Source organism: Crassostrea angulata, unplaced genomic scaffold, assembly GCF_025612915.1.
Source record: "Crassostrea angulata isolate pt1a10 unplaced genomic scaffold, ASM2561291v2 HiC_scaffold_261, whole genome shotgun sequence".
In the NCBI taxonomy this organism is placed as follows: Eukaryota; Metazoa; Mollusca; class Bivalvia; order Ostreida; family Ostreidae; genus Magallana; species Magallana angulata.
The window spans coordinates 1-66,768 of NW_026441814.1; the positions used below are offsets into that span (position 1 = coordinate 1).

General features: G+C 32.2%; 1 protein-coding gene across 1 annotated transcript; it reads left to right on the plus strand.

The window, feature by feature from the left end:
• The first annotated feature begins 27,812 nt into the window (after window positions 1–27,812).
• LOC128169952 (ankyrin repeat domain-containing protein 29-like) lies at window positions 27,813–59,824 on the plus strand. Its single transcript, XM_052835968.1, has 5 exons — window positions 27,813–27,918; window positions 28,645–28,701; window positions 51,787–51,863; window positions 52,477–52,536; window positions 58,805–59,824. The coding sequence occupies exons 1-5, from the start codon at window positions 27,813–27,815 to the stop codon at window positions 59,822–59,824; spliced, it is 1,320 nt and encodes a 439-aa protein (XP_052691928.1).
• The last annotated feature ends 6,944 nt before the right edge of the window (window positions 59,825–66,768 follow it).

Consider the following 66,768-nt stretch of genomic DNA (forward strand, 5'->3'; position numbering starts at 1 on the left):
TAAAATAGGTCGCTTATGTAATATGTACGCGTTTTGTGCAAGGTGGTCACGGTTGATTACGGATATCTACACCGAAACGTCAGACGCATTTCCTCTTGTATTTTAGAGTAAATACAACGCCATTTTGTTTGCTCGATCAAAATGGAATATGTGTCCGACTCTTGCAATCTTGCGTTCTCAATGATGTTCATACCTTTTTTTGTACATGTAAGTATGTTTGTTTTACTAAGTACGACAGGAAAAAAAACCAATATAATACGTATAATGTTATGTCAAATATTTTTTTTTATCTACGCCATTCGGGGTATTGACATTTTAAAAAGAAAGTAGCTTGATCAATTTTAATGTCTTTAGATAGTAGTGTATGTATTTATGTTTTTGAATAAATGACAAATGGTGGTACATAAATAAAGGTTGACAATTTAAGACCTGAATCACGAGAAGTGAAATAGCAAATGAAGGTTCATTTTTATGGGGTTTTCCAAAGAAAACAATTCGAGGTCACACAATCAATATCAAAAAGAGGCCAGAATGCTTAATTTATGTGTCTTTGCATATCCTATGCTCATAAATACCTGTGTTACATGTATGTTTTACATGCATTTAAATTACATGAAATCAATAATTAAATTACATTTCTTATGCATTTTCTTTTTATGAAATTAGTAGTTGTACAGTTTTCTTTTTATGAAATTAGTAGTTGTACAGGTTTTTTTTAGAAACAAAGAAATGATTTTCCCACATTACAAACGTAAATCGTTTTAAAGATAAAATAAAATTATGATAAACTTTCTTTCCTGAACTGTTTATTCCACGAGACACTATCAAAATATAAATCAGCTTATTCTAAAAACAACAGGTTAGAATGAGGTATAAAAAGTAAACGAGATGATGCAAGTTATTCAAACATCAACATACATGTACATTTATATCCAAACAGTGGATATTATCACTGACTAATATACATTCTCTCCAGCCATAACCTTTGCCTAAGGTGTCATGAAATTTAATTAAAGATGTCATTTTATGGTTTTTCTATCTAACGGTCAGTTTCTTTTCTGTTTCAGTAGACGTTAATGTTTTTAAACATCATATTCATTAACACTGTATGACCATTTTTGTCATACCCTATACAAAGTCAGAATCTGGCCCTATCCCGGGGAACATGACTTTGAAAGAGGGTTTTCTGGTCTAACTAATTATGAATTCAGTTTATCTTGCAAATGTGTTGGAGAAGAGAAGAACATTTTAAAAAAATGATGGTGGAATTTTGACAATGTTTGCCTTGTCCCTAAGGCCTCTATGGGACAGGGACATCGCATTTAGCATTTATGTTCCCTTTACGCCAAAAATGCATCGTACTAAATTTGAACAGAATTGGCTGAATGGTTTTAGGAAGAAGTTAAAATGTTTAATTGGCAACACACGAGGCTTGTCGCACGATTCACGACGACGACGGACGACGACGGACGAAAACCAATTCCAGTAGATCACCTAATTGAACCAGGTTACCTGAAAATAACTACGAAAAAAACCAGGAGAGTTTTTAATACAGTACACAGAAAAATTTTAGATTGTAATTCGTCGAACATTTCTTTCTTTTTAATAGATGTCAGCTAGCGAGTATGTGTTTCAAGTACACCCAACAGAATCATGTCCAAAAAACCGTAACGAAATGGATGAAAGGTCACTTGCTCTCAACTGTACTGAAAACAATGGCTACACCTGTCTCCCAAACGAAAACATTACGGTGTTATTAGAGTTTTGTTACAAACGGGCTCGAATACCAGTAACAAAAGGTAAACATGAAAAGCAGTTAATATATAATTGTTAAAAGGAATAGGACACACACAAAAGTCTAAAACTTTTGTTGTTGTTTTTTTTGTTTGTTTGTTTTTGTTACAAACCGATGTTCTGTTTTAATTGGATATTTAATTTTCTTGTAGGGTTTTGTTTATTTTTACGATATTCTGATGTCGATGCTTATGATTGCCAACGTTTCGTTTCTGGCTGTCCTGATGCTGATTACTTCACAGATGAAATTTATAAATGTAAGTAGTTTAGTTTATAAATATTTCATTCACTTACAAAGTGCCCGACCAATATATTGTTATCTAGACGAGAGTATAGATGTTAGAGAAGATTTTTTGACTTTGAAAAAACCTAACTTTAAAATGTTCTTGCTTGATTCACTGGTTTAAAAGTTGTGTATCTTACTTTCTCTAAGATTCGTCTCCATGGTTATATTATCATTCTATTTCAACAAACACAATGGCCTATGAAGCCAATCAACGTCATTTAAAAAACAATATTAAATGGTATTCAATGCAAGCGCGGGAATAACCACTTATTTACATTAATACATGTATGATACGATGCTTAGTGTGTTGAACCTAATTTTACTGTTTGTTCGTTTTTGTACATTTGTACGTAGTTACATTTCTTTTGAATTGTATTTAAACCAAGGGAATCGGTGAATAGTGCGTCGTATCTCTGTTCTAAATTTTGATCTTTATGTCAAATTTCACGATATAATTTTTATTACTGTCCAAATTAGAATTTCAGATGAAAGTCTGTCAACTACTTACCATTTCGCGAATTCAACTGCCTCGTTTTGTCCATACATCATGTATTCGAACAGACGTTAACACAATTTGTTCTTGCTTTACAAAATGATTACTAAGGTTTACTACAAATTTGTCGAGATCTAAATATGTATATAAATTATTCTAAACGTGTACTCATATATTTGGCATATCTTACAAAAAAGCAACTGTCCTGTTTATCTCATGAGACTTGCCCCACAGTTTCGGCAATGATATTAAAGCTGAACATTGGTTGTAAATAGGCACTGTCGGCCATATTTCTCTTTCATCTCTCCTAGCCCTACAACCATTGTATAAAGAGCAGAGCTCTGAACAATTCAAAGCGAGGTGTCACATGTGTTGGCGTACATCTTGCCTCGCCGTGTTACTCGGTCACGATGAAATAATCAAATTGTACGCACTTATTTAAGCCAGGAAAATACTAACATCAAATAAATTGGTCAATGTATTATTTAAAAACAGAATATGCAAATAGAAAAAAAATCATAATAGTCAAGACCACCAAAGGAATACTACATGTCGGTCACGGGTTAAAGGTGCGCAATCAGGTGTAATTAAATCAAAAGGTTTATATACCAGGTATCTGTGTGATGGTTCCTATTTACGAGCGGTGCTAGTCAACGAACTTTTTTTCCCACCCGTTCTCTAATGTTTTCTCCATCAAAACTAAAATCGCGTCGAATTGGCATATTGTATTCATAAACGTTTTTTATATTAACCAAATATGTCCGATCCAAGGTATCTTTAAGCGCTGCCTGATGAACTCACCCTTTGTACACTTTCTGTCATGACGTTAATTACAGTACCCGCAACGTTATTTTTACAAGATAAACAATAGGGTAGGATTCACGCACGATAGGATAGCATAAACGCACGATAGAACAGTACACACGCACGCTAGAATAGGATTAACGCACGATATAACAGTATACGCGCACGGTAGAATAGGATTGATACACGATAGGAAAGGATAAACGATGTTCATGATAATCGCTTTAAACGATCTTCACGAATAAACTGATTATGACAGAATTTGAGCAAGAACACGTACGAATAAAGATTGACGCGAAATTTCTTTTTAGTAACAATTGTCGAGGCATTGTTTATAGAATGTATAAAAATGACCAGTAAGTTTTTTTTACAAAACTTATGAGCTTAAATAAACAATACATTTTCTGTATTGTTAACATTGTTTTCACTGCCGATCATCTAGCCGATCGCCGCAATATTTCAGCCCGAGATCAAATAACACGGGGAATAGCGGGTTCAATTATAAAAATCTAACTCTTGTTTAAAAAAATCTATCGTAATTACATTTCTTTTCTGTGTAAGAAAAAGATGCATTAAAAACGAATTATATTACATACAAGATAATAAATATTTACGCAGATTCACATTTTGCATACGATTTGTTAACATTGTTTTTATTACCACACACCCTAGCCGATCGCCGAGAACATATCACACAAAAAATAACGGGTTTAATTTATATACAACTCTAGTTTTATTCAAATTTAAATTATATCATAAATACTTTTCTTTATGTAAAACATGTTGCATAAAACACAAATTATATTGCATAAAAGTTAATATTTACGCAAGTATACACTCCGCGTACAATTTAATATATTCGATATACAGGTAACTATGTTACCTTGTTCCTAAGACATTCGATAGTTTACATAAATTTTTAATTATCAATGCTTACAAATATGATTTACATGTAATATTGGTTCAATTTGATCTAAAACATTAAGAAATTAGTATCATAATAGATTGCTGGAATGGATTTTACAATTCTTGTTCAATAAATTTTCGTATACGGCGCACTTATCGACTTGCAACTTTGAAATAAATATCTTGCTTATGGAAAGGCAAGAAACGATTAACACGATAGAGAAAACGGGAAAACTGTTAAAATTGAACGATAAACCTGATAGGATTAACGCACGATAGAATAGGATTAACGAACGTTAGAACAGTATACACGCACGATACGATAGGATTGAAACACGATACGATAGGATAGGATTGTAAAAAATAACGTTGCGGGTACTGTAGCTGACCCCCGTTATTGGTTATTTGCGCATTCAAGACACGAATCGGCTTATTTCATTTATGAAACATTTGTCAAATCTCAATTTCTATGTATACTCTAGATAATTTTCTAATAAATATATTCACTTTTTACGTAATCAGTCAACATTATTTCTTGCAATTATGTACTTTGAAGCAAATTCCCACTGACTTGGATCAGCAAAAGTGTTTCCACCACCTTAGATCCACCAAAAGCGTGTCCACCAACTAACTCACACGTTTACGGTGGCTGCTATATGACATATGCTTGATATACATTTTTCTTATTCGTAGCCACGAAAAAAAATTTGCTCCCAAGAAATAAATTTCGTTTCCATAAAATTAAATCTGTGCCCACGATATAAAATTTGTGACCACTAAAAAAAAGTCGTTCTCATAAAAAAAAAATCGTGGCCACGAAATAGAAGTCGTTATTTCAGTAGTGGTTAAGCATGCATTTCATTACAACCCCTATTGAAATAAAATATTTCAATAGTGGTAGAGATGCATGCCATTTTAATGTCCATTATTCTGCGTGAAACACTTTCGTTCCAGATGACAGGTGCTATGGGAAGTATGGCCATATTCAGCTGAATCAAAGTACATCGTAATTAAATGGCTATTTGTCATCCTTTAAGACATACTTCTTATATTTGAAAATTCCCCTACCAGAAAGGAAAGTGTTACACACAAAAGGAATAATAGACATATAAACTGACATGCATCCAAACCACCATTGAAATACTTTATTTCGACTGTTGTTGTTAGGAAATGCATCCTTAATCACTATTGAAATAATTTTTTTCAACAAACGTTAACATGAAACGCATCCCCAGCAACTATTGAAATAAATCATTTTCAATAGTGTTTGTATTTCAATGGTAGATGCAAAGTGATTCTAATGAAATATATCCTCAACCACAATTGAAATAATTTATCTTCATAGTGATATTTATAGTAATATTCATCTATATATGAAACTGGACAATTATTTTCAAATTGAAACTTATAATAAAATACATCCACAACCTATATGGAAATAATTTGTCCAAACTTTGATGTGTAAAATGAAATTTATTTCCAACTACTATTAAAAAAATATATTTGCTGAATCTTAATAGTAGCTGCAGTGATTCTTATTTCAATAAAGATAATTATAATGAAATGCATTGAAAATGTGTTTATGGTGTTTGTATTTTAATAGTGGCTACAAATAATTTCTTATAATAAACTTCATACCCCACCACTATTTAAGTAATTTATTTTAACAGTCGTCTTAATAAAATTCATCACCAACAACTATTGAAAAAATGTATTTTAGTTGTAATGAAGTTTATCCCAAAACACTATTGGAATAATTTATCTCAATAGTGATATTTATAATAGCATATATCTATAAATAGTTATCTAATATACAGAGGGTTTGAATAAAAGTTCTGAGAATTTACAAGGTGTTCACTCTTGTAAAATAAAATCTACAATTTTCATAGAACACGATTTATCTATAGAAATAGAAAGGTAAAGAATAAATATAAAAATAGTTGTATATGTTTATCTGCGAGAATTGTTTATTTCTGCACATCCGTGAGAATCCGGACATAAGGATACAATCAATTTAATAGTTTCGACTATTAACGTAAAATATGCAGGTCTTTAATACCTTAATTATGCATATGAAATTTTCCGTTTTATGAAAACAATTTTATATGCGTGTTAATTTGCGAGAACTGGTTATTTATTTCTGCACAGCAAGGGACATCGTAACATTATTACATTAATTTTAAAGTTTCGGTTTTTATTACACTGAAATATGCAAGTCTTCAGTACCTAATTGTGTATTTAAAATTGTTTGCCAGATAAAGTGTTTCTTGCATTTGAAAAATGTTTGCATAAATGATATACAACTATTTTCTTCCCAAATGTTTTGCAAACGTGATTGCAAAGTAATATTTATGAAGAAATGTATTCCCAACTACGACTCAGAAAATAATGTTAATAGTAGTTGTACTTCAATAATGTTTGTAAAGTGATTTTTATGATGAAGTTCATCTAACCACTATTGAAATGATTAGTTTAATAGTGGCTGTGTTTTAATAGTGGTTGCAAAGGGATTCGTCCAATAAAAACTATTCCCAATCCCTTCTGAATTAGTTTATTTCAATAGTAGTTTTATTTCAAAAATGGTTGCAACAGAACATTAATTTATTTCGTTTTTTATGTAATATACATCGTAAATGTATTATTCTACATGTATTTCTACTCTATTTAAAAATTGAAATAAAAAAGTGGATATTTCTAGACCAAAAAAAAAGATGTTAACTGACTGCTGTTACCCATCAAACTGTAAATATAAACCAACCTTGTTGCATATTTTCAGACCAGCACTGTGTATCAGTTGGAACTGGATGCTTTCTTGCTGATCCATCTTGTGACAGGTTGGCTTTTTTACATATTTATTTATTTACCGATTTTTTTTTTATTTATTTAACAGAAAAAGGGCCCTTATCGTTTGACGTCACAATTCTCAGAAAACGACGTCAAAGAAGTGTCATTGTAAACGCATTTTTTTTTAAATTTTCTGTTTTCATCTTTTTTCTGCGTCCGTGTTGCGGTTTTGAATAATTAGAGTATGGCCTTGTTTAAATACTGCGATTGATATTTTGTTTAGTCAAATATTACGTGTTGATTTATAGGGACTTGCACACGATTTGACTTAAAATTTTCAAATTTTATTTTTCCATTTTCAATATTTATACTGATAAAGATAGAAGTTTTTAATGCTGTGTTAAAAATTTAAAGTCAAATATCAAGTTATAAGCAAGATACAGAGTTCATAATTCTTTGTTTTGTAAACAAAGCTCGAATATTGTCAATTTTTACATATGTGTTGTATTGGTGTAAGTTTCAATCAAATTATCTTTCTTTTGTTGAAACTAGTATTTACAAAGATACAGAGTTAGTTTAAATTATTTTGTACATGTCATTTTGTCTAAGAAATGGTAAATCTCTACATTACATATTTTGTAAACAACTATAAGACTCGGGCTTTGTTTACATAACAACCAATTCTTACCTTTATATCTCGCTTGTAACTTGACTTTAGCATTCAATATTTTGGTTAATCATTCACAATGCACCAGTAAACCATTTTATACATACAAAATAAATATGAAATATTGATCTCAAATTGTGTCCAAGTCCCTTTAAAGAAACAATATTTAATAAATGAAATATGCACATGTAACGTCAATATATTCTCCTTTTGAACCAGTAATGTCGCACAGTAATGTGGCCGATGCAATGCATAATCACTGTAGACTTTCTATTTTTGGTATTTTTTAAGTTTGAAAGTTTACCTCACAGGAGACAATTCTACACTTTTAAACTAGTCGGTAATGTCCTATTATAGTACTACTGCCAACATACAAAATAAATTCTCGCATAATTCTATTACTAAAGAGTTTGTGATCAAATTTTGAAATTATTAACAAATAAAATTATGGTTTATAAAAATCCCATTACGAAAAAAAAAACGGCACACGTGAACTTACTAAGGTAGCAAGGGACAGTTTCGAATAAAGTACCCGTCAATATTTTTGTAAAATTGAGAGTTGCTGTACTTGAAGGCTTATTAGTGTTGCTAAAATTCATGAAATGATTTTTAATGATTATCATTAGTTAGAGGGGTGTCTGTTGTTGAAATTGATATGCAATATGTAGGCCCCTTATGTTAGGTACATGAGAATCAGAAGTAAAATGCGAAACCTGCGGCTATGACTGTTGTGCTGACTTTACACAGTGAAATTGCAAGTTACAGACGGGAGGTAAAATAACATGATAAGTAGGTGGATGGGACATTGTAAAATATACACTGGTAAGTTTCTGACATGTGATAGTGCAACATGCACGCGGTACGGAAGGTCAACCCTCTGCAGGGAATTAGCTGGGGGAGGTCTAAAAAGCTGAAAAATCATGAAAAATGAGCAAAATATGAAAGAGTCAAAATCTCATATAAACCAGTATGTAGAGAATTTTACAGGTTTTGACTAATAATTTTCTTCAAAAATTGGTGATTGGCCTTATAAAGAGTGAATTAAAGGTATTTGTGCTGAATGGGAACTGAGGAAATTCTAGTTACAGAGTTCCGAAGACATGCATCCCTTGGTTACAATGAATTGTATAAAAAAAACTATCCCCTGCCACCTAAGCGATTGAATAGAAGTGTAGATTCAGCGCGTGGGGTGACTTTTGTATTTTGTAAGTCTATCGTGTTTGACGCACCAAATTAGGTGTGTACGAGTATACTTAAACAAAACAAAAAAACATAATCAAAAGGTAGCTATCAATACCGGAAAAAAACTGTAACCCGCGTTTTGTTATGTGACTATCTTTATAGCCTGCATGTATCACTGAAGTAAGCATTTTATTGTTTATATTTACATCGTTCTCTTATTAAATTAATAAATCATAGTCAAATCTTTTCCCTCAAATCAACTGTCCACATTTTTGAAGCTGTACCTTTTCAGTGAAACAGTCAAAGCCGTTTTTTCACCGGTTATTTGTAAAGAATTAAGGGTTGATTATGTATCAAAAAAGAGAAATGAGTAAAATAGTTTAACACAATATAACTTCCGAGTTTCAAAAGCAGCTATTGATTATAAACTGGCTTCAGAACTATAAAGATACTTAAGTAATATCAGTAAATATGCGATAAAATTTTCGGGAAAAGGTTTATCAAAAAGAAGAAATATTTATCTTTTTGAAAATAAAATCGTGCATGTAATTCTAACAGTGCCCCAAAATTGTGAAAACATAGACATCGAATTTGATAATCTTTTTTAGCTCACCTGAGCTGAAAGCTCAAGTGAGCTATTCTTATTACATTTTTTCTGTCGTCCGTCTGTCTGTCTGTTTGTCTGTCTGTCCGTCTGTCCGTCTTTCCGTCTGCTGTCTGTCTGTAAAACTTTTGACATTTTCAACATCTGCTTAAGAACCACTTGGCCAATTTCAACCAAACTTGGCACAAAGCATTCTTAGTCTAAGGGAATTCAAAGTTGTGAAAATTAAGGACCATGCCTTTTTGCAAAGGGGGATAATTAGGAATTTATAAAAAATTTCGAGAAATTTTCAAAAATCTTCCTCTCACGAACCTTAAGACCAGGAAATTCGAAACTTTGTGGAGGCATCCTCAGGTAGTGTAGATTTAAAGTTGTAAAAATCATGACCCCCAAGGGTAGGGTGGGGCCACACTGGGGGGTCGAAGATTAACAACACTTAGAGTAAATCTTTAAAAATCTTCTCAAAAACTAATCAGCCAGGAAAGCTGAAACTTGTGTGGAAGCATCCTCAGTTATTGTAAATTCAAAGTTATTTAAATCATGACTCCTGGGGTAGGTCGGGGCCACAATAGGGGTTGAAGTTTTATATAGGAGTATATAGAGTAAATCTTTAAAAATCTTCTTCTCAAAAACTAATCAGCCAGGAAATCTGAAACTTGTGTGGAAGCAGCCTCAGGTAGTGTATATTTAAAGTTGTGAAAATCATGACCCCCGGGGGTAGGGTATGGCCACAATGGAGGGGGGGGGTGGTCAAAGTTTAACAAAGGAATATATAGAGGCAATGTTTAAAAATCTTCTTCTCAGAAACTAATCAGCCAGGAAAGCTGAAACTTGTGAGGAAGCATCCTCACGTAGTGTAGATTCAAAGTTGTGAAAATATTGACACCCACGGGAGTAGGGTGGGGCCACAATGGATATGTAGGGGGAGAGGGTGGTCAAGGTTTTACATAGTAATATGTAGAGTAAATCTTTAAAAATCTTCTTCTCAGAAACTAATCAACCAGATGACTCTTTACAATTGTTAAGGGACTTTTTGAGAACTTTTTGAGAACTTCAATGCTCAACATGTGATATGTCTATAAAATCATCCTGTTAGTAAAGGGACTAATGATTATAAACATAAAAAAATCCAGGGGGATGGATTTTATTCATACAGGATCTATATGTATTATTGAACATTGTCCAGATAGTTTGTATTATGACTCCATTAAGCTGATTTTATCATACCTATTGTTCCTCAGGTGAGCGATGCGGCCCATGGGCATCTTATCTATGTTTGTTACATATTTGCTTATTTGCTTCTCGGCAGCTTAAATGACTTTGATGAATTGAAAGATTGGGAAGAAGTTTGATATTTTGTTTTCTTTTAATAACTTTTATCTATTTATTTTATTTTCGGGGGGGGGGGGGTGTGCATGTGGATTCATCAGGAGCGTATCTGGATATTCAAAATGTTTGGTTTTCTTTTGTTAAAATTTTAAGAAAACTAGAATTGTAGAAACTTATTAATTAATTCTACATCAAACAATTAAAGACGATCAAAGGAAGTATAGAAGAAAAATAGATAATGCAAAACAAAATTTAACGGTCGTGACGTCGTGACGTTTTCGACCAGCTACGTCAAAGTCGTGTCAACATGTCTTACTAAATTTTCTTAAAATGCTTAAACTACACAATATCATGGAAATAATTGTATATTTGTATTCAGAAACAGTTGACTAATCGGAATAAAAAAAGCGAGTTTAGTTTGTGAAATGTTGACCTTTTCGGGCTCTTTCCTCGTGATATATATATATATATATATATATATATATATATATATATATATATATATATATGACTGTGATATAAGATATATATATACAAGACGGTTATATATATATATATATATATATATATATATATATATATATACATATATATATATATAGAAAAATGTTTTCAGTAGACGATAACACAATAATCCATTTCTTTCAAATTTAATCCAGAGCGCTTTCGCCTGATCGGCTCTTCAGTGGATTTCAAATTATAACAGAAATAACAAACGTTGACGTCGTTATTATGACGTCATAAAGTAGACAACGTCATGAACAGTGTAAACAATATTTGGAGATGGCGGCAAATATTTTTTTACAAACACATGTAAACATAATAAAATATGTACAAATGATATTGTTTTAAAATAAGAGGTTATTGAAATGAAAGCTAAATAAAGTCAATGCAGAATAAATAATGGAATTATCGATTAAGTTTAGGTTTAAATTTTTTTATGAAATATTGTTCTTTTGCAAGTCGCAGCTGATCACTTTCCTCGCGGACTTTGTAAAATGGAAAAATTTCAAACCGGCCTCTCCCGCACATATCAAAATGTTCACTACACGGAGTGTTACGAACAGAAGGATCCCTTATCTGCTGCTTATGTACCCTCACACGGTCGGCTAGTTTGGTCCCTGTTTGGCCAATGTGATTTTCTCCGCATCCATTACAGGTCATGCAATAAATGATGTTTTTAGATTTGCAGTTCATATTAGAATTGACTTTGAAAACTGTACCGTTTTTAAATGAAATTGTTTGTCCTGTCTGAATATAGGCGCAAGTCCCACATCGAGAATCCTCGCATTTTGAAACCCGAAAAATTTCTTTAGTCGAAGTAAATTTGGCTCTTGTAAGAAGTTTTTTAAGGTTAGGGGGTTGTCGTCTGCTGTAGATAAGATTTTTTTCCCTTATAATATCCTTTAGAATTTTTGACTGATGTAAAATCGGTAAACAATGCCTCGTGGTATCGAAAATATTATGATTTCTAGGATTGTAGGTTACGACAAACGGGATCTCTGTGGAACTGTTTCCGGGTGTTTTCTCCCTGTTGAATTTTCGTAGTTCAGAAATAGGTACTTGTTTTGCATTTCGTATGGCTTCAGCCACAAGACCGTCGGGGTATTTTTGTCTACAAAGAAATGTTTTGAGTTCCTCCAATCTTTTGTTCCTTCTTTCTTCATTTGAAACTATTGTGCATATCCTTCTGGCCATATTAAATGGAATGTTGCGTTTCGTATGAGCAGGATGACATGAATTAAAAAGAAGGTACTGGTGACTGTCTGTTTTCTTGTAAAATAAATCGGTAGAAATATTGGTATTTTCCTTAATTATTAATACGTCCAAGAAGGGGAGCTCTTTCTCATTGGTTTCGATCGTGAATTGAATGTTTTCATGCAGATCATTGAGTAACTTGTGAAAATTTAATAAATCGTCGCGTGATCTGTTCCAAAAAATAAAACAGTCGTCCAGGTAACGCTTCCATTGATTTTTTATGTAATTTGCAAAATCATCTCCAAATATTTCATGGGTTTCAGCATACATTTTTTCCTCAAGAAAGCCTAATACCAAGGTTGCATATGTTGGTGCAACTTTAGTGCCCATTGCCGTTCCTTTGATTTGTAAATAGTATTTATCGTCAAAAAAGAAATGATTGTTTTCAAGAATGAGTTGTAATCCTTCCAATATAAACTCTTTTGGAAATCTTTGGTCAATTTGGTGACCTTGCTTGTCCATCCAGAAAGAAATTGCTTCTAGCCCTAAGTTATGCGGAATGTTCGTATAGAGACTAGTGACATCAAAGCTTACTAAAGTGGTGTTGTTTTCCACGGTTTTTGGTAAATGATTTAGAAAGTCCATATCGTCTCGGATAAAACTGGGTATTGTATTACATAGTGGTTTTAGAATGATATCAATCAGGTTACTTAGTCTTTGTGTAGGGCAAGAGGGACCGGCAACTATTGGTCTGAGTTTTAAGTCTCCAGGTTGTGGTAATTTGATATAACTCGAATTTATTTTTTCCATCCCTTCTTTTAGTTCCTTTGATTTGTGAATTTTAGGAAGTCCATAAAAATTACTATTCTTTGTTTCAAAGTTGACCAGATAATCCATTTCTTTTTCAGTCAAGTGATTTTCAAATTTTTTAGTGAATCGTTTAATTTTGTTCATGGTTTTACTGACTTCACACTCCTCAATTTCTCTATAGAAATGACCATCGTTGAGTTGTTCGAGGACTAATTTTTTGTAGTGTTCTTTATCCAGTATCACAATGGTTCCTCCTTTATCCGCTTGTTTAATTATAATGGAATCGTCTTCTATAAGACTTTGAATTGCATTACGTTCTTGACTGCAAATATTGTTTTTTACTGGAACGTTGCTTTCATTAGTATGCGCTGCACTTTTAAGACAATGTATATATTCCTCTTAGTGTTTATCCCTATTTGGATTAGGCTTAAACTTACTTCTGTTTTTCACTAGAGATACATCCGTGCTATCAGAGTCCTGAAAAAATTCCCTCAGTCTTAGTTTACGGCAGAATTCTTCAGTGTCTTTGATAAGATCTGTGGTATTTCTTTGCGGCGTTGGCGTAAACTTAAGTCCCTTTTCTAGAAGTTTAATTTCAATTTCAGTAAGATCCCTTGATGAAATATTGATGATGTGGGGATCTATGTCCGTGTCTTCACTTTGACTTAATGCCACCTGTGATTGTGTGTTTTGTGACGACCTTTGTGATACGGTCCTTTCCACAAAAAATGATTGGGGTTGGTATTTTGTTGATGGTTTTATATAAGGATATTATAAGGGAAAAAAATCTTATCTACAGCAGACGACAACCCCCTAACCTTAAAAAACTTCTTACAAGAGCCAAATTTACTTCGACTAAAGAAATTTTTCGGGTTTCAAAATGCGAGGATTCTCGATGTGGGACTTGCGCCTATATTCAGACAGGACAAACAATTTCATTTAAAAACGGTACAGTTTTCAAAGTCAATTCTAATATGAACTGCAAATCTAAAAACATCATTTATTGCATGACCTGTAATGGATGCGGAGAAAATTACATTGGCCAAACAGGGACCAAACTAGCCGACCGTGTGAGGGTACATAAGCAGCAGATAAGGGATCCTTCTGTTCGTAACACTCCGTGTAGTGAACATTTTGATATGTGCGGGAGAGGCCGGTTTGAAATTTTTCCATTTTACAAAGTCCGCGAGGAAAGTGATCAGCTGCGACTTGCAAAAGAACAATATTTCATAAAAAAATTTAAACCTAAACTTAATCGATAATTCCATTATTTATTCTGCATTGACTTTATTTAGCTTTCATTTCAATAACCTCTTATTTTAAAACAATATCATTTGTACATATTTTATTATGTTTACATGTGTTTGTAAAAAAATATTTGCCGCCATCTCCAAATATTGTTTACACTGTTCATGACGTTGTCTACTTTATGACGTCATAATAACGACGTCAACGTTTGTTATTTCTGTTATAATTTGAAATCCACTGAAGAGCCGATCAGGCGAAAGCGCTCTGGATTAAATTTGAAAGAAATGGATTATTGTGTTATCGTCTACTGAAAACATTTTTCTATATCGTTACCTATACCAAGGACTTATTCGTTTTTATATATATATATATATATATATATGTATATATATATATATATATATATATATATATATATATATATATATATATATATATATATATATATATATATATATATATATATATATATATATAAAACCGTCTTGTTCTAATGAAAAGACGAAACAACAAAAAGGTGTTTGTGGTAGCAGTGTTGTTGTCAAAAAGTAAAAAAAGTGTGGTACGTAATTTTTTTCACCAAGGTTCTAGTATATTTTTCAGAACGGAGTCGATGTAGGCAGTGTGTTTTAAATGCACTCATCAGTATTTTGTAAAAGTATCTCAATTTTAAGGAATTTCTGGATTGGACTTCAGGAGATATAGATTTCATTTCAAAAATGGAGATGGGCTGTATCAGCACGTTTGTCTGAATGCCACTTATGTTTATTTAAATCTCTGTGGGCCAAATTGTTTTGGTTTTAAAAACGCATTGCTACGATGCTGGGTCTCGTCCACATTTTCGGGTAATATAAGTGAATCATTTGTGGAAAATGGTCCTTTTCTGTCACTAGAGTCGACTATATCTATGTGTTTTATCAATAGTCTCGAACAGGTATCTTTGTTTATAAACAAACGTTCTTAGCCAGCTAGAAAATTTCTAATTTTTGGACAAATGTCAAAGCATAATTCTTTGAAATTCTTTTCATTCTTTTGACCATTATTTAAGCAGGGCCCTTTAAGAAGGTGGCCATCTCAATGTTTTCCAGTTATTAATGTACATTGTACAACTACAAACATACTACTGATATTAAATGTGTGCAAGTTCAACTCCCATAAGTTCTGTCAGTACTTTGATTGTAAATTAATCCCTTGAGGGGGTTTTTGACATATTTATGTCTGTTTATTTTAAAATGAACCGTAATTGGTAAACCATTAATAAATTATCGAGAAAGTGATTATGTATTTGTATAGTAAGTCCCTTTAACCTTATAAAACATGATGACCCTAGACAGACGAAAGTCTTGTAGTTTTAAGCACGTGTCAATTACTGTCGATCAAAGTCCAAGTGGTACAAATAAATGATATAAGATTATTCCGGTTTGTACGACCCTTAGATTTCCGAAAATTCATAATTACGTTAATTCGGTATATGAAAGGGATTTTTGTATATTTCAACTATTGCAATCAACGTTATTTCTTATTTCCAAACGTTAAAATAGGTAAATCTTAAGTTATTCACACATGTGTTTTCAGCTCTACTGTCTCTTTAAATGAACAGACACAAATAGGTAAAATAACCCCTCAAGGGGCCTCACCAAAAAACTACATATAAATATAGGTTGTAGCAACATCTGTTATAAAAAAAAATATAAAATGCATGCCGACAAAAAATTTTTCTGGTTAAATTAAAAATTTGAGTTGCTATTACCTAAAGGAACCTGTTCAAGAGAATCTTCGCGAACTCAGCATGTGTTTTGTTTAATAGTATAAATAGTATAAAAGGTGGAAACCCGTAACACGTTGCAATGTAGATATATATGGGTTATACGTATTTTTTTAAAGAAATAATGAGATTAATTTCAATGAGTACTTTGTAATGTTTTGAAAGTTTATACATTGATGAGTAGTGAAGAAAAAAAAAGAGACAATCGGGAAAAAATGTTTCAAGTCGGTTGTTTTAAGATGCGCCGTATTGTTTCTTTAATACTTATATTGAACATTGTCTTACTTGCAATGTGCTGGCGTTTTTTGATGCTTTGCATTTAATTGATATGTTTATTGTTTTGTGAAAATCTTGGGGAAGTGTTGTTCTGTTTCGTTTATAAAAAAGAGAAGTTTAGTAACCATGTGATACATGTAATGCACATAAGTCGTACAACCAGTTTTTATTGTATTGGCATCTTCAGAAAAAAATATCATGTTATTATTTGAATAACAACAAAGATTAGATATTCCGATTTTTATTCTATGTTACAATTTTAATAAAAAAATCGAAATAATAATTTTTAATAGAAAACCTAAGAGTGTCTATATATGATGATTCTATTACAATACAAGTTTGATAATATATCTAAAATTTACAAACTACAGCTCACAATAAATCTATGATGAAATTTACAAAGACAATGGATAACATAAGATCCTAATTTGGCATTAAATTCTAACATCTCTTTAAACAGCATAGCATCGGATTTCACAAGAGGAGTAACGATTGCTACGACATTCAGCAAAGAACTAGATGAAACCACAGATCTCTCGGACGGAACTTACGGTGTTTGGATTGTCATAATATTTGGATTTATAATGATATGCATAGCCATTTGCATAATCTGCATCATCTTACGTAAAAACAAATGCAAGTCTAACATTTCTGTATCATATGTTTCTGTATATATATATATATATATATATATATATATATATATATATATATATATATATATATATATATATATATATATATATATATATATATATATATATTTCTAGTGTCTCTGCCTGTGATAACACTACGTATCGATTTTGTACTATATAACTCATAAAGCCAAATTGATGCGCCGGCGGTGTTTGCTTATTTACATTTAAATATTTAATCGTACGATGGTTTAAAATCATATAAATATAAGTAATAAGGAATCATTCTTTGAATATTATGAGTTGATAATTTCGGTCAGGGTGAGATCAAATCTATCACAAAGCCCTTCGGACTTTACTGCATTTGATCACGCCCCGACCAAAATTATCACTTCATAATACTCAATGATTTTCTTATTCCTTATATATATATATATATATATATATATATATATATATATATATATATATATATATATATATATATATATATATATATATATAAAGATTCAAAAGAGTGAAAGAAGTAGCAGGTAGTTGATTATGAATATTGATGGATTAGATATACATAAAGCAGAAGAAAACTCACTCTATTGAAGTTCTTTCTCCGCCATAGCCTGGGCTTGAGCACACACTTCTTGAACCAAATACCCTAACTTTAAACTGCCAGCGTGCTAACCACTTGGCCATCTTGCAAGCCAAATATCGGAACGGTACATAGCGTTCTAGCCGCCCACTACACAGTTATTAAAGATATAGGTGGAATGCAGTTGAGCCACGATTTTAGAGTTTTGTCATGTTGTAAATTTACCGGGTGGCAGTAAATACTAAATTTACAACATGACAGTTTTTCTTGCTCCACATCCGCTCCGGCAGGGGCTGGAACTCACGACTTTAGGAACCCACTTTCATAGCAGTGAGCGGTCCCCGCTGTAACCCCTCGCCTATCTACGCAAGACCAAAAATCTTGCTTTTGATGACGATAGGAACCTATAGCGCTGACCGCGCACTACATGGTCGTTTGAGATAGAGGTGGAATACAGTTAAAGGGGAAGGAAAGTCAAAAACAAAATTTAGTTATTTTAATAAAGTGGTGTAAATTATCACATGTGGTCATGCTGTTGAAAATAAAATACGTAATTAAGCTTTAATGAACGTTTGAACTTGAAGAAATTATATTTACTGGAAGCTGACATGATGTAGAACTCTTTTGTATTAAAAACCAAACAAATTTTTTTTTTTTGACGTCACACCATCTATTCCGGTTCGGTTTACATATACAAATGAATGTACACAGTGCTCTGAATATAATTAACGCTGGTTTATGCCTTTCTGTTACTCAAATAATCGACTAAACAAAATTGATAATGTTTGAGTTCACACGTCAATCTAAAGAATAAATACATGTATCACTGTATGCATAAATATATGCATTTTTATAAGTAAATGAAAGCTGTTAATCTGCTATCATTCAAAGTTGAAAACGACCTCGATTTAATTTTTTATTCCAAATCAAGTTCTTCGCTAACTGAATAAATGTTATAATTGTAATCGGGATGTTTAAAATTCATTTTGTAAAGTCGGAATCGCCATGTCTAAATAACGACGGCAGACATTTTCTATGATACTTGGCATCTGTTGACAACTTCCGCATTAACGCGGAGATTTCTCCAACACTAACAGGGTCTCCGCTTTTAGATTTCAACGAACATGCTCCATTTGACGTTAGTTTGTAGCTTGCAAAGGTAAAAGAACGGTCTCAAATCAATATTGTTTCAAATTTTCCAGAACTCGTCATTCAGAGCGAATATCATGATTTACTATTACTGATGCTATGTTGATAAGACAAACCGGAATAGATGGTGTGACGTCATAGATTAAAGTTCAATGGCAGTCCCCATGGCGGCGGGAAATTTAAATTAAGCGATCGATTTTCTTGATTTATTCATTGTTCCGGGGTTTTTAATGAAGATAAATACGATTTACAATTATAGTAGATGATAAATAATTGATTTATTGTACAACATATTTTTAGTTTCCTTCCCCTTTAAACGCCATTTTTGAGGACCGGCCTAGATGGCTGAGTGGTTATAGTGCTAGAAGAGTGGGTTCCATAAGTCGTGTGTTCATTACATTTATTTTGTGTCCTGTAAAACAGAAGTTATTATCAATAAAACTTATTTATGTTTTTTAACTTTATTTACAGCTTCTAATCCGCAGTCAAAAAAATTTGTTCGAAGCACAGGAAGAAGTTATGATATTGAGAATAGCTATATGCTACGTTTGATATCAGAAACAGAATGGGATAACGGAAACTCTTGTCTAGGTTGGTAATTATTTCCGTTAAATATCCTTATATATAAGAATCTTACTTGTAAATGTACTTAATATAAATATAGCCAGAGCAAAGCTTGTTGCAAAAGCAACGAGTTGATCACTCATTAAATATTTAAAAAAATAAAGTTAAAGATTTTGCTCGAAACAGATTAGTGAAATCAATAACTAGTGTGAGTCTAAGAAATCTATATTTATAAAGTAAGGCATTCTGCAAATAAACTACAAAATTCCTGCACCAGAGAACTTGCTTACACCTTTGGTATTTCAACACATGTGTAATGATATCAATAAGGTTTAACTGACTTTTAACTCATACGTTATTATTGTAAAACTAATCAAAAACCTACTTTCATTTTCGATAAACAAGCCCGAAATAGCAAAAAATGAGAGTAATGTGGTCGACACGGTTTGGCGGATCCAAGTCAGGGATAGTCTTGATCAAATTATATACTTTCAATGTAACAATTTTAGATGATTACGTAAAAAGTAAATATATTTTACTGTGGGTCTTTTTACAAAATACATAAAAGGTAAGATTTGACAAATTTTTAATAAATAGAATGAGTCCACTCGTGTCTTTAGTGGGCAATTTTAGTTTTGATACTCATTCGCTTGCATAGCACGACCTCTGGTGAGAGAATGAGATAAAACTTTCCAGAGCGGGGTAAAACGCGGATTGACTAATTAACAAAAAGTGTAGGACGAGTATACAATGGATCGGACTACGATATATGTAATACGTTATTAAATAAAGTAGAGCAATTATTGCGACTTTAGTATTAATGGAAAGAACTTTCTAAAGCGGGGTGCCAGAAACGGGTTGATTAATTGACATCATGGCGGAAATTGTTGAGGCAGTTAACCATTAGGCTGATACTTTGAATCTGACAACTTTGTTCAAAACGATTATTTGCATGCAAATGAAGAATAATGAATAACTTAGCGTGTTTTAATTTCATTTTCATACCACGACAGATTGGTTGTAAAACTTAGACATTAATTGTAAACAATAATGAACAGATTATTGTATTCTACGTCTATTTGGATAAATGATATATGCATAAAACGGTGGAGTTTAACGAGGATGCCCCCTTCCCCCCTCCAGATTGCTTTTATCTAAAATTCCTTTTTGGGACAGTTATAGAAATTATAGTTAAAATCGAAGGATTTTAAAGAACAAAATTCAAAATTTAGAGAGAGAAACTACTAAAAACCACATGGTTTGGAATAAATGTATTTAAAATGCAGTTTGTTTTTTATTTAAATTTTAAATAATTAAATACAAAAAAAATCGGACAAAGTATATACAAAAATGAAAAAAATATGATTCAACATATTAAGCATCATATCATGATAATGTATAAAGTGTTGATATTCCTGCGCATGCGTGTGTTACCATCTAGTGTATATAAAAACTAGTGGACCACTTGTTCTCGATCGATAAGTGGTCTTTTCACCGCAATATTTTTTTATTGAATTGCTATATTAATCAATAAGGTATACGAAAAATTTATATACCTGTGAGACATGTTGTACTAGAAAATGTAAGAACTACAAAGCCATTCATGATTTTTTAGGAATTTTTTTACTGTTATATAAGCCATTGCTTTTCGAATGCCCCGTTGTTTATCGAAAATATCTTTTGAATTAGTTTTCAGAATTTTTTTCCCCGCCCACTGTGAATAAAACTAATGTTACTTGGCTCCGATTTCACAGCAAAAATTAAGTTTTTACCTAAGTTTAATCTCAAATCCTGAGAATTTACTCGGCTGAGATTTTTCTCAAATTGCTTTTCACAAATCAGACTTAGTCAGTTCTCAGCTGCATTGAATTTTTTACTTAGCTGAGTCAAGAATTTTCATTGTCACAAGTGGCCCCTTATAACTTCTCCTGTTGTATATATATATATATATATATATATATATATATATATATATATATATATATATATATATATATATATATATATATATATTCATGATGAAAACAATCGTCTGCTAATGTTTTCAACAGTAGACAATCGGATTAAATTAAAAAAGTCATAAAATTTTAATCAGTCATGAAATGCACACTTTGTTATGCTAAGTATAGATGACATACCTTAAAATCATTAGAAAGTAGAATCACTGCACAATTATTCCATTTAAAACAATTAAATGAATTAGTTCCCTTTGTTTACATTTTTTCAAGGGAAATAACTCCGCCAAATTCATTTTTTTTATGGAAATAATATTTATCAAACCTGCATGAAATATTGCATATACATTGTACGCTAATTATTGAGTGGAATAGATCTAAGAAATGAACATTACAGACAATATAATACTTTATTAATAATGTTCATGACATATTCATATTTGAGATTTGACTAAAGTCTGCTATGGAGGTAACTTAAGTTTTCTTTCTCTAATTGAGTAAACAACACGACTTAGATTTTTTGTGAAATGCAGAGATTTGAGTTTTCTCAAGTTTGGGTAAAAATCTCGAATATTTGAGAAAAAATCGGACTTAAGTTTTTTGTAAAATCGGAGCCTGGTGTACAATTGTTGATGTAATATTCACACTAAATAACCAATTATTTTCGAAATTGAAAGTAAGTTTCAATGTCTAATCAATCATAAAAAAGTAGTGTTAAAGCTAATAAGAATTCATACGCATTATATATCTTTTATTTGACTACCGTCATATTAGTTGTCGAATTCTATTATTACACTCATCACTTCCCACCCACTATACCAGGTTGATAGTGCATTTAATGCTTCACACCATTCAATTATTTTATTCATCCGAATACGTTTCATTGGACGGAAAGATTCGAAGATTTAATCAAAAATAAGATAACAACCACTGTGCTGGTAAAGATACCCAATTTACGGCGAAACAATATAGACTGAAATCCAGGCACACATTCTCAGAAACTAAGCATATGAATAGCATCTGAATAAAAACAAATACATACACATATATAAAAAGTACAAGCACATTACTATCATAGCTCATGTAATCGTTACAATATATCAAAAAGTGAATTAAAGAGGATAACCATAGCTATATATAAGTTCTTGTGAAAATACTCCACAAGATATACTTATTTAAAATTACTCATAGAAGTAGAATTTCGAATAGTTTGTAAAACTTTGTTTAAAAAAATGCCGATGAGTAACAATGTTTACGTCTGTCATTTTCTGTTTTGGAACATGGTTAATATAGGAAAAAATTTGACCTGGTTTGACGACAATAACCTTCTCTTGTATAGTGAAACACACTAAGGTAATCAGGCATTTGGTTGTGTGAAACCTTGTACATAAAGATCACTTGTCTAAACATAAAATAATCCTTAATTGGCATCCATGATAAACAAGAAAATAATAATTAAAAAAAAAACTAGTAGGAGCTAAAAAATTCGTAGATTGGTTCTTTACATTTCAACATACAGTACAACAATAAGTGAAATGTAGAAACACAATGCCATGAAAAACCTTCATTACTGCATTCGGTGGCATAAAATAGCTCATCCTCCTTAGCACAGCAAGTTTTTCAAAATTGTCTTTCGATGTGATCATCCCAAGATAAAGAATTCTCTATATAAACCCCCAGTAACTTAGCCTATTTCACATATTTCATTTGAACACCAATAACATTTATATTCAGATTTCGACATTTTTGCAATCATTTAGATGTGCCAATATGCATACATATCGTCTTTTGAAGATTATACTAAGTTTATTTTTAGTCGTCCATTCAATACCTAGTTTGAGATCTTCTTGAATTTTTTTCTATGACATCTTCAGATTTGTCACACACGTCTTACGTGTCGTCTGCATACATTGTAACCGAAGCGTGTCTTTGAACTATGATTTAATTCTATTTTTTTTATTCCAAACGAATTTATCATATCATGAATATCAAGAACTATGGTTTAAAACCATAGTTTTGGATGTTCATGACATGATAAATTCATTCAAATTCAAAGGCTATAAAAATATATAAAGCATAATATTACTTGACTGTTTAATATACGTTATTATATTATAATAATAGGATACTGCTGATTAAATATGGATCATGCATTCACTCGTTGGTTCCATAATCTTTGATAACTTACTTGTTTCTTTAATTGAAATAAATACATAACGACATAACTACTATATATATATATATATATATATATATATATATATATATATATATATATATAAAGCACAGAGAAATTCACCTTTTTGGAGCTACACCTTCGCCCCGGCCGGGGCTTGAACTCACGACCTCTGGAACCCATTCTCCTAGCAGTGAGTGGCCACCGCGCTAACCACTGGGCCATCTAGGCAAGACAAAAATCTTGCTTTCGATGACGAAGGGAAACTAGCGCGCTGGTCGCTCACTACACGGTCGTTTGAGATACAGGTGGAATGCAGTTAAACGACAATTTGAGAGGATCGGGACGATACACATTGCATAGATATATACATATAATAAGCACAAACATTGCAATAACTCTCAAATTGACATATACCTGCCCATAGTGAATGATAAAGATATACATAAAGCACAGAGAAATTTACCTTTTTGGAGCTATATATATATATATTCATGAATATAGTTTTCTTATCCCGAACACAAACTTAAATTCAACTTAAATTAAAACATAAATGAATACATAAAGAGTTATGAAAGTGTCTTTGATGCTACTGTCTTATGAGGTTTTTCTCCAGGAGGCTCCATTCAAAGTATATTATCGTTATCTATATCAGTAATATAACAAGACATAGGTAAGTTAATGTTAGATTTAAAAAAAAAAGTCAATACTTAATTTTAAAATATCTTTTCATCCAGCTGAAGGTACGACCAAAGATAAAAAACGGACTGACGTGGATTATGAAGTTAAACTTGGTAATATATTTAGTATACGCATTCATGTGTTGCAATAAATTAAAAATAGCAAAATCAAAGGGGAAACTGTCCAGGATTCTGTTTAAAACGAAAAACATTTATATTTTAGAAAAAAAAGTCGGACAGAAATCTCACTTTTTTCTAAATGTATGAATTACTTTTAAATGATATGGCCAAATACGAAAATTACATTATTACTTCATTAATTATTTACTTAATGTATGTTGTTAAGTCATTTTAAAACTGTTAATGCAATATTTTATTTAAATATTCCTCTTTTTTTTCAGGTAATGTTCCGGCCAAAGAACAAGAACAAGAAAGGGTTGCGCTGAAAAATGCAGATGGAGCTGGTAATTGATAAAACAAACGAGTTAATTTTGTTAAATCAAAATATCACACCGCTATATAGACGCACACTTTCATAATAATTAATTCAAATGATGAGTCTATTAATTCGGTTAACTTCATTAAAATTAAACAGCTACATAAACTGTCATATCAATATCTGATTGTCCAATAATAGAAAAAAAAAGTTTAAAAATTAAATAAAGTATGAAAGTGCTGAAACACGATTACCTCTGAAAGCCCGTGACTTTCCATGTCAACCACTGTGCTTTTCCTGTCATTCCCTGTACGCCATGCGATCTCCTGTCAGCCCCTGTGCATAGTCCATGTGTGCCACTTTCAGCGCTAGTCACACCCTGTACGACCCTGTTACCAACTGTAAGCCGCTGTTATTTACTGATTTGAACATATTTTTATTGTACAAAAATTACAACAGGGATTGGACACAAGTTCAAAAACTTAGATCGCCCTCTCCCAATACAAGTATATAATACAGTAAAAAATAATGTATACACAACATGTAAGGTCAACAGATCATTCGACAGTTATATATAACTGTTCAATGGTGTATAAACATCAAGTTGAACTAAATATGTTTGTACCTTTGATATAACGATAAACTAGAGAAAATAAATGTTTGTTTGTTATTTACTGTGCATGCCCCTAGCTGATATCCCCTGCACGGTCTTTAACTGCTCGCTAAAGTAGATAAATAGTTTTAAATTATATTTCCGGAATTTTGAAATATAATATTTATTTAGCAGTATGTGATACTTACGGGAATGGAAAGCAAAAAAGGTATTCATGATTAAGACAATGCTTTTTTTTTTAATTTCATAGAGGACACTATTATTACAAACGTGAATAATTCTTACTCCACATTGACAGATATCAAGATATACCCGTATACCGATAAACCGCTTATTACATGTATTTAAACAAATGACCGCATTTTGTAATTTGTAAAAAAAAAATAAGTAGAGGACGAGTTGGTGAAATCAGCCATGTTCTCTGCTATGTAACCTGCATGAGTCGAAGCGCATAGCACGTGCAGATAATCACAAACCGATCAACATGATCACCTATATTTTGACTGTTTTGCCTGGTATAATAATGCATACAATAACATAGTCTCAAACACCACATTGCATTAGTATTTAGTATAACCATAATTCTTCTCGTAGGTCGTTTGTGTATATACAAGTGCTCGTGTGTCTGTCACCTCTTTGTTCCCAATCCCGCTAGCGTGCCCTGCAAATTGTAAAGAAGGGCCGGCAAATTAGCTATTACATAATCATTGACTGACCATTGCAATCTTAGGACGTGTGTGTATATATACATTTACTTATATGTCTATCATCTCTTTTTTCCTACTTCTCTACCTTGCACTGCATTTGTCAAGAGGTTCTGTGTACTTTAGCTATTATTTAACCATCGACCGAGTGAAAAAAGGTGTCAACACCCTCTCTTTTGAAAACTGTAACTTCAATCAATCAGATGTTAATCATTTGTTTTAAAGTTCTTTGATCAATTATCTGGTGTAAAATAAAACATTGATGGGTTACATATTAATTTGACTGCTCTAAGTTAATCTAAATAATTATATAGAATGTGTTATGAAAGTTATTTAGGATTGCATGTTAACTTATTAGGAAATAAATTTCCGGGTAGATATCTGTAACTTTTAATTTAAAATCAATGCTGACTCTCTCTCTCTCTCTCTCTCTCTCTCTCTCTCTCTCTCTCTCTGTATAGAAAACACTAGTACTACATTTACACGTTTACACGTAATTTGTGTATGTTTTAACTAGAGCCGCGAAATGTTAAAGAATTGGTTATGAAATTAGGATTGCATGTTTACTTATTAGGAAATAAATGCCCGGGTAAACTATTCGTAAACTATTTGCAAATTTATTTTCAAAATATCGATGTAAAACTCTCACCCTCTTTCTTCTCTCTCTCTCTCTCTCTCTCTCTCTCTCTCTCTCTCTCTCTCTCTCTCTCTCTCTCTCTCTCTCATGAAATATTATTGTCTTTATGTTGTCGGTATCTATATAACCTCTTATGGTATATAGAAAATTACTCGGGTTACATTTACATGTATGATCTGACGGAATTCTGGAAATGAAATAAAATGGAAATAAAAACTAGCTTTTTGAAAATCCTGAAATTGATTCTGAGAATATCCATCAGTTAAAATTCAAAAAACGGGACCAATAAGCCGCTTGGTTGATAAAAGAAAAAAAACTGCTCTATCGTAACATGCCAGCTTATTCGTGTACATTCTACATTCAGACTGATTTACTGGTTTTAGTGTGTACCTTGTTGTTTTGATACACGCAATTACGTGCTAAACACCATGTGCCACGCTTCATCTTTGTTTGGTTTGTGTTGTAATGTTTATTACCAATAACATTTGATTCATAGATTAATGATAAGATATATACATGAGTAAATCGTTCAAACATATAATTATGTAATTAATCTTTCAAAGGAAATAATTCACTATATATTGTAATTTTTAACCATAAGAGAGTAGCTGTGTTTCCCAACGCTAACGGACTACATGCCCTGATGGCTTTCACAGCCATCGAAAATAATACCGCCCTCACCTTAGATTTACCGCCCGGTAAATCTCAAGCCTTTAGTTGTTAGAAAGATCATTAAAGTATCAATGAATTATTCACTAAAACGTATGATTTCTAAAATTACGATAGCAGTGTGTCTGGAGAGTTGGCGCTGTTGAATGCAAAAATTGATTTGTAACTCAAAATATAACACATGTTATTTTAGTACTGAAATTCAGAAAAAAGTATTGAAAATGAAATTAAAAAAAACAGGCTGTGAAAAGCCGTACAGAGGATGTCAGGGATATGCGCAGGGAAATACAGTGGCTAACAGGGGATGGTAGGAGCGTACATGGGGAAAGGGGTTTTTACAGTAGCACACAGGGGATGTGTACATGGGCTGGCAGGGGATTACATGGTACAGGGGAAGTGCACAGGGGCTAACAGGTGGTGCACAGGTTGATGACAGGGAAAACTTTGGGGATGACAGGGAAAGAGAGGGTATTTTCATACGGACAGGGTTTTTTAGAGTCAGTTATGAAAACGTATGTCTCCTATCCTCTATGGATGTTATTCATCATATTTGGTGATACTAGTCTTACTAATTACAATCCAGATAAAAAAGTTCAAATGTTAAAGCACAATGCACGACGACGGACGGAAACGGGCAGCAATAAATAACAGAATCATCAAGCTTTCTTGGTGATTCATAAGGGCTACAAAGGTACAGCAACCACTGCAGAAAAAAATTACACTCTAACGCAGTTTTTGAGTTTATGAGTTTTTGCAAAGCTCGCTACCTTCATATTCGCATGAATTACATAAAAACATGCCATTTGTTAAACATTCACTAAACTCTAAAACGTAAAAAGCAAATACCTATGATACGGTTTTACTTTTTGAGGTAAGCTAAAGTTAAAATATCAATGCAATATTCATTTTTTATTTTATTAGAAGATGTTATGGCAAGAAACAAAGAGCAGATATACCTGAAAAATAAAAATAAATTAGGTAAGCAAACACCACATTTATGTAAGTTTTCTTCGAATTAAAATCAAAATAGCATAATCAAACGATAACAAGTTCAATATTCCGGTATGACGAGCTAAACGATTATTTTTCTTCTTTTTTTGAAAAAGAAGAATTTGTTTTCCACATTAAAAATGTCAATGCATCGTTCAAATGTTGATAAAAACTTATTCAGTTTTCATACTCTTTTCATTCCAGATATTTTTATAGAGAAAGATGGACAAAGTACTAATTTTGAAAATGTAGATGAACTTGGTGAGTGACACAATGCACGCGTATCGTATTGTATTGAATCAAAATCGAAAAAAGATGCAAAAACCAGAGGACAACATTTTCAAAGTGTCAATTTTAAAGATTTCTAACTTTGGATTATTTGCTATGGACCATTTCAGAGCCTTTGTCCGAAAACGAATGCCCCTAAAAAGATTTAAAATGGGGAATAACTCGAACAAAGAAGTTACGATTTCTCATCCTTTTGTTTTTTAAAGCCTAAATCTAATTTACAATACACCCTGAAAATTTGAAGGAAATCGGATGACAAACAAAAAAGTTATCAAGATATAAAGGATGTCTAGAAGAAGAATAACAATAATGAAGACATACCATGAGAATCAGTAAAAGGTCTTCCGTTGGAAACGGAAGACCTTATAAGTCACGCCCATTTATAACGTAACCATGGATTTTTAGGGGCTTCAGTGCATAAACTTTGACGCATTATATCTAGAGAAGGAGGAATATTGTGTTAGGTATCAAAGAAGAGACAACGTGTGCATTTATGATTTTAATTGATTCCACCAATCAAAACACCAATGTATGTCCCCATTAAGAATCTAGGGGTCTGGCCCTTAAAATGTTCAATCATTTGTATCTAAAAAAAATGAACAATAATTTTAGATTATTGTAAGAACAAAAAATGTACTTAGGGATTTTAGGGGATTAAAATCTTAAATCTTTAATGCGCTGTACTATATTGTGAAAAAGCAAAACACTTTGTTAAGCACTTTAATGGATATTGTCAATCGTATACATTATCTTATATGGACGAATTGAGGAGGAATTCTGAATTTTCATTGATATTTTAATCGTATCGTTTAAAACATTGAACGGACTACCTACTCGTAACGAGATCGTATCTAGTTTAGTAATATTTGTATATTATAGCATTGAATCATGATTTTTTTAAGTATACACTCATAACTGCAGCGGTGTGTGCATACAAATTGAGTAACGCGCGTTAGCGCGTTATGAAAATTTATATGCACACACCGCTGCAGTTATGAGAGTGTATACTTCAAAAAATCATGATTTAATGCTTATATTTAAATTTTTTTTAACTTCTTGCCTTGTCTGCAAATGTGATTCATACCTTTAAATTCCTATCTTATCCTAATGGTAAGTTAATGTTAATGGAAGAGCCTCAGTAACAGCCACAACCGTGAACTTTGATTTTCGCTTGTGACGTTGCAGTTGACAGCGTTCAACGTTTGTGACGTCATAATAAAACTCGTCAATTTGACCTTTGACTACTTGTTGCATTTAGAGGCATTTGAAGATCACGGAATTTAATGGAAAAACACAGTAGAATGTAAATATTTATTTTTAAACTGTTTGTAATATCTATTTTTTTTTTTTTTTGATTTATTTTAAATGCAACGGTCGTTATGAGGTTTTTCGCCAGGAAGCTTAATTTAAAATACATAATTATTAACTGTTTCAATAATGAAAAAAAGACATGTTAATTTCTCAATGTCATATTTCATGTCACAAAATAGATACATGTACCTAGAAAAATGTAAGTACTATCCCACTGGAGGTAAGACTTCCTTTTTTTTTTTTATAATTTATTTATTCGTGAAATACAAGCATACGCATAATTACACACAAACACTACACAGAAATACACCAGCTCACACACTCGCCTGCACATTTTAAATAACAAACTTTACGTAGATACACTTTAATAATGCTAAGCAGTGATTACTTGCATGACAAAAGAAAACAAAAAGAACAAAAACAAAAACAAAAAAAAGTGAGGAGAAATACAAAAGCTGTAAAGTTAATAATGCACAAGAGGGAAGAAAAAAAAACACACAAGAATAAGGAAAAAAGTTATCAGTCAAATATATATTTCCAAATATTCCATTGTTTTTCAAATCGAAACTCATTTTCCATATTTTTTTTAGCTGATGGTGTTACGGTAGCAACCTTAGAACGGACTAAGATGGAAAATAAATTTGGTTAGTAAAAACAAATGCATGCATACGTCTTGTAATGAATCAAAATCAAAATAGCACACATGTACTAAACTATAAACAATAAGATTCCCATGTTAATAACGACCAATAATTATTTGGAAGAAAATGAATGCTTTGAAGTTTTCTGATTGCAACGGGAAAACAGTTTTGTAATGGTATTCTTGAGTTGATATCTGTAGGTAAATAATTATATATGAAATTCCAATATTCATCAATATTAATCGTTTAATTCAGATACTGTTCAGACCAAAGATAACGAAATGACTCATTTGGAAAATACAGATCAACTTGGTAAGTGGTATAATGTATTTGTATACTGTAGACGTGCGGAACATTACGTGTTTTTAATTTCACCATGTTCACGGTCAGACAATTTTATGTGAACATTAAGTCACCGTGAATAATGAGCTGTGCATTCACCATCTCCGTGTTAAGGCCGCCATTACAGATGCATTGTGCTTGAGCAGGGCCCAAGTTACCACTTGTTTATCGTAACCATAGTACCTTTAAAATTCGTTTAAAATAGCAGGTATGAGTATTACGTTAATTTGATACAATTTACATCATAATTGAACAAAAGTTTATAACATAATATTTTTTTTACTTTTATCTCTGCGGCCGTATCGAAACCATTGTGAGCACGAGTGCTAATTGTCACTTACTATCTCGGACATCTTCTTAGGGCAAATATTCCTGTACAACCATGACGTTGTCGGCGATCGGCATTCATATTGAGCAGTTTACTCAAAGACTGATTGATGATAAACGAGTACTTCTTTCTAACAGATTGCATGTACGTTTTCCTCTTAATTTTCATGCCCAATATCAAATTCGCATTTTACACCAGTGCTTACTACATTCGACACAAACATGTTTTATTATTCTCATAGCACTTAACGTTAATACTGCTTTAGTTTAACGTTATTCAAAATAAAATAATGTAAGTTACATGATGCAGGTTCATCACTCATCAGATTTGTTTTACCATCAGGATTTACCTATCTATGATAAAAATCGAATATCCGGAAAAATTAAAAACATCGTGAAAGGTACTTACATAGGAAATAGTGAATTTTCGGCAAGTGGAATTAAAGACATTTACAGTAATTGTTATTTTTTTACTAAAAAGCAAAACAAAAAACCAAAAAAAAAAAAAACCAAACAAAATACCAAACAAAGCAAAAATAAAAAAAGGCACAGATTTAGGAAGACATTCACTTTCCAGATAATTATTTTTATGTTGAGTCGATTGGTTTGGCTACAATTTATTCTAACACTCGAATAGTTCATTCTTATTAACACCTTCAAATGCTATTCAATTATAACCAATTGCTGTTAATGTCTAAGCAATCAATTGACCAGAATATATTTCCCTCCATGCAAAGAACAGCGCAGTGTTTTTTTGTTTTTTGGGGGTTTTTTTGTTTGTTTTTTTTTCATTTTTTTTTGTTTGCCCTCGTCCGTAGGCCTCGGGAAATAAGGGCTGTTTCCTGCACCAGGAGACAGTTTACTGATATTTTGACTTCTCAGGCATTAAATATTTGTTTGATTAACTTATTTCATTTTTAAACGGGGTCACGTGACCCCGTCTATTGGTTTACTGTCAGCCAAAGTCTTAGACCGGAAGGCACGCGTGGAACACATGAATTGAGTCTACGCATAAAAACATAGGGCAGAAAGTTTTCATGCATTTCAGTAAATATGTATTATAAAAAAACGCATTAAAAACCTTTTTAAGTCCTATGTGAATAAAAAAAATTATATTTAGAAAATAAAAAATAGTTTAATTGATCAAAATATTCTTGCTCGGGTTTAAATGTGGAATGAGTTACGTAACTGAATGCACAGCGCCGTTGACGATTCAGTTGGCATACAAGCTCATTAATCAATAGAAGAGGTTGATGGTGGAATCGATATTAAAGTTCCACAACGCAATTTGCCATTTTTGAAAACTTGTGAATTTTATTTCAACAATCTTTCACATTAATACTATCAAACTTCATGCGCAAGCCGAAGTTAAAATCGGGACGGGTTATACACATATGTTTTACAAATTAAATAGGTGTTTCATTGGCTTCCAGTCTACATGCGGTATGACTGCTTTTCTCGAAAAGAAATTTGTACAAAGAAAATAAAAACAAGTCTGAATTTGCCTTTTTGTTCGTTGGCTCTTAAGTTGATTAAACTTAATTTAAATTTTAAACAACTAGACTTTGACCCGTGTGTGCACGGGTTGACATTGCATATCGGACATTTACGAAATAGGTTCATCGACACACCTTATTATTGACATTTACATATTGAAGCTATAAGCCTACAATAATGCTATCAATTTCACTACACTTTCCTTTGTTTGAATAATCTAATTGTGTTTCTGGAATGGCCTTCACCACAGTTAGAATGCCTCCCTTATACCCCTAATGTAGCAGCAAATTGCAGATTCGCCCCGGAACGATTTTGGAGAATGTTAATGAAGTTGCCTTGAAAATAACAGTCAAATTCATCGCAACAAACCTTTTTGAGTCTGCAAATACCTTTCACCTAAAAAATTTAATCCATAGAATGGAAGAATTCAACACCTGTTCACCAATGTACACGTATTTTCTTTGTAAACTGGGTCCGTAGGATAATCATTCATTTTTACGATAAAACATATTCTATCTTCACTCTCCGAACAAATTTAATGTAACTTTAATTTTTTTTTGCATGTAATCAAATATTTTTTGTCATCACGAATACAAAAGTAAGTACTTAGTTAAAATGTATATTTGTTATTTTATACTTTCTCTTATAAGAAATCATTAATATAATAATTTATATGAACAGAAAACAGTGTATATATTAGCAAAAGTCCAATGAAAATTTAACCGTATTTGTATTATCATTTCTGAGTTTATTCAGGCAGATGTGATAATATGGAAACATAAACTAAAGATCCCGTTAGCGTGAATGTATCGCGCAAGCGCAAGATTGTAAAATCCAAAAAATCCAGATGATTTCCGGGATTTTTTGATGAATTTTGGTTGATTATTAATTAGCGAAGCTTAACTAAGAAAAAATAAAAACAAATTGGTACCAATGATGTTTAAAATATATAAAAAAATGACAGTATTCTTCCGATTTCTCGGTATTAACTACCAAAAATTCAGGTCTATTATTTTGATATAGTAGTATAGATGCATTGTAAGCAAAATCTATAATTATAGATTATACATTTTGGAAGACTTACATGTATACATTATATAATATATACAATCTTACCGATTGACGAACCAAGTTAGATGTTAATGTTTATGTTTTCCGGCTTATTTGGAATCGGGCTTGGGATGAATTACATTGTAAAATAATGCATTACATCACCATAACTTCATAAATTAGGGCATTAATTTACCATTCCCATTACTTAATTTTCTTGAAATAAAGCATTACATTACCATTACATGCGTTAAGTAATGCATTACCATTACTTTGTAAAAAGTCAATAAGTTTTTAAAAAGTAATTAAAAAACTAAATAAAGAGTTTTTGTAAATATTTCATAAATAAAACATGCTTAAAATATTTACAGGTCCATGTTCACTAACAGGTTCAAATTTAATGACCATTACAAGATTGCTGTTGCACTTGTAGTTTTCAAAGTAAGGTTGGTCCCGTAACATTTATACGCTAAAGGCGGAGTTGACAATCTCTGTTATCTATGTCTTTGATTTTCGGATTATGGTTTTTAATGAAAGGAACGGTTGTATTATAATTCGTGTTAGGTGATGTTCGAGTTTACACAAAAAAGTGGTAAGTGGCGAACGGATTTATTTTTACCTATTAGTTTTGCATGAATCGCAAATGAAGAAAATCGTGTCAGATAAGTCTGTCTTAAAAATTAAAATGGCGACCGTGACAAACCATTTTATTGTCAAAGTTCTTGGAATGTTATTGTTAAAAAGTATTTCTAACATCAGGTGCCTGTGTTTGTTATCGGTTTACAAATGTTCACTTTGTTTGTTAATTCAGCAGTTTTAGAGTTTTCGGGGTTTTATTACGGATACCGTCCTACTTATGGATTTTACCTTGGATCACAAAATTGAATAAATCTAATGATTAAAATTGTCTACTTTGGTATAGTTTTTTCATTATCCCGGTTAGCAGTAATTTTTTAAAAAATTCCCTTGGGATCTTTTTTTACATAATATACCGTTGTGTCAATTTTCTACAATTTTGAAGGCTGGGATTGAGTAAAATTTAGATAAAGTATCAGACAATTGCAAAAAAGCCGAATTAACATACATTGTAACAACTAATTCAAACTCATAAATTTTGGAAGCATATTCGAGGAAATCCAGGACAATTACAAATTCAAACTTTCAAGACCCCGTCTTTCAGTACTCTCAGTACTTTGATAAGTATATAGTGTCTGTGCAATGCATCATATAAAGTCAAAACCTATATGGATTTTTTTTTTCCGAAATGCGTTGCCGGTTCATTACATTGCGTTATAGTGACCGACCGCCAAATAGATTGCAGTCCTTTGACCAACGGTTTAATAGACCAGTGTCAGTAGTTAAGCAAAACTGAACACACATACAAAATAAACGAAATTATTGCCTAATCTAAGGGATTTCGTAGTTTTATTACAGATTAAATATTTTCGTTTCATTTTCGTATGTGTATCAGTTTTGCAGAGGCCAAGGTTTTTATTCGATTGGTTTACCCGTGTGTGTATGCATGCATGCGTGTGTGCGTGCGTGCGTGCGTGCGTGCGTGCGTGCGTGCGTGCGTGCGTGTGCTAGGAAAACGACAACTTATTGATAACTGAAATGAGTTAAAGTATGAATAACTGTCCGATCGACATGGGCAATATGTTACTTGGAATGCTTGGAACTTTTTTTATCATGATGTTTCATTCAATTCAGTAGCACATTACAACATGTTATAGCACATCATATCATTAAGTCTTCCATTTCCATTTCTTATAGCATAGCAAACAAATCTCATTGAATTGCATAGAAGTTTCAAAGCACATTTTTTAAAGGGGCATGGTCACGATTTTGGTCAAACATTATTTTTTTGATTTTAAAATTTACAATGCTTCAGTAAGGCATTTTAATAGGCAAATAAAATTTGAGTTTCATTTGATGAGTATTAAGCGAGTTATAGAGGTTACAATTCTTCGCTATGTAAACAAAGCTTTTATTTACATTTTAATTGTTGAAGTGAGAATTGCAGTTTTAAACTTCAAATAATTGTTAGTCGTTAGGAATTGTTTATTCATGCTTAGAATGAACAAGAAGATAGACAAATCAGCTTGAAAACGTTTTTTTTACTGGTATATTAAACGTTTGTCAACAAAAACAGGGCACATGACGAAGAATTGTGAGCCCTGTATCTTGCTTAAAACTCATTGACCGACACACAAATTTAATGTTATCATTAGAAATGCATTCCTAAAGAATTGTAAGTATTAAAACAGAAAAATAGAGTTTGACCAAAATCGTGACCATGCCCCTTTAATAGCAATTAATTTTAAAACACAATGTTCACTTCGTAGTTGTAAATGATGTTAATTTTAAACAACAGTGTAACAATTGATAGCATATCTTTTATCTCTTTGAATAATAAAGTTACTTTATCTGCTAACCTCTATCTGTAATTTGTGGGCACTTTTTTTTTTATCTGTAGAATAGCCATTTTCCATTAATGTTCCTGAAAACCATATATTAAAAATACTTTTTTTCAAATTATTTTCAAAATTGTTTTAAGATTTTGTATTGCCATGTGAACCAAAAATATCACCAAGTATTTTTCTTTGTATGTAGTTTTGCCAACAAGTTTTTTCCCATGTTTCCTCCAGGTTTTTTATCCTCTAAACATTTAATTTGTAAAGAAAACATAACATGTTGTTTTTTATTCTTGAGTAAAGGAATTTAAAAGGTTAAGATGAATATTTGTTATTAATAATGAGACATATCAAGCTTGATATATGGTTAGTCGAATCGAACCGGAAAAAACGAACCGTAGCATTTTGAATCAAAACCGAACCGAATCTAATTAACCCTGAATCGTCCCAGCCTTAGAAAAGATACTACTATGATATGAATTGGTATCTCTATATAGATCTGTATGAATATTTTCGTAAATTTTGTATATATGTATTTACAATAACTTTTTATCTGGTATTCAGGTTTTTGCTTCTTCAATTTAAATGTTGTTATTAGAACTTTATATCAAGAAAAGGAATGATATGTTTTCGAAGTAGAGTTTTTCGAATAGGAATAACACGTTACATAATTGTTTAAAAGTCATATGACTAAAGAATAAAAGTGATGCAATTTGCGGATAAAAAGATGGAGTCATCGAAAAGGAATCTCCTATTTTGAAATAAGGTTTATAAAGTTATCAAACATTTTGTACATAAAGCATCATCTTATCAAATAGAAATCATGTTTTATCGAATAAAAATTGCATGTTTAAGAATAAGAATAGCAAAGATTTTGTATAGATATATCATAAAAGTTAAATAATGGAACGTTTTACACGCCCAAGTACATTTCGGTACCTATTAAGGGCGAAACAAAATCATATATAAACAAAATCTTTTATAGGGTCTTAGACCCTCTTGTTATTCTTCGGTTATTCTTTGGTTTCTTTTTAGGGTCTTGTTATTCTTCGGTTTCTTTTTATTAGGGTCTTCTGTTTCCAACGGAAGACCCTTTTGTTTTTCTTCGGATTCTTTTTAAGGTCTTCCGTTTTCAACGGAAGACCCTCTTGTTATTCTACGGTTTCTTTTTCTTTATTAGGGTCTTCCGTTTTCAACGGAAGACCCTCTTGTTATTCTTCGGTTATTCTTTGGTTTCTTTTTAGGGTCTTGTTATTCTTCGGTTTCTTTTTATTAGGGTCTTCTGTTTCCAACGGAAGACCCTTTTGTTTTTCTTCGGATTCTTTTTAAGGTCTTCCGTTTTCAACGGAAGACCCTCTTGTTATTCTACGGTTTCTTTTTCTTTATTAGGGTCTTCCGTTTTCAACGGAAGACCCTCTTGTTATTCTTCGGTTTCTTTTTAGGGTCTTCCGTCTTCAGCGGAAGACCCTTCTATTATTGTAATGTTTCTTTTTCACTTTTTTTTTTCTTTACAATTTTTGTGCAGAAGATTTCTCGGAGATGCGTGGTCCGATTTTTGTCAAATTTTCAGCATTTATCTATTATCATCTAAAGCTTATATACATTTTTTTATTTTGTAAAAATCACTTCCGGTTCGGACTTACCCCATTTTGTCATATTAAAAAAGTTCTTGTCCACGTATCTCCTCAAAAACGAGCAATGATAACAAGCTGAAATTTTCAGGAATGATAGAGGACATGAACGTCTAGCCTCACGAGGAAAATCATTGTCCGGAAATTCCGAGTACGGAAGCTAGCTGGGGTCAAAATATAGGACACGTTTTTTACGAAAACTCCTTGTCCACGCATTTCCTCAAAAACGAGCAATGATAAAAAGCTGAAGTTTTCAGGAATGATAGAGGACATAAACGTCTAGCCTCACGAAGAAAATGATTGTCCGGAAATTCCGAGTACGGAAGCTAGCTGGGGTCAAAATATAGGACACGTTTTTTACGAAAACTCCTTGTCCACGCATTTCCTCAAAAACGAGCAATGATAGAAAACTGAAATTTTCAGGAATGATAGACGACATGAACGTCTAGCCTCACGAGGAAAATCATTGTCTGGAAATTCCGAGTACGGAAGCTAGCCAGGGTCAAAATATAGGACACTTTTTTGACGAAAACTCCTTGTCCAAGCAATTTCCTCAAGAACAAGCAATGATAGAAGACTGAATTTTTTAGAAATGATAGACGACATGAACGTTAAGCCTCACGAGGAAAATCATTGTCCGGAAATTCCGAGTACGGAAGCTAGCCAGGGTCAATATATAGGACACGTTTTTGACGAATTTTTTTGGTCCACGCATTTCCTCAAAAATGAGTAAAGATGGAAAGCTGAAATTTTACAGATTGGTAGAAGATATACAAATCTAGCCGCACAGGGAAAATTACTGTTCGGAAATTCCGAATGCGGAAGCTAGCCGGGGTCAAGATATAGAACACACTTCCGATGAGTTTTCTTTGTCCACACATGTATTTTAAAGCGAAAAAAGATAGAAAGCTGAAATTTTCAGGAATGATAGAGGACATGATAGACTAGCATTACGAGAAAAAATCATTGTCTGGAAATTCCGAGTAGGGACACTTAATTTTAAAATTCATATTAAATGTGTTATAATGACCTCAGACTAGTTCTAAAACATAATATCTAAGTTGCACATACAATTCTGCGTCTAATAAAATCTTTTTCAAATTGATGGGATGAAATTTGAATTTTTTGAAAATTTTAAATTTGATTAAATCGTGTTAAAACTACCTGAGACTTATTTTAAAACATGATATCTAAGTTGCACTTACAATTCTGCGTCAAATGACATCTTTTCCGAATTGGACGGATGAAATTTAAATTTTTCAAAAAATTTAAAGTCATTTTAATTGTGTTAAAATGACATCAGACCCATTTTAAAACATGATATCTAAGTTTTACTTGCAATTCTGCGTCTGATGACATCTTTCTCGATTTGTTTGGATGAATTTTTAATTTTTCAAAAATTTTAAACTCATTTGAATCGCGTTAAAATGAACTCAGACTAATTTCAAAACATAGCATTTTGGTTACGCTTACATTTCTGCGTCTGTTGAGATCTTCCTCAAATTGATTGGATGATTTTTAATTTTTTTGGAAAATTTCAAACTCATTTAAATCGCGTTAAAATGACCTCAGACTAATTTCAAAACATAATATTTTGGTTATGCATACAATTCCGCGTCTGATGACATCTTTCTCGAATTGATTGGATGAATTTTGAATTTTTCAAAAATTTCAAACTCATTTAAATCGCGTTAAAATGACCTCAGACTAATTTTAAAACATAATATCTCAGTTGCACTTACAATTCCGCGTCTGATGACATCTTTCTCGAATTGATTGGATGAATTTTAATTTTTCAAAAATTTTAATTTCATTTAAATCGCGTTAAAATGACCTCAAACTAATTTTCAAACATGATACCTCAGTTGCGCTTACAATTCCGCGTCTAATGAAATCTTTCTCAAATTGATTGGATGATTTTTAATTTTTTTGAAAATTTTAAATTTAATTAAATCGCATTTAAATGACATCAGACTTATTTTAAAACATAATATCTAAGTTTCGCTTACAATTTCGCGTCTAATGACATCTTTGTCGAAATGATTGGATGATTTTTAAATTTTTTGAAATTTTTCAAATTTTAGTAAATCGTGTTATAATGACCTCAGGCTACTTTCAAAAAATTATATTTAAGTTACACTTACAATTCTGCGTCTGATGACATCTTCCTCGAATTGATTCGATGAATTTTAAATTTTTAACTCATTTAAATCGCGTTAAAATGACCTCTAACTAATTTTCAAACCATGATATCTAAGTTGCGCTTACAATTCTGCGTCTGATGTCATCTTTCTTGAATTGATTGGATGAATTTGAAATTCTTCAAAAAAATTTAAACTCATTTAAATCGCGTTAAAATGACCTCAGCCATTGTGTACAATTGACATAAATTCACCACAGAAAATGTATTATTGAATTCGGGATGGTTTAATTCATTCGAAAAAGTTTCATAACAGCATACATTATTTTCTTCATGCTTTTGCGTGACGGCTATAGTCAGTCTTATTAAGTTCTGCAAGCATTAACCTGGTTTTTGATCGTTGTACCATTACGTAACTGATCCCTTGCTCGCGGCCGAGAAAATCGGTCACCTTGGTCGCGGCTGGACTACCTAGTGGTCAGCGGTTATCTCATACACAAGATTTGCGTCTCTCATATATGGGTTCACAAAGAAGTTCTATAACATATAAATGTTTATATTTTCAATCATAAGCATCGTCAGACAAAAAATTAATGGTGGGTAAGTAAATCTAAATAATTGTAAAAAACAAAAAAAAAAAATGTACACAAAACACGAACACAAAAAATGATGAAATTAATCTGCTTTAGCTTCATGATTAAAAACGGTAAATATTTCAGTAAATACATGTATTACATTGTGACATGTGTCATTGAAAAGGGGGCTCTTTGTATATTTTCAAAGTTGTTAAATAGTTATTTATTGTTTAAATAAAATAAGTTATTAAACTGCAAATATCTTAAGCGAACATGGCCACCGAGCTCTGTGTACACAATTATATAATCCATATCCCGCATATGGATCCCGTGAAGATCCCGGCCAAATTGACATGCATGTGATCCGCGGAAGTCTAATAAAACTCGCTTCATGTGCTTCTACTTTATCACACACATGTTCATTGATCCTTTGTACGTTCATAATTCAATCTTGATAATAACTATAGTATTTATTTTGTTTACATAAATTGTTTCAAGAACACACTCTTTTATCTTACACAACAGATGTAATTTTAATTTATTTAGCATTGAATTAGTTATTGTCAGATACGCAAGGCAAATTGTGTATTCAAAATATTAAATACAATACAGAATTTAATAGAAAGAAATCGGCTTACAAAAATAGTGTAGTTCTTAATCTTATCAGTTGTAAAATAGAATAAGAAAGAGGTGGTGGCGAACCAGAAAATGAACGCACTAATTTAGCATGGTGTTCAAAGTTAAATTAAATACTCTCAATTAAAGCGTTGAAAGAAAATGCAGTTCGTGTGGTAGGTGTTGCACGATAGCACAATAAATAAATGAAAACCCTCGCTGTGTGAAATTGAAAAGTCTGGTGACTATTTATAGGAATGTTCAAGTAAACTTTTGAACAAGATTCAGGTTGTAAAGCGCAACGGTCATACATTACGTAACAGGCAATGCAGAGTCCGCGTAGCTCATTCGTTAGAGTAATGCACATTGAATTCCATAGATAAATGCTTGTATTTATACTAAAATAGTTTTTTAATGTTACAACGTTATACAATGTTCTAATATATGCATTTATTTAGTAATAATTTAGAGTGTAATATTAAGAATTTAATATTGAAAGCTTTATATAAAAGCCACCCCCTCCGAGTCCCACAATCGAAAAGTAATGTTACCTGCGTATCTTTGATCTTTGACCTTTAGCCTTGAATTACAACCTAGTACTTTTTTTAAACACTGTACAATTAACACACCAGACCAATTCATTCATTTTTGACAGTTGTGAATGTCTTGGCATTTGAGTTACGATTGGCGTGCTTGACTTATATGTAGAAAAAAAAATCTACTTCTCGAGCCGTTAACTCAATCCAAATGAAAATGTGTGTAATTGTACCTCGGCCACTTTTCTTATTGTTTGGTAAATACGGAGCCGATCGGACATTGTGAGAGAAAGTCCTGAGATCATAGGGCACGCATCACCTGTATTGGGAATTAAATTTTTCACAGTATACACGGGATGTAAGCAGCCGTGAAATATTTCTGGTACATGTATATTTCTTGTTTTACGTTTAGTCTGTACCTGAATTATCTGAATGATAGAACTGAGAAAATTTCTGTCATCGATTTACATGTTATATACTGATTTCGGCATTCCTACATTCATCTGAATTTATTAATCGTGCAGAAAAAAACGTTATATAAACAAAGAGAAATCATCACGGCAAACAATTTTCAACGCTGAAATACATGTGTAAAACGTAAGCGCTTCCCAGCTAATTTTATATTATAACATATTTAAATCTTGTTTAAATAACCTCAACTTCATTTTAAAATATGATATCCAAGTTGCACTTGTAATTCTGCGTCTGATGACATCTTTTTCGAATTGATTGGATGCAATTTGATTTTTTTTTTAAATATTAAAACTCATTTTGATCATTTTAAAATTACCTTAGAACGATCTAAGAACATTATATTGTTAATTGGGATCGTATCAATGCCGTTATAATATTACTTCGTCAGGTTTTTGTGAAATGTGAGTGTAAAAAGCTTACTTTTTAACATGCACCTGTTTTTATTTAGCATGCTAACGAAAAGTCATTGTGTGTACAAGTGACATAAATTCACCACAGAGAGTTTATCATTGTCTTCGAGAATTTTTAATGCATTTGGAAAAGTTTCATAACAGTATGCATGCTTTTCTTAAAGTTTTTACGCATGGACGATAAGACATTTCTGTAAAGTTCTGCAAGCATTAGCTGTGTTTCTGAGCTCTGTGTATTTGCCATTACGTAAGCGATCCCTCGCTCGCGGCCGAGGAAATCGATTCCCACGGTCGGTGCTGGACAGGGTTATCTGATACACATTATTCGTGTAAACTTTGATAATTATAAATGTTTATATTCCCAATCTTAAGCATCGACAAAAGATTAATGGTGGATTAGTAACTCTAATTAGTTATAAAATGAATTTATAATAATGTTTGAGATCAACACATAAATTGATTAAATTTTTAAATGATGAACATGTCATGGTTTGAAATTCAATCATTCGGACTATTTTAATTATTGTGTAACTTTATTTTTTTTCTGATTTTGTGTTTTTTGATTCAAAAACTTTTGCCATATTTCGACATTTGTTTTAAAAACGTTCTAAATTTCGCGCAGCCTTCATTCCCCCTGAGGCACAGTCAGAGATGGACAGTTAATCTTTTAAATGACATCTGTTTATGTTTATTGACACTTCTAATTTTAAGAGTTACCTTTCGTTGATCTTCAACAAATATCGTCACAGACTGCTGATAAAAATGTAAACACAAATTTTCAGTGAAATTTGAGCATGAATTTATTAGATAGAAATATCGAAGCGTAGAAATTTCGTTTCTCTGAATGATAGCGTGATGCCGCTGGAGATGGAGTACATTCTTCAATATGGTTCCTTTCGTTTTAAATTTTGCAAACACCTAGATTCAAGTGTGATGAACAATCCCATGAATTTTCGCCTAGTTCTACAGAGTTTTACTGGAGCTACAATTTTTATTCGGAGGCGTAGTCTAAAACGCGGTCTGGAGTAAAATCGCAGACAAGGTTTCAAACTTTTGAAAAATTCTGACAAACGGTTATAACACTTTGTTAGGTATTATTTTAAATAGAAAAATACAATTTCCAGTCCAAATATCGAGGGTCATTTTCATATTAGAAATCAATTCTTGTACAAAAGAAGGGATAAATTGGGGGGGGGGGGGGGATGTGCTAATTGTACATATAACTGAATTAGATATATATGTTGCATATACTCGTACTTGTAGTACGCCAGTTCTTAGGGGTCAAAGGTCAAGGTCAAACCTAAAAATAGGGAGAAAGGGGGTCGAAAGAGCTAATTGTACATATAAATGAATATGATATATATCATGCAGATACTTATAACACATCAGTTCTAAGAGGTCAAGATCAAACGACCATGGTCAAGGTCTAAGGGCACACATAAAAAAGGGGGAAGGGTTTATTTCGAATGTGTTTGTGAAATCAATGAAATTCAAAGGATAATTACTGCTAGAAGCGAGAGTCCGAGAAGCTCAGTCGTTTAAAAATCATGGAAAAGTACCCAAGCGACCCGGGATCAAGCCCCGAGTCCCCAATTTTACATCCGTATTTTTTTAATTAACAATTTTATCCTAAAAATCTACTCAAAAAACTAACGGAAGACCCACTCGTTGCTCGCAACGAGATCGAATCTAGTTATTATTATTATTCATTTTCTTTTTTTTTTCTGACTCCTTCTCGGCTTAATAACTCAGAAAGTTTCCAACCGATTTTAATGAAACTTTCAGAGATAATGTGAAACTATTATCCCTCAAAGATGTTAAAGTTTTCTTAAAAACATCACTTCTCAATGGTTATGAATTAATCGATTTACCTCTGTAATAAGGCTGGAAATGAAAATCTGTCACTTCCAGTCCAAACCGGAAGTGTTTTTAAATTTTCGAATTTTCGAATTTTTTGTTTTAATTTCAAATGTTTACGAGTTTTGTAGACTTGGTTATGCTAAATACATAACTGAAATCCGTTTGAAAATCGAACGATGCATTACAGAGATATCGGTGTTTAAAAATTGATTTTTTTTCGAAAATTCTGATTTCGCGCCCTTGGTTTAAAAAATAGCGTAATGTTTTTGTTAATTCGTACTCAGAATCATTCTGATTTTGATAAGTCGTACCAAGAATTATTCGATTTTCGTTCTTTTCGTTTTAATTACTCTTGTTGTTGGTTTAAGAGCTCTGCTTCTTACAGGAACTTCCAGCTTTACTTCCGACATTAACGGACGACCCACTCGTTGCTTTGCAACGAGCTTTGCTCTAGTATTATTATTATTATTTTTTTCATATGCATACAAACATTTGAATGATAATTCAAAGCCATTTTTCATTCATCCACTCACACAATTCATGTTCACATTCATCCACATTTAGCAGTTGTTGCTTATTAAATAATGACAAACAGATAATATTAATAATAAACAAAGAAGAAACAAAAAAAAATACTAAATTGTATCAAATATATGTGTCCATACACGCCACTTGTTGGTTAAGTTTTGCAATTGGAATTTCTGACATGAAATATATATTTTTCAACTTTGTATTTGTATAGATAAAATAACAAATCTGATAGACTAGACATTTTACCTTTTTTAAGATAGCAAAATAAATGTTGTTTTGTATACAACATTATAAAGTTTACAACTGTCTTTTGACAATGAGAGTTCAATAAAATTGAAATAAATACGTATAGAAGTATACTGGTAAATATGCTTGCTGAGGTTGCTCCAAATTGTTGATAGTTTTTACAGCTTATAAAAACATGTTGAATTCACTTTCACAAAAGGAACAGCAATCAGAAGATACAACATTGATTTTTTTTTTCAAATAGTAATTTACAGGAAGAATTCTATGAAGTAATCTGTATTGTTATACTTTCATGTTAAATACTGAAATCTTATTGGTTTAGACACGGTTCACAATCTGTTCTATTTCACTCAGCGTTAGCAACGCACTTAGTAACGGGCAACATTACGAATTGTTAAATGCACGAAAATCATGCGCGTACGGTTCGCCTTAGAATTCACGTTATTCCTATTTAAAAGCAGTGATGTTTTCTTTAAAATTAAGACTTTCAGTATAACAAAATAAATAGTGCCTGTTTGGGAGGATAACAGTTGAAATTGACACCCCTCGAAAACCATTGTCAACCTCCGCTTTGCGTCGGGTGACAATGGTTTTGTTCGGTGTGTCAATTTCAATTGTTACCCTCCCAAACAAGCACTATTTATATATTGTAACAATTGAATATATGAGTCATTGGTTGTCTTAAAACATACATTAAAAGCATCATAAACACAAATGTCTACACCATATTGTACCAATTATTAATTCCACTTCGGCATTGCAGTTGTTTTTTTTTTTAAAGGCAACTAGTTGTTTGTAGATGGGTTTAGTACATTTGTTTTGCACAAGAAAAGGTTTGTATTGATATAGAATATATGGAGTAAAAGATCTCTTAAGGTATCCGATGTACAATTGACCAAAAAATGATGCCTGGTAAGGTATATATTCAATGTACTCTTTTAATAGGTAAGGATATGTAGTTTCTAAAAATAGATGTTTTCCCCGCCAAATCACTATGGGGAAGTAACTCTAGCTCTGCAAATCACGCATGGTAAAATACTACTTTTCTTTGACGAAAACATGTGTAATCATTAATAATATTTATCAAATAAATATTGCTAACATATTTAAATAAAAATAAAGATTGTAAATAAATTGATTACCTTTATCAATATCTTTTTTTTATTTTTGCGAACTTTTTTTTACAATGACCATGACGACTCACACGATTTTTACCCCCCACCCCCCCCCCCCCCACGTTAGCCGTCGCATTCATAATCCAACGCATATTCCCGTTACCTGGTAATTTTCTTTTACGATTGAGAACTTGTAACTTTAGAATTAAATATCTAATTTATATTGTTCTTTTTTTTTCATTCAGCAAAATGTTTGCACAAAATATATTGTTACTAATCATAGGCGTCGGAACCGGGGGGGCTAGGGGGGGCTTAGCCCCCCCCCCCCCACTTTTTTTGCAAAGTTATACCTAACCAATAAAAACATAGCATGATAGAGGGTTCAGCCCCCCCCCCCCCCCCACACTTTTTTTCGCAGGAAAGATTATCGTTCCTAATTTACCTTGAAAGATTGAGAAGTTAGATTCAGAAGCATACTAGCCCCCCCCCCCCCCCCCTCTCTCCCCCCCCCCCCCCCCCCCCCCCCCCACGGAATTAGGATTTCCATGATTTTGGGAATTACTTTTTTCTCAATATTTCTGAGGATTAGTCTAGCCCCCCCCCCCCCCACTTTCAATTTGCTTCCGACGCCTATGCTAATACAACGAAGTCGTGAATTGCGGGTCACATCAGGTGTGTAAAGCGTTACGAACAAAGCGTGCAAGAACCGTGTGAAATGTTTTATTAGAATTCATTCCAAAAGTTTTACTCGTAGAAAACAATATATATTGTGTTATCTTTTACTTACTTAAGTCAGTTTTAAAATGGAGACTGTCGATAAAGTCTGACTACGATGTTTCCGTATCGGTACAAATTGCAAATTGTGGAATGCACAATACATCAACATGCTTTACGCACTTATAACAAAATATGAATCAACCATAAATGACGCTGTGATGTTGTAATAAGCATGCATTTTTTACACGATAATATTGTGTACAAATACTACACATAACATGAATCGGACATCGGCTATCTGGCTGAACCTGTCAATCAAATCTCGAGTATTTGATTTCATTGGATGGTGACGCGCCTCTTTTATGTAAACAGCAAAATGAAACGAATTGACTTTAAAGCAGTCGGAATCAGTATCTAATAGTATTATTTGAATGATATAAAATCCAGCGATTTTGAAAAAGTAAAATGTACCGTTCATGCACATACATGTAATATGAAATGCGAGAGAAGAAATTGTTTGGAATCCCGATTAAAAAATAAATCAATGATTAGAAATTTCATTATTTGACTCTTGTTAACTTGATTTACGGAAAATAACAAGGAGATGTTTTAACACAATAATTACAATAAACGTGTACAAGCATTTTAACCACGAAATGCATGGTACTTATTAAAAATAGTTAGTAGGAAATACGCCGTTATACAAATGTTAGGTCCGAAACACTCTGTATGTATAATTGAACAAATTGAATAGGGCCATACGATTAACAGACTACCCCAATTCAAGTTATGCACAGTCACAATATCTATGAAATCAATGTTTAAAACGACCTACTCAGTATTTTTCGACGAAATACGTGTCACTGACTTGTGTACTGCAACTTTTACTCTATAAATTAGGATTTTTTTTTCACGTTATTGCAAGAGCGCCGCGGGAAAAAAATAACGTCATACAATGGCAAATGACGTAAAGCTGCTACAACGTCACAATCAGCGTAAGGGGGAAAAGTTAAAATAACTCGTTTTAAAATTAAGGAAAAAAAATATTGCTTGACTTTATGCATCAATTGTTTATTCTTTAACGTTTATTATGTCAGATCAAAAATAGTGCGACTTTTTGAAAATTTATTTCAAGCTCCGTAATCTACCGAGCTCATCCCGGAAAATCCCGAGCTCTCTGGCTCAATTGTACATCGGATACCTTAAATAAAAATCAGATATGTACCGGTAGAAAGGATTTTAAATACGTTGATATAGCACTTACTATTATGTTATATTGCATTGTACAAATATGAAAAACAATTTTTTTTTTTATTTGAGAACTTACATGTGACAAAAGAATTCCATTATCATCTAGAAAATCATTGATGTCCTTTACGCCTTATGTTATACCAACTTTTTATAAACAATGTTTTCACACCAGCTCTTATATGACTAAAATACCAAAAAGGCATCAAAAAAGTTTTCTTCAAAATAATTATCATAATTTATAACATAGAGCATTGATTTAAAAAAAATCACCAAAAATAAGTAACAAGTTGACAAAGTCTTCACCATTAATGGCCTTCAATTTGGAAGTCCATAAGCTATGTCCAACAATTAATCTTTTAATCCATGAATATTTTAATGACATAATAAACGTGTTAATATCCAACATTTTTAAACCACTATTTAATATTCTTAAATAACTACTGCACGTTTTATTTTATTTCAAAAAATTCAAAAATATCTTTGTTCAATGTGGTGAATACCTCTTTGGGAGTAGGTAAAGACATATATAAATGATTGATATTTTTTTGAATAACTAGAGATTTTACTACCGTCACACGTCCAATTGGTGTAAAGTTTCTTCTTCTTCATTGTTGAAGCATGCCTTTAATTTTTGGAACTTGAATAGAATAATTTAACTCAGTATTCTTTTTTCAAGATCGACAGAAAAATAAATACCCAGTAAACTAAAGTTGTTAAGCCCCAATCTAGTTACAATCTCGTGTTGTGAAAAACCTAATTTGAGAATTGTTTTGAGCCAATCCATATAATTTTTGTTTTGAACTGTTTATTTTCAACCCAGAAATGTTTGAAAAAAGAAAGTATAGATCTGAGTATCTAAAGATGCTGCATATTGACTTATTTTATGTTCTATGCTGCCTATTGTAATACCCTTTATTTTCTTGTTTTGTTTAATAAGAATTGAAAGTACTTCAGTACAAAGGAGAAATAAATAGGGTGCAATAGGGTCTCCCTGTCTACAACCTCTTTCGATAGAGTGGTTATTAGATAAAAAGCCACTTTGCAACACTGAAGCCTTAAATATGTGTTTAATATTTTAACCCACTGGTTTTGGTAATTATATAAATTACCAAAACCAAAACAGTTCAAGACTTTATAAATAAATGACCAAGAAATAGAATCAAAAGCTTTTCCAAAATCAATTAGGATCAACAGTCGTGGATTTTTTTCATGTTCAGTATAGTGCATTAAATTATAAGTAAACCTTCTATTTTCTATATATATATAGAATATATATATATATTTAGGTCTACCTAAAAAACTTAAAATACTCAGCAGTATTTACGTTACTACCAGGTGACTTATTATCTTTCATATTTTTTTAAAACAACAAAACGTTATTTTTCAGTTTTCTCTTTGTCTAGCGACTCCGATAGACAATTATCCAACTTTGGAATTTCATAATTTTGAATAATATCTTCAAGATCCAAATCGAAAAGTTCTGAATCATTTTCTATATATAAACTTTGGTAAAAAAAAAATTAACTTCAGTATGCGTGCCTGGTCATAGATCATACTATGTTTATCAAGTTTTAACTTTTTAATTATTTTATTTAAATAATTACGGTTTTCTAAATAACAGAAGTATCTAGAGGGTTTCTCCTTTTTCTACATATTTAGCCCCAGACCCAATCATATGTCCTTCCATCATTTCTTCGCGTATATTTTCTAATAATGACTTTATTCCCCAATTAAAGGTAAATTAATTTCTTCCTCAGATTCTCATTTACATTTGTCTTCAAGTAATGACTCTACTCTCAAGTTTCTTTCCTTTTTTATGGGAGAAGTAAGAAATAGTGACACTCCTTATTTCTATAAGGTTAACTTCTAAAAATAATCTACCGTCTAATTCATCGATGTTACCTTGTATATGTTACGTACGGAAGTTCTGTATGGATTCTTTCACTGTCTGTACATATTTGTTATCAAGAAGTAAACTATTTTTGAATTTCTAAAGCCCATGTCCCCTTTAAAAAATTTAAAGTTTTATTCTAGAATGACAATGAGACGGTCTAATCTACAACCAGGTTTAATTATGTATGACTCTACCTTTTTTTTTCTTGATGAACTTAAAAAACTTAAAAGTTATTATAAAAAAATATAGAGACACCTTTTGCATTTGATTTGTGATTTGAAATAACAGTTATATCCCCACATGGCTTCTACAAATTGCTCAAATTCGGGAATAAAGTGTGTATCTTGAAAACATATAAAATAGTAATCCTTGGTTTAAAAAAAAAAAGTTTTGATAAAGTGGCCAACCTCTGAGAATTAACTGTGGCAATCTTAATAGAATCAACCATTTTCAAACGGAGAGAGATAAACAAATGTCATGTAAAAATGATCAAAAAAGGAAAATTGTAGACAACCACTTACCACTACCATATGCATCCAGATATATTGGATTTCAATTGAAAAAGAAAATGAAAAACACTATCGCACCCTGTCTCTCACCCTCCATACCTGTTGTAAATAAACAGACATCGAACTCGAAGCGTCTATGGTTTTCCGATACCGATCTCACAACATGTTTTTTGACTCCGCAATTAACAATACACACACAAAAAGAAAAGTGAGTTCCGTTGCTTTAGTTTCTCAGTTATGTCATCCAGGATGTCAAATTAATGTCTTTTTCCCTCGTTGTCCAACGCAAACAATTTACCATTGCAATACCAGGTTGAATGTAACCTGGAATCATCCTTAAGATCACGGATCAGCTTGGCATTCAGCGGAGTCAGATGATCATGCACGATGAAGTGTTTTTCACTTTTTCGACCGAGCGGTTCTTTATAATCCGGATCGGTATCGCGGAATTTGGCGATTACTGGTCTGGGTGCGCCCCTACCCACTCCTGGAATTCGGTGGATGGCGTTCTGTGTTTCGTTCCATTGTAGAAATTTAATGTTACTCTTCTGCGAGTATTGTTGTGTCTGGTTTGCCAAAATTAAAGCATTACCTGCCATGTATTGAAGGGAGTTCAAGCTTTCCCCTTATTTGGCTTATTGACTGTGTCTGAGCATTGAATTTTTAGTGTACATGTTCTCAGTCAAGGTTGAAACTATCACACCTTTCTTTGATTTCTTTTTTGCTTTCACTTATTTTATTTTCAATTTTTTGCTCAAATTTTGTTTTCACTGCTGTTTTAATGTCATTTATTGATTCTTCCTAGATTTCTTTCAAAATTTAATTTTTAACGTCTGTAATGATTTCCTGTCTGAGCTCCTTTTTTTATTTCTTCTCAGAATGAGGTCATTATATTCTTTTTTCTGTATTTATTTCAGTCTTTTTTACCATGTTTTCTTGTATGTCAGACATGATCTCGTGTATTGATTTTAGTTCTCCTGATATACCTGTTGTTCCTGGTGGAACCCCAAGCGGGGAGTCCATGTCTGACCTCTCTGTTCCTTTCTGGGGTTTTGTTTTTGGACGCAGCTTTATTGGATACTACGGTGTTTCTCACTGAATCTGGCACTTTGTGCTTAATTGGACGAGCTTTTTTCCCGAGTTTTCTTTGGATTTTCAAATAGTTTTTTCCCCATTTTTTATCACACCTTTGTTTATCGTTCTCCACTGAGTGAGGACTCACAACCGAGTTTCACAATAGAAATTCTGATGTTTACGACTATCACAAATAAACGAGTTGGAAGCAAAATTAAATTAACTAACACTAATAATAAGTAAATAGTTAATACCAGATATCACAAAATTAAGCTTATAATCGTCAGAAACAAAGCAAAATCCAACATATATTGCAGAGCTTTTTTTACCAGTGCACTACTCCATTGCTTGTCCGGAAGTCATCCATATTTGAACAAAACCTAATGGGCTTATTCAATGAGTTTGTGTTTGTCACTTGCACGGTGTGAACGTTTATTCATCCCCAGCAAAAGAAATGGGTAGTGAGTTGAAATGCTTTATCAATCGGTTGAAATGAAAATTAAATAGGGGTCAGACTTTTGGTTATTTAAAAGTCCCTGGTAAATTTTATAGTTCATGAGAACCGAAAATGCACAAACATAATGACAGACAGACAAACGAAAGGACAAGGCTAAATTTATATTCCACATTCAGAGTAAAAGCGGGGGGACAACATGAAAAAACACGAATTCTAAAGAATAGGCATTGACGCATGTCGAATAAACAAATATATAACCAAAAAAAAAACAAATTTAAAGAAAGTGAAAAACAAAATAATTAAAAAATGTACAAATGTTTAGATGGGAAAAACATAAATTGTATTGTTGAAGTAACATGGAACTGTGTTTATCTTAAAGTAGAAAATACAGATTTCAAGGGGGGGGGGTAAACGTTTTCTACATGCACTTTGAGGGATTTTGGTATTAAAAATATAAGTAATTTAATATTAAATGATTAAATTTATATCATTATGGCCACTTTTTTGCATTTGCTTATGACGAATTCTTACGTAAAAAATTGCTGCATGGAAATACCTACGTAAAGATTTCTGAACCTAATAGCATGTGATGCTTTTAAACTCATAAACCTTCGGACAAATGAACCTTTGGACTATTGGGCCGTGACTTTCGCCTTTCTTTAAGGTTTTGGCTTGTCTTGAATTTGCCACAACAATGTTGTGATAAAAGAGAGATATAAGAAAGGTTAAGCATTTGAACGTGTAGTTCTACGGGTACGTGTAGAGTTACAAGTATGTTTATACGTACACGTACTATAATTCGGGGTATGTTCTGTAACTACATGTACGTGTATGCGTACGTGTAAAATAATTACATTAAACATTTTTAACATGTTTAGGTAACTCTCATTGTTTTTAAAATAATTATGTGACTTTGATAAAACGAAGAGCATAGTCGTCATTAATGAATCCTCTGTTTTACTTTACAGAACATCTAATATACACTTAGTCTATATATTTATCAAAAAAATGCTACAAATTGTCAATTACGTGTACTTTTATTTCTACCAGTTTTGTAAAGAAAAAATGACGTATTGTAATATACACACAATTAGGGGATTCTCTTAGTTACACGTACTATTACACGTACACGTTGAAATGCTTAATCTATCTAAAAAAAGACATTAGAATTTGCCATGTCTTAATCCGCTAAATGACAAAAAAGCGCGAAATGAGCGGAGTTGAATAGTACCCTTACACAGAAAACACTGTATAAGCAATCTGTTTAAGGCCACAATTGACCATGGGTTTGGCTGTTGCGTTTGTCATCCTCTTGAGCGGTTTCTATTTTTTTTTTAGTATTCCACTATTTCTACTGAAGAGTGTCGGAAAAGGGACGTATATATATCCCCTCTGACTTGCACAAACATTTGTACGATGAAACACTTGATCAGACGAGCGCCACTCGTCATATTGCATAGGCGCACGTTCAATCGTCCGATCATCTGGTCATTCGTGCGATCCAATAGCATTAATTATTTTACAACACTCGCATTCATCATACAACAGTTCATTTAGACGTAAGTTATATCGCAAGATTAAATGCATTTACATCTTATATATGCAATTTTTTGGGGCAACATTTTACGAACCATATCCATTTTTTTCGATCTTACGAATATTTTGTTGCTTCTGCTCATGTGCCAATTATGAAAGGGCTTAACTCCGAAAAATTAATGATGTTATATTAATGTAGAAGTTGCACTTGCTATTGCCAATTGTATTTGTTAATCATCTTTTTGACGAAAATCTACAACACTTTACCATCTCTTAAATAATGGTTTCTTAAGGTACCTCACTACACCTAGACTTATAAGTTTTAAGACACTACATCACAAATAAAATTTAGCAGTAGGATTGTCACGTCCCCGAAATCAAAATACTATATTAAAATAACGAAAATATGACAGTATGTTTTACATCACTTGAGCTTTAGGTATACTTGACGGATTTGTAAAGTGATGAAAATCCCTACTCTCGTCATTTTTTTTACCTTTGAACTATTGACATGTCCTTGCACTTTAATTGTTGCAAAGTATAAACGCTGGTGACGGTTGTGTCACAGTTTCAGGTCGAAACCCAAATTACACAAAATGATGCACGGCTAAATTACATAAACATCAAACATTGACTATTATAATGTAGGTTTCAAAATTATCCAAATACGCTGTACGTACCTATATTTGTTGTGCCTTTGGAGGAAATAGTTGATAAGATTAATATCACGGGTGTTTCGTACTACATGTACCATCAGGCCTGAAAGCCATCTTCACTCTTTTTTTAACCCCATCCCCCTAAAGCCTTTTTAAACGATTTAGAGAGACCTTAACATAGACTAAAGGTGGCTTAAATGTCGTTAGTCTACCTTACTGCATGTTTAAGCAACCTTTAAGGCACACGCACAGGTATCAAATCATCCAATGACGGACCAGGAACCTTTGACTTCGGAAGATGCAACAAAAAATTTCTATGGTTAAAAGTAAACACTTACAGTACCGATTAGACCCAACCTAACACCACTGTAAACCCCGGGTTTACTTTTGTGGTTTACTCGGGGTTTACTTTTTGTAAATTTGGGTGCACTCGGGGTTTACTTTGAGTTTACTCGAGGTTTACTTTGGATTTACTTAAACATTGCTTTTGAGGTCAACTGTACGCACTGAAGTGTGTCTCCACCCGTCTTTAACTTAGCATCCTACTGCCTGTTATTCCTGCCCCTTGTATATTCAAATACACAGCTTGCGTCTGTTTCCAGGATATACTTCTGACTTGGTTTACTCTCTTTGGGTTTACTTACTTTGGGTTTACTCTGGGTTTAGTGTGGGTCAACTCTAGTAAACCCGGAGTAAACCCAGAGTAAACCCAGAAAGTAAACCCAGGGTTTAGTTGGGGTTTACTTTCTGTTAGGTTGGGTCTGATCGGTACTGTACTATGGTTCGATATACAGAAAATAACATATATTAAATTTATGATAAAACAGTACATATATAGACACCATTCAAAAATTGTTACTTTGTTTACAGAATGCGAAAAATGCGTGCATTACATGACCCCTTTTTTGATTATATGCAGAAAAAATTTGAGAATGAAGCCGTTTCTTTCTTGATATGATTTTACCTCAATGATATCTAGCCCGAATACACTATAGTGAAGTCCTAGGGACCAATGGATTAACTTGGTTATATTCGTAATTCGTTCAATCCGTAAGACGATACTGAAATAATAGTTATACCGAAATCACTATATACATGTACATGTCTTTTTTCAGCAGACTATAATTTTTTGCTACTTGGGGCTTAGAATTACAATACATTATTTTGAGACCTTTAATGATAGGATTGTGAATTGAAGAGTCTGTGTTAAAATAAATTCATTCAAACTATTATGTTAAATGGTAATGCAATCTGTAAAGAAATTCGTTAAAGTAGTGTTAAATTTTATTATCATCCACCTGTACGGGATTCAAAATCAGTTATATCCGTGAAATCGTTATATTGGAATTAGTTATAACCGATAAATTTTGCAAAAATATGTTAAGAATTTTACCTTCACGATATCCGTGTTTGTACTTAACGAGTTTTATCGTTGCTCTAAAAAAATTAAGGACGACAGACCCAATTCCATTTGCGCAGATATATTGCTCAGCTAAAAGAAGTTATTGTTACGAACATCAACATCTCAATATTACGTCACAATCACTAAAAGTCAAAGAAAAATCGCTTATGAAGCAATTTACCATTTCATTTCGATCTGCTTCAATACTCGAAATGAAAATAGAGTGAAACCGCTCCTGTGCATAAATTTTGACGTGTTTTGTCATACATAAATATTTAGCATACTCTGATAGTTGTTTTTTTTTTCATAAATCAACCTCTAAATAATGTACATAAACTTTTTTTCGGGTTTGCGCTGTACTTCCCATGAAAAAAATTGAGGAAAAACAACGATAAACCGCACGTCGGCATGTTCTTATGTGATATTAATTCATATAATTACATAAGTGTCATGATTTAATTTGGATAAAAAATCCATTTTGGATTTTTTTTTAAAAAACAATTTTTCTATCTTAAGAATTCTTTTTCCCATTATGTTCAATTGAAAAAAAAAGTTAGACAAGCTTTTATGGTAAATTTGAATAAAAAATATATCACATAATATTTTTAGCTCACCTGAACTGAAAGCTCTAGTAATCTTTTCTGATAAAAATTTATCCGTTGTCTGTCGTTGGCGTTGAAAAATTTCCAGGTAGTGTAGATTCAAATTTGTTCAAATCATTGTCCCCAGGGGTAGGGTGGGGCATCACTGGGGATGAATTTTTACATAGGAATGTAAAGAGACATTATTTAAAAACCCTATTCTTATTAAGTATTAGGTCCGAAAAGCTAAAACTTGTCTGGAGGAATCCTCAAATAGCGTATATTCAAGTTTGTAAAAATCATGGTTCTCGGGGGTAGGGCGGGGCAACAATTGGGGATTAATTTTTTGTATGAATATATAGAGAACATCTTTAAAAATATTCTGGGAAAGTTTTCAGTTCAAAAAGCAGTAACTTGTGTGAAAGCAATGGTTGTGCCGAATAAAGTTTGATCAAACCATTCCTTAAGAAAAGTGGGGCCCAGAGCCGGGGAGGGGTGTAGAGAAAAAAACATTTTACACGAATTGTACAACAACAAAAGGGGCTTGGTAGTTACCATATAAATATCTGGATAAAAATTGGCAGATTTTGAAATATTTCTGAGCAAGATCTACTGTACTTAGTTGTTAAGATATTTTGATTTTGATACTGTAATGCTAATTTGATCAGAGTTAAGGCTATTGTTGCTCAGGTGAGCGATATGTTCTCTGAGCCTCTTGTTTTAAAATTAATTTTTCTCTCACAAGAATGCTTATTCTCATTGTGTTAAATTGACAAATAGAAGTAACGCTTATATTTTTTGAAATGGTCCCTACTAAAAACCTCTTAGATTTTTATGTTATTTTTTGTTTGATTTTTATGTATCTTGAGTAACTCTAACCTATATAACCTATATTCTCATGAAATCACTATTGTAGTGCTTGTCCTGAATACAAATGGTATATACGTTGTACCAAAGAGGGAATATCTAATCTAAATAGGATCGGTGTTACGAAAAATATTCATTAGTAGTTTTGTATTTCCAAAATGCATTTAAACGATTATTCAAAATCAATTTGTTTAACTAATATTTCTTTACAGAATTGTCACCACAGAACAAAGTCAATGGTGAGTGCAAATCTGACAACTTTGAATTTACTCCTCTTTACAAAGCTTGCGAACAAGGACAGGAGTCACAGGCCGCTTTGTTATTACGTGGAGATGCAGACGTCAATTTTTGTGAACACAATGGATTAAATCCTCTCCTTATAGCTTGTCAGAAGAATCACTATAAAATTGTAGAGTTATTGTTGTGCAAAAAGGCAGATATTAATGTTTTGAATAACGATGGACTCAGCCCATTATTACTTGCTTGTGTAAATAGACACAGTACTATTGTGCGATTGTTATTAGATAACAATGCAGATGTAAATCTATGCGAAAAAAATGGATTCAGCCCTTTGCTTATCGCTTGTAGGGATGGGCTTGCTGAAATAGTTCAGCTTCTTTTGAGTAAACAAGCAGACATCAATTTGTCAAACAGAGACGGTTTCAATCCTCTCAGTATAGCAAGTTTTAATGGTCAAAACGATGTTATATCGCTTTTGATCGAAAAGGGAGCGAATGTCAATCTTTCTAGCAAAACTGAGTTAAGTCCTCTTTTCAATGCATGCCAAAGAGGTCATGAAAAAACAGCAGAAATTTTAATCGAAAATGGTGCACACGTCGATTTTCCTCAGATGTTAGAAACAAAAGTATTAAATGGCCCCTTTTCTTTTTTATTAAGAGGATGCAACGATATGTTACAGACTTTTATTGATAAGGATACAAATATTCTTGATGGGTATTCCTTGCGGCCTTTGGAAATAGCCATTCTATCTAAACATGGAAACACTGTCAAACTTTTGTTAGAGAAAGGCGCTAATGCTAATTTACCTAGCTGGATGGGATGTACTCCTCTTCATTGGTCTCTTTTGGTGAAAGATGAAATCATTATAAATCATTTACTACAAAATGGCGCAGTCGTAAATATGTTTTCGTTTGATAATACTCCACTGTTAATGGCCTCTTGTTCGGGTGATGAAAATATTGTATCATTATTATTATCAAAGGCAGTTGACATAAATATTAACAGCCAATGTGAAGCAAGCCCGCTTCATGCAGCTTGCATACGAGGTCATTACGGTGTCGTAAAACGTTTTCTCGAAAAGGGGGATTTCGTTAACTTCTGCAATACAGATAAACAATCTCTTCTACATCTAGCTTGTGAAATGGGACATTATCAAATTGTAAATCTTTTGCTTAAGAATGAAGCAACGGTCAATTTAACAGACAAAGATGGCCAGAGTCCTCTCCATGTCTCTTGTTATATGAAACATGATCGTTTGGTAGAAATTTTGTTGAACAGTGGCGCAACCGTGGACTTGAAAAATCATATGGGATACACTCCGCTATATATCGCATGCAATGTTGGACATTGCAAAATAGCTAGTCTTCTTTTAGATAAGGGAGCTGACATAAATGTAACCGATAATATGGGATTCACTCCACTGTATGTAGCATGTCAAAGAGGAACTATCAACACCGTAGAGCTTTTGCTGAATAATAAAGCCGACGTGAATTTAAAAAGCAAAGCAGGATTTAGCCCACTTTATGGAGCATGTTACATGGGTAATAACAAAATTGTCACAAAATTATTGAACAATGACGCTAATATAAATTTACTTGCAAACGATGGAACCACCCCTTTATATATCGCTTGTTACAACGGACATGACGACATTGTGAAAATATTGCTGGCCAATGGTGCTGACATAAATTTATGCGATAAATCTGGAATTAGCCCACTGGCAATAGCTTGCGAAAAAGGATACAACGCCACAGTCGATATCCTTTTAAGTAAGGGTGCTGATGTCAATGCATCTGATAAAAGAAAGCGTAGTCCTTTATTCAGAGCTTGCTTTCATGGATATATTTTAATTTCGGAAAAGTTACTCGAGAATGGCGCTGATGTAAATTTAAGTCAGGAAAATAACATCACACCCTTGCATATCTCGTGTATGAATGGACATGTAGACACAGTGAGGCTTCTGTTAAAAAAAGGCGCCAATCAGAATTCGATCACCGAAGAGGGACATAGTCCATTTTATAAAGCTTGCCTTGAAGGGTATGAACAAATCGCTTTCATACTAATTAACAATGGGGCTGAAGTTAATTTACATGACGAGATGGGTATCAATGCTCTCCGTATAGCATCTACTGAAAAACATGAAAGCATAGTAAAAGCGTTGGAAAAAAGAGTAGCGCGGTCCAGTGTTCAAAAGTAGCGATGTCTTTAAACCGCTTGTGAAAGTTGTAAATGCACAAATATGACCAAAACATTGGTTCCTTGCATATTTTTGTGCATTACCTATTACATATTTAGTACTAGCATATGTATGTACATAATAAAAACGTATTCCATGATATATGTAACAGACTCTAAAATTGTGAAAGTGTTTTCAATAGTCTTTATATTTTCTTGCACAGGAAAGCATATACTAACATTATTACATAGAAATCTGTGAATTTGAAACTGAAAAACATGGTTGGATATTTCAAGTCATTCTAAACGTTAGTATAAAGATTTTATTCATTTGCGAAAATATTTAGAACTGTTGTAGTATTCTTTACTTGGGTCATTAATGATTCAATAAATTGATGCTCAGGAAGTCGTTAAATCATGAGTCTAGGGCTTAAAAAATGGCCACACTAAAAATTGTAAATTTTCAAAGAACATTTTTGTGCTTCTGTCGTTATTTGTTGTTATTCTGAACTTCCTATTATATGATATTGATTTTTCTTTCTTTCGTAAGTGAATTTCAAATTAGAGGTGGTGGTGAAATATGGAAAAAAAAACTTAAGGGTAGGTTTAAACAAATTCAGCTTTTAGACACATTTTGGCAGAACGGATAAAGAACTTGCTTCTGTGAGATGTTCATGTACATAATTAAAAAAAAAATGTGGAATGCAAATATGAATGAAATAACATTATTTCTAACTTCTAATTGATAATTGATTTGGTTTGATACTTCATACTTTGATTGTATCTTCGCTTTTTTCAATCTTTAAATGCTTTCTTTTAAACATACACCATTAACATAATGTACATTCATTGCATGATAGTGATAAATTAAAGAGATATACCCCCCCCTAAAAAAAATCATTTTTCCCGGGGGTATTGTGCAAAGGAAAGTTGATTTTTGTGGGGAATTTATCTTCATATTTTCGTAACATCGTCAAATTCTTATGGTTTGTTTAAGGCAGTCTATCCATAACTATCATGTTTTATATCTTATTTGGATTCTAAGGGATTGATAAAATAATAAAGATATATTTTTTGCAATTCTTCAAAGTTTTGAATAATAACAAATTTATCACAGATTTGAAGTTTGCATTATAGTATATTGGGAACATGAAATTTTTAGTTATATATATCTAAAAAATCTCTCAGAAATATCCTGGTCATCAGTCCCAAACGTTTTCACATTTTTAAAAAAAAATGCCTAAATAATTTATAATTTACCGTACATATATTGAGAAAATGATTTTATCTTAAATCTTGTAAAGGGCAGAACTCTTTTAAAAAGTTTCAAGTGCAACATATTCACTCTTACGACTACATACATACTCCGTAGTTTGGTGAGGTCAGCTTCATAATAATTATGAAATACACATTTAATGTAGTTTCAATCAAAACTGTTAAATTCACCTTAGTTATGAATGGACTACCTTTACTTTTAAAAAGTAAAAATGTCTTTGTAGTATACCTGCTTTTCTGATTAATAAAATGATTAATTAACATAACAATATTAAGGTTTCCGAAGAGGTTGCATATGGTATTTATTCGGCGGAACGCTTGACGTTTTCTTTGCCCTGTCACGTGACTTTCTAAGCCAATCAGATGACACATTATACAGAATCATCAAATAAGGGCGTAATAAACAGTTGTGTTGCTTTTTGTTTATTTTTAAATGAATTACAGGAATTATATTGTTTTTCCCCCAAAGATGTTTTTTCTTTCTTGTCAAGGTATTGTTTTGCTTTATTTTTTTTTAGAGAAAAAAAAATCAAAATTGTCGCCTCATTCTTTCGGGTTTTTGTTTTCCAAGTTCGTTCAAATGTCGCATTTATCAATGTAGATTTTAGTTTAATGAACGCAATTATTCAATATTCCATCCAAAAAAAAAGTCTTCGCTTGGCGATGTATTTCACTTTCCCCTCCCCACATGTTTTTTGACAGATCTCTTTACGATAACTCTTTTTTATGATAAGCAACGCGAATATGTTTTGCTGCATGTGATTAAACTTTTTTCAAAGTTTGCTTAGTAAAATTGTTTGTGTTAAATAAAAAAAAGAACATTTTCATCATATATGTATGTTTGATCATATGTTAGCGCTTAAACGCTACATTGTAACAGCGTTTTGTGTAAGAGAGAGAGAGAGAGAGAGAGAGAGAGATTATTTTCATGTATTATATAAATGAATGAATGAATAAATTAATTAATGTATGTATGTACTTTTATCCTTAACTCTCAATGAAATTTGCTATGTAAAGTTCATTATTGAATTATGTTGTTGAATAGACTATATATATATAACTTGCAAATAAAGTAAAAGAATCAGTATTGTGGATGCCTACACGTCTTTTTAGGACACATTAGACTAATCACTTCCCGTAAATCTTCTACAAATTTGGGCACCTGAATCCCACATTCTGCACTTTCCAACTCTTCATAGGAAATGTTAGCCTCTTTGACCAAGCTGTAAATTATAACTTTTTAGATTTGTTACTGACTGGCTACGGAAATATATCGGCTTCGTCACGCCGTCTGTTAGATTGATCAACCCCTTATATTCCAGCATTCACTCAGTAACAAAACTAATACGGTTTTGACACCCCGAGAACTATCAGTGGATAAATTTATTTAACAAGACGAAATGATCATCAACAGTCCATTTGAAAATTTAACACCATGTCCTATATAACAAATTGGAACTCTTAAAAATTATTGGCCACATTGCCAATTTTTTTTTTCATTAATATTATTTTTTTAACTGACGAATAAAGAGATAATACTGAAATGAGGGACGTTTAAACCAACGAAATTGTGCTATTTCAGTTAATTGTGAAACAAAATATATCAAAGCAGTAAAAGCTTATTTTTGGATGTCGTCAGTCCTATAACAGACCAAGCTGTGAAGACAAATGGAAAACTGCAAGTAAGCATGGTATGATTTTTTTTGCATCGTTTAGTGTGTCATAGGACCGACGAAATTTAAAAGTAAGCATTCAGTGCTTATATTTATGTTCGTTCTGATGTCTTCATAGGCTTTGAGGCTACCTGCACATATAGAGAAAGAAAATATTCTCAAATACATAGGTCCCATCGGCTGTCGTGTTGTATGGTAAGTAAACTGGCGTTTTCTTGTCCTTCAGGCATGCTCCTATTGCTTCGATGGGGTTTTCAAGACAAATGTCTATATGTCGATTGTCTTTGTTATTGAAATGGATAATAATTTATAACGATACAAATATAGACACACCTCAAAAGTTCCATGTGACAACATATTAATGAAATTTAGAAGTTTGACTATCAATATAAAAAATGCAGATGTGCATTTAAGTGCCTGAGCTTTGAACTCTTCTGAAAAAATTCGTAAAAATTATGGTAAAAATTAACGAGAAAATGCATTGTTTAAAATACACGTCACAGTTATATCGATGCTTCGATGGTATTAATAGCAAAACTTTGAAATTTTAGGAAAGATCCGTTGACTACCCAGCCTCTTGAGATTGTTAAGTGTTTCTAACTCTGTGTTGTTTTGATTCTACACGTTTTGTAAAGCTAAACAAATTCAAACAGGATACCGAAAATTTCATGTGATGCACACAGGGTTAGGTTATTACCCTTGTTACACATACACGACAACGCATGCGTGTAAATGTTTACCATATTAATTGTAATGATTTTGCTTACTTTAGATTTTGTAATTCATAGAGAAAATTAAACCAAAAGATAACCCGCTTAAAAGGTTAGTTAGTGCTTATTATTTTATAAAACAAAAATAAGCATTATCAGAATAATGTAACATTGATGCAAAATACTTACAATTTCGTTTTTTTTTTTTTTCACAAAGCTTTAAGCACCCTTTTTAATGTTTAGGTTAATTATCCGTACTTATTCGATAATTTTAAAGATACACCAAAAAGAAGTAAAACTTTTACTAATCATCAGGTCTTACGGGGAACAGATTATTCTTGAATTACATACCTCTATTTTCTAAGACCGCCCTTAATTAAAGACGATTGTTGATGTACAAGCTTTGCACCACGTTAAAGATCAGCGCGCCCAACAGTAAGCAGGACAACCAACTTTCCATGTTAAATTCTAACTTCAAACAAATTAGCTTTTCATATTTTTTCCTTTTATACAGTTATACAGTTTCATTGTCTTTATTGCTGCAATTTTATGGTATGAATTGTTTTAAAATTACGCCTGTTGACGGAATAATGGTTACCATTATTGACAAAAGATTAAGGCAGATACATTTTCCCCACACATTAAGTTTAGGACATAAATTATATTTGAACTTTCCATTATATCTTTAAGACAGAAAGAGAGAGAGAGAGAGAGAGATATTTCCCATAATTTTAGGATTATAAGAAGAATAAAAAAGATAAAAAAAATTTGGTATTTTTTTTAAATAAAATAGATTTAAAATTAAAAAAAACGGTTTTGTTAATAATTATTCCAAAAAAACAAAATAAAAAAAAAATTACCAATTGTCAAAACATGTATGCAGGAGAAAATGGTGATGAATTTAACTCTTGTCCTTTTTCGTACTCGTCTATCTGTGTGATTCTTATTCTTGTTTTTTGTCTATACAATAATCAGGGTTTTTTTTTCAATTTGCAAGAAAAATTTAAAAGTGTAAATTGTAAAACTATCCATTTAACTAAATTAGCTTCATTACAAATATTTTGTTATGGAGAGTCTTTTAGATTGTTTTCCAGATTATGGATAATAATTTACTTGTAGTATTTCGACCTCTTATCATCGCTCATTTAAAAATGAAACGTCAATGATATACAATGGATGACATTATACTACAAAAAAGGAGAAGACGAAAAATTACCCATTCATGTATGTTTGAACATAAACGTTTCTGAATTTATATAGAAATTTAGCCTTAACGCAATCAACTTTCTGTGCTCTATCTTTGTAATCAATTGACAAATGACGTAAAGATCAGGCGATTATGAGATTCAAGCTTAGAATAAACTTATCTTCGAGTGTAATGGACAAAATAGATAATTCATCGGATTTCAATACATTGATATTGTTATTTTGATAACCTCAATGAAATACATAATCATGTATTTCAATCATAATTAAAAATGGATATTACATTACTACATTATTTTGTTTATTATTAAACAATATTCAAAGTATTTCACTTAAAGCAATACCCTTACAACAAAGTCATAAGTAGTTAATTGAGCAAGGTGCAAATGGAGAATAAAATGTTTTGTTTTTTTTTTTCAATTTATTGCTCTCGAGTTCTAGCAATTACGTTAGTGTTTTCTACTGGAATACGCTCGACTTAATGGTGGGGGATTCTGGAAATACTGTGCTACTGTAGATAAACTGTAACATGTGATTTCGTTTAATCATCTACACGTGATCTGCAGTTTAGTGTTTAATTGTAAATGTATATAGGTAACGATTGCTTAGGTCTTATAATGCCTTTTTAAAATTATGATAAATAGCCAGCTCTATCTTTACTAACTTCAAGTTCGAAAAGAGCTCGGGTCAACATCGTATATTCATTCATACTTTCTTTCCTCTACATAGAGATTGAACATAATACAAACTTAAAGTTTCTAAAGAATCATATCAAACATATACAATTACACAAGTAATAATGGAGAAAAAAGAAATAAATAAATAATAAATCAATAAATAAAAAGGAAATATCAAGACTATATAAAAAGTTATCGTGCACATGATGTCCTCACGTGTGGAATACAACAGAAGTTGATATGTAGTACTCTGCTGCCGTGCTTCGTATTATTTTGAAGTTAAGAATACGAAATGCTGTACTGTCGGATTCATGAGTGGTATGGTGTCCCAGAAGTCCAAGAAATAGGTAACGTATTGATGATCCACGCAATTCCACAGAGAGTCGCACATCGAATCAGTTCACGATCACGTCCCACCAGTTTTTGCAAATCATCGCCATGGATGGACAGGACGTGGCGCTTGCAAACAACAAAACAACAAAACAAATTGGGCCTACATGAACTTTGTATTAGCAAATCTTATTTACGATACTTGAATATTAAAGGTACATACATGTATATTATTATTTTTTTTTGTAATTAAAAAATTACTTCAAAAATGTGATTGCACATACCGATAAGCACAATAAAAGATCAAGGAAGATTAACTGTAGATAATGAACTGTATGTATTTAAAAATTTTCAAAATCTTTTAAAACTGCATAATTTTGTATTGAAGATACAAAAAGTTTTGTAATGTTTTTGCTCATTGATCAGATTTTGTGTAAATCGAGCTTAAAGAAAAGAAAAATGAGCCGAATTTCGGGGGAAGAGCAAAGTGTTTTCATATTTTTTTTTAAATAAACCGATTATATTTATGAACTCCCAGCAAAAACTGCAGAATGCATGACATATCGAACGATTTTTCATTACAATATTTTTGATTTAATATCATAAACCACTTGCGCCGGTGCAATTCATATAGATCATTTGCCGTGTTAGGTTACTCACGTCACGTACGCGTGATAAAGGATAACATACATGTATGACGTCACAAAGTTTACTGCCCTCAATTTAAGATGTTTTTCGAGAATAAAAACAGTATCGTTTATCGATATCATTTACCATCGGAAAGCTTTACCATAGTTGCGCAATTTTTTTAAACATTCAATAAAGATTTTTTTCTTTTGATATGTACAAAAATTGTTCTGAAAACAAGCAAATATATGCGTCAAAAGAACTCAAATAAAAGGAAAAACATTTTGTCTGCTATTGCTTCTTTGGTGATACATGTAGGACTAGCGAAACTGGAAGACCTGAATGAAGCATGTTTTGAAAACATAATTTTAGTTTTGTATCTGATAAGATTTTTACAAATTTCACTGAAACCTAGAAGAAAGTCTGCGCAAAAAACATAACAGAGAGGTTGAAATTTAAAACGTATAC

Coding starts and splice junctions, on each gene's coding strand:
- LOC128169952 (XM_052835968.1), top strand. CDS start 27,813: ATGGGCTGGCAGGGGATTACATGGTACAGGGGAAGTGCACAGGGGCTA. Junction 27,919..28,644: donor GGATGACAGGGAAAGAGAGG/GTATTTTCATAC, acceptor TTTTCATTCCAG/ATATTTTTATAGAGAAAGAT. Junction 51,864..52,476: donor CCTCTCTGTTCCTTTCTGGG/GTTTTGTTTTTG, acceptor ACATAATGACAG/ACAGACAAACGAAAGGACAA.